The sequence below is a fragment of the Natrix helvetica genome (assembly GCF_964273705.1).
Source record: "Natrix helvetica genome assembly, chromosome: 7".
NCBI lineage: Eukaryota > Metazoa > Chordata > Lepidosauria > Squamata > Natricidae > Natrix > Natrix helvetica.
Window position 1 is genome coordinate 15063844 of NC_138558.1, and position 72089 is coordinate 15135932.

The 72089-nt window shown below is 42.1% G+C and overlaps 1 protein-coding gene across 1 annotated transcript; it reads right to left on the minus strand.

The window, feature by feature from the left end:
• Positions 1 to 4456: 4456 nt before the first annotated feature.
• Positions 4457 to 55151, minus strand: SNCA (synuclein alpha). Its single transcript, XM_081959178.1, has 6 exons — positions 54827 to 55151; positions 51416 to 51561; positions 47684 to 47725; positions 43908 to 44053; positions 9610 to 9687; positions 4457 to 5066 (listed from the first exon to the last, which is right to left on the minus strand). The coding sequence occupies exons 2-6, from the start codon at positions 51534 to 51536 to the stop codon at positions 5034 to 5036; spliced, it is 420 nt and encodes a 139-aa protein (XP_081815304.1). The 5' UTR covers positions 51537 to 51561; positions 54827 to 55151; the 3' UTR covers positions 4457 to 5033.
• Positions 55152 to 72089: the final 16938 nt, after the last annotated feature.

The following is a 72089-nucleotide window of genomic DNA, read 5'->3' on the forward strand; positions in this document are numbered from 1 at the left end:
TATTTTAAAGAAAGGACATCATTCACAAAGGGTTTCTTTTATCCTGAAAGTAGAAGTACCCACAATTTAAAAAAAAAAAGGAAACAGCCAAATTGCTGACCTTGGAAGGATGAAACGCTGAGTCAACCTCGAGCCAATCAGCATCGGCTGGCAGTCGCCAGATTTATTCTGCAATGCTGCAATCTAACTACTGTACCACCATAGCTCTTTTATAAGATGCAACAACCTAGGCATTATGGAAACCACGATATATGACTTAACATATTGTGTAAATCCGTTTTGTGCAATAAACAAGGACTAACAAACCCAGTCAGTGTGGGATCGGACATGTTCTTTACTGCACCAGTGTTTTGTATTAAAAACAATGAGTAGAAATTGTAAGGAAGCAGACTGTGGTTGGTTTATGATAATGTAAGAGAAGGTAGTAATTTTTCCAGCGAAGTATAGGCTGGCTGTTGGAAGCTATCTTATCTCTCCTCCTTTGATCAAGAGATTGGATGAAATTACCTCCAAAATGCTGCCGGTTCCAGGACTTAAATTAAAACAACTTCCAAATCCTTAGGTTTATCAAGGAACAAAGTATATTTGTCAGGAACAGTGTAGGTTTGTTAGAAAGACTTTAATGTCATCTAAATATGTTTGTTCAATTGCAAGGCTTACTGCCATGGTATTCCCTGATTTGCAACAATCTGCCAATGGTGGCAAAGCCAACCAGATTGCCACATGATGGAATTCAACCCTGATCCATTGTTACTATCATGTTTCCCTGAAAATAAGACGGGGTCTTATATTAGTTTTTGCTCCAAAAGATGCATCGGGGCTTATTTTCTGGTTAGGTCTTATTTTGGGTGAAATACGGTACTAATTGTGTCCATCTAGCTGATGATCTTAACTGGGGCTTATTTTTGGAGTAGGGCTTATATTGTGAGCACCCTGAAAAACCATGCTAGGGTTATTTTCTGGTTGGGTCTTATTTTTGGGGAAACAAGCTGCTTACTAACAGGTAGCCTCCATCCAGGCAAAAGCAGAGAGTAAGTAGCAACATTTCTACATCTCATTCATCGCTTAACCAACCTCATGTATTATTCTGCAGGCAGCATTGCCTGATACTCCAAGTCTACATTGCAAGAGTAGACAGAACAAGGTATCTTTTGGTTCTTGTTCATCTGATCATTGTATGGGTTTCATTTTCTGGGGTTAAATGCAGCTGGTCTTTGTAGATATGCAGGTAATCAAACAAGAAGAGACATTTCTTTATTATCTGGGAAAAAGCTTTGCCAACTCTAGAAGAATTTCATTAAAATGCAGCATATTATTCATGTGCTTCACACACACAGAGCCACATGCACTCGCACAGAGGGTTACCGTGGCAACCATAAAAACCTAGAGGCTGCAAACCTTTTGGCCATGGGATGGCAGGTTTTCAAGAAGGCACCCAATAGTCTGGCTGCAAATAGAATAGAATAGAATAGAATAAAATAGAATAGGAATAGAATAACAAAGTTGGAAGGGACCTTGGAGGTCTTCTAGTCCAACCCTCTGCCTAGACAGGAAACCCTATACCATTTCAGACAGATGGTTATCCAACATCTTGAAAACTTCCAATGTTGGAGCATTTACAACTTCTGGAGGCAAGTTGTTCCACTGATTAATTGTTCTAACTGTCAGGAAATTTCTCCTCAGTTCTAAGTTGCTTCTCTCCTTGATTAGTTTCCACCCATTGCTTCTTGTTCTGCCCTCAGGTGCCTTGGAGAATATTTGACTCCCTCTTCTTTGTGGCAGCCCCTGAGATATTGCTATCATGTCTCCCCTAGTCCTTCTTTTCATTAAACTAGACATACCCAGTTCCTGCAACCGTTCTTCATATGTTTTAGTCTCCAGTCCCCTAATCATCTTTGTTGCTCTTCTCTGCACTCTTTCTAGAGTCTCCACATCTTTTCTACATCGTGGAGACCAAAACTGAGTGCAGTATTCCAAGTGTGGCCTTACCAAGGCATTATAAAGTGGTATTAACACTTCACACGATCTTGATTCTATCCCTCTGTTTATGTAGCCTAGAACTGTGTTGGCTTTTTTGGCAGCTGCTGCACACTGCTGGCTCTTATTTAAATGGTTGTCCACTAGGGCTCCAAGATCCCTCTCACAGTTACTACTATTGAGCAAGGTACCACCTATACTGTATCTGTATAATTTTGAACCATGAATAGTTTGGGTGATGTTTACCTAAAAAATGTGGGGATGAGAGGAAGATTCATGTAGCCAAACAATAGCATTGCTCTCTTCTCACGGATAAATGTTTCGTATTTTCCAAAGATCACTTGGCTGAATAGAAGAGACGATAGAATGACAACTCAATAGCACTATATAGTAAATAATTAACGGATGAGATCTTCCAAAAAATGTATTTGTGGCGAAATACGTTTTATTTTCTGCATATGTTTTCCTAAGGGAATGCTTGCTGCGTGGTTACAAAGTTTGCCAACTCGTGTGTCCAGAAAATGTGTTAAAGTAGAACATGGCCAAGGCTGAATATACTTCTATTCTGCTTTATAAAATATTAAAATGATATTTCCTGACAATGAAACTTTTATGATCAGCTGAGTTGTGTGCTTGCATAAATCATCTTAACTGAATACCCATTTAAGAAAAAACCCTTGTGAATCAGTCTAATGGGCCATTAACATCATGATTTGTGATTTCTACTGTAATCAGCCAACTGTTTCCAAACTTACTGGTTACAAACAGCCGTAAAGGCAATAATGCTCCTCAATTCTCCACCAACTGATATTCATTTATATTCTCCCTTTGAAGGAGATTAATGCTATGAAAAGGTCATTATGAATGCCCTGTTGGGCTAGGTATGATTAAAAACTATTGATAAACTCCTCTACCAACATTTATCTTACATTACAAAAGCGATTTAACACCCAGTACATATTGTCATTTTAACCGCTGTCATTTCACATGCTGTTTCTCAGCTAAGGCTTTATATTTTTTAAACTATGAATAAGCCTTCAGTATATTGTTTGGAAGAGAAGTGGAGTTAAGAAGGGCTGATGGTAGACATCAAGGCAAACTGGTGCCCTGATTTATTCCAACACCAGCTGATAACCTGGTGTTGCCCAGGTATTTATTTATAGGGGGAAAATGTCTGGACCAAACGTAATTTCTAATGTTAGATTTTCCTCCTTACCAGAGGGAGCTCCCTTGTGGGATACTGTGTTACCATGGCAACTCCACTGCGCTGTACTGTAGAAGCCATTTATGTCAGTACAGTAGAAGCCATTTTAAGGCACAACAGGCTGTACACCTTAACAGAACACACACACCGAGGGGTGCTAGGGGTATCTTACCCCCACAATATTTTTTTCCAGAGAGTAAGTCATCTGTGTACCAAGTTTGGTTGAAATTGCTTGAGATGTTCCAGTATTATGCTGGAACACACACACACACACACACACACACACACACACACACACAAAGTTTTAGGGGTGTCTTACCCCCACAGTATTTGTTTCCAAAGAGTCTTTTCCTGTGTAAGATTGAGATTGTCTTGGCATTGTTTCAGTGAGGTCTCACTCGCCATCTTCAGGCTGTTGTTTTTGGCTTAAAGTGCAGCTCCGTTCACACTTTAGCCAAAAACAACAGCCTGAAGATGGCGAATGAGACCTCGTTGAAACGATTATATATATATATATATAATCTCCAGACCTCCCCTGTGGTCATGTGACCACATTTTGGGTGCTTAGCAACCGCCCGCATTTATAGCCCTTTCAACATCCTATAATTGTGATTTACGTTTGATTCCCCCCCCCCAAAAAAACCCCTGGTCTCCTAGGTTCTGGGAAAAAACTCCATGAGTGATAAATAGGTTCACTTAGTAGCCTCTTTGCTTGTTTAATGATTGCCACAAAAGAGGACATAAAATCAGATGTGGTCATATGATGATCTGTCATGGCTTTTAAATGAAATTGTGGGCTCGATTACGGCCATACCTAGAGGACTACCTGTAGTTCCTTGTGTTTCTATTCACAGCAGCCAACCCAGGGGTGGGATTCTACGAGTTCGGATTGGTTTGGGCGAACCGGTAGCTCTGACGATCAGCTGGGAGCCAAACGATTCGTCGGACGATCAAGTGGGCCCGCCCACCTGCCCCTGCGCTGTTCTGATGTATATCTTCTCAGCTGAGTCGCACGGCAGAGCGGATTGCCGCACCTCAGCTGCGTTCCTCCCCAGTAGTAATGCAGAAGATATGTTTTCTCAAAACTGTGCATGTGTGTGCAGTGCGCGTCAGGCATGTGCAGCGTGCACATGATCACCTAATTAGTTGTTAAACTGGTAGGATCCCACCACTAAGCCAAACTATAGAGTTATTAATGTGTGTGTGAAGCTACCTTAGGAAGAACACTTTGGGGTGGGAAGGAGGAATTATTCAGAGCCAATTTAGCAGCTCCTCTTTTGAACAATCAATGCGTTTTATTTATTCCAGTTGGCCATCTTTATTTACAGATACAGGTTAGTAAAACCTATCACAAAACAGTAATATTCCACAGTTAATATTTATAGGTGCATAGTTCATGCTCAGTTACTTTATATATATGTATATATGTATAGAAATATATTAACAACTTTCACAATGAGCCCATTCTCAGACAGCCAAGAAGGACCATAGAAAACATTTTAAAAACTTCCATACCATAAACGATACTAAATTACCAATGATCTTTCAACAAAACATTTACAGCTTTCTAGACACTTAGGTGTTCTTTAAATTGTTTTCGGTGTTTAGGACTTGAAGCCACAATATCCAGACAACAACAATGGCTCTTGGAGCCAGGCTCCATTTCAGGTGGAGATCGGTCACGGAGGTGGAAACTGAAACACGATGATAGATGCTCCATTCACTGCAGATGGAAAACTTCAAGACACTATAAAAACTATAAAAAGTAGTTTACACATTGGAACTCAGCACTTGTACAGGACAAGATGTTTTCGTGGACAGGTAGCAAGAGATAGATAGAAAGAAAGGAGATTCAAGCTTCTGGTTCATAATCCTGGTATTCTTCCTGTCGGAACAGAAAGGAGAAGGAGAAATTCAAATCTCAATTCAGAGTAAAATGTAGTTGTCACTAAATGGTAGATTGTCAGATCTGAGATAGATGGAAGACCGCAAGAACAAGAGATCTGTCAAAACTTCTCTGTAGATCTCAGACCAGTGAAATAAAAGGTAATGTGTGATTCTGTTGGAAGAAATGTCCTTCTGGGTTCAGTTCCAAGTGGGGAGAAAGACTCTGGAAACATGGAGGCTGCTTGGAAAGATGGTTTTAATGGTGGACAGGATCACGTGATTTGAGGTCCTGGGCAAAAAAGGCACATGGAGTGGGGAGAGACAGAGATTTATACCCTCTGTTGGGATTTGAAATTGAGCTTGTATTCTGATTGGTTGTCAGACCCCGAGAGGTAACTTTGTAGGTTGGGTTTTGAGTCCCAAGATTGGTTGACTCTTGCTGGGTGATGATGTAATGAAAGGGCTTTGGGATTCCTATTGTGTCTCTGCCTGAAGGAGGTAGATCTTTGTTATGTAGAATAGACTGGCCCAGGCTTTAATGGCCTATTGACAAAGGTGTGTGTGTGTGTGTGTGGGGGGGTGAGTTTCTGCCTCCCTTTTAGGGGAAAAATTCTGCCCTTTTAATATTTCCTAAAATATTTCCCTTTTCTAGGAGAGGGGTGGGTGCTAACTTCCTATACTTGTTTCTGTTCATCTTCATCCTGAGATAACTTTTTCCATCCCTTGAACTTTGTAGAGCCTATAGGAGAACATGGGATTGTCTTGCTAAAAGAAATCTCTGGTGAAAAACAAACAAACAAAAAACCCCTCCAAAACAATGTTTTGTCTTTGCTTCCCTACTGGATAGTTTCAGGATTTAATAATACAATAGTAGAGTTGGAAGGGACCTTTGAGGTCTTCTAGTCCAACCCCCTGCCTAGGCAGGAAACCCTATACCGTTCCAGACAAATGGCTATCCAACATCTTCTTAAAGACTTCCAGTGTTGGGGCATTCACAACTTCTGGAGGCAGGTTGTTCCACTGATTAATTGTTCTAACTGTCAGGAAATTTCTCCTCAGTTCTAAGTTGCTTCTCTCCTTGATTAGTTTCCACCCATTGCTTCTTGTTCTACCCTCAGGTGCCTTGGAGAATAGTTTGACTCCCTCTTCTTTGTGGCAACCCCTAAGATATTGGGACACTGCTATCATGTCTCCCCTAGTCCTTCTTTCTCTTAAGCTAAACATACCCAGTTCCTGCAACCGTTCTTCATATGTTTTAGTCTCCAGTCCCCTAATCATCTTTGTTGGGTACTTATAAGTTATTGTTTTCAAAAGGCGGCTGAGGTAGATTCAAGAAGTATAATTCCTTGTGAATATGAGATAGGTCAAGCTTCCTACAAGATTTGTAAGCTGTGGAGAATAAGATGTGTAAGTGGGCACACCTCATGGTCATTTAGGCAACTGAAATAGGACTCTCCCCCCCTGTGTGTGTGTGTGTGTGTGTGTGTGTGTGTGGTGCATAATGCATACTAAGGATCTCGGAATGAAAAAAATTGTCCTAGTTCTGTCTTCTACTAGGAATGCGATCAACTAGATCCAGGTTCTTATTCTTTCCCCTAAAATTCCTTTTGGCTTTCTCATTTCTTTAAGACGGGCTAGTAGAGGAAGGTAGCAGTGGGTTCCTACCAGTTCGGACCGGTTTGGCTGAATAGGTAGTAACTCAGCCTGCCAAGCGCCTGAACCGGATCTATCGGCGGCAGCACCCTCTTGATTTTCGGTTCTGTGCATGTGCAGAACAATCTTCATTGTAAAAATGTAATTTTTCCCCCTTTTCTAACGTGCGCATGCGCAGACCTTTTAAAGTGCAAATGCGCACCTAGTGTGAAGCGAGCGCATGAAAACATTTTTGCACACTGAACCGGCAATAATGCCGGCAGCAACCCACCCCTGGAAGGTAGATTTTTAAAAAACCAGAGCCTTGTGGATTGAATATGATATCTCCCAGTTGTGGGATTCAACCGGTGTAACAACTGGTTTGCTGAGTGCAAACGCATGCTCCGTAAGTGGGCAGTACATTTGAAAACAGCTCTAAAACTTACCTTCTATTGCAACCCCATTGAGTAAAACAGCCGAGGTGCAGCAATCGCCCCCGCTGCGCCTATCAGCTGGGCTTCAAACAAAGGAAATATAGGGCAGACTAGCGCAGGGGTGCGTGGGTGAGGCCAACTGATCGCTGGAACTACTGGTTCACCGAAACTGGTCCGTACCGGCTGAATCCCACCCCTGATATCTCCACCCCATAGTTGGTGATCCATTCCCTGAAGAGGAAATCCTTGATTCTATTCTTGGCTATGGCAATGTATTTTACACGGGCCTGCCCTTGAAGACAACCCAGAAACTTCAGCTGCTCCAGAAAGAAGTAGCATGGACAGTCATTATATGCTCAGGTAATACCACTAATTTGCAAGATTGCCTGCTGACGTCTGGGTATGATTCAAGATGTTGGTCACTGCCTATAAAGAGCTACATGGCATGGAGCCTGGTTACTTTGCAGATTGCCTACATCTCCTAATATTTGTCTGGTTGGTTTGATCAAACATGGCTAGTGTTCTCAGGTTCAGAGATAGGTTCCTACCAGTTCAGCCCAGTTTAGCCAAGTAGGTAGTAACTCGGCCGCCCACGCATCCGAACCAGTATTATTGGCGGCACCATGCGCATGCGCAGAAGCATTTTTTTTACTACTACATATGCGTGTGCACTTGAAGCCGTCCCTGAATGAACCAGCAGTAAAAGAATCCGGAACCCACCCCTACTCAGGTACCTTTAATTCAGTGGTGGGACACGACCGATACGCCCTGGTACGGGTGTACCCGTGCCTGCTGGAAGCAACCAGGTACCGTTCTGGTACAGTGCTCCAGAGGGCCTGCCCGCCCACTCTCCTTACCGCTATTTGAGCCAATCGGGGCTTTTGCGCATGGTGCTGCGCGCATTCACGTGGTGGACGCTGGGCCTTGTTGCAGTGTACCGGTTGCAACGGGATCCGGAACCCACCGCTGCTTTAATTAAACAATGCCGTATCTTGGGACCTCGGAAATGTAGCTTCATTCCTGTAATGTCTGCCTTCAGGAATACCCCTCCCCCAATCCATATGCCTCTCTCAGTTATACAGAGGAGGAAAAAGATAAATGCCTTTATGCATGATCAATATGCACTCCTGAAGGATGCTGGTCCTTTGGAAAAAAACTGCTGTAATGCTCTCATTCACAATCTTAAAATCTTTCATTTTGTATTTGGAGGCAGGCTGTCTTTGCAAAATATTGCTTTAAGAAGAAAGAAGAGGTGAAAATGTTTTGTCAAAACCTATCGTTTGAAACAGCTTTGGGGATGTGGCATAATTAGGCTTGTAGGATTGCATCTATATTTCCACATTTCATGTTTTAGAAATTGTGTTGTGGGGTTGTTGTTTTTTTGAGAATGTGATCAAAGGGTTGCCCTTGGTGGGCATTTTGTAGCATAAAGCTGAGACAAGATTCTCAAACTGTTATTGGATTTCAATTTCGTGTCAGTCCCATCCGGAATAGTCAATGGCTGAAATGAAGTGATTGCAATTCAACAACTTCTAAAGTATTTTGCCTACTGGCTCTATCATAGTTGTGTTTTTCATACAACGGCATAATTTTTGTTGTTGCCAGAGTGATTGTAGTAAAAATGTCTACAAAATGTTTAGCTTATTTTTTTTCTTTTTTTTTTTTTTGCAGAAATCCTACTTGCCTTCCTAAAATAGAACCTTGGAATAATAATGCACAGAATTGTTTTTAAAATTCCATTCATTTCTTGTTTCTATTTCTCTACCCGTGTTTTGATGCAAATAGAACTTTTGACAGCAAGAAATAGATTATTTTTGACCATAATTATCATTATGGCAATTTATGAGCTACCAAAGATTAGAAATTTCAATACTTGTATCAAAGCTTCACTTGCTTTCCTCAAGAGTTCTGGAGATGTTTCTCCTGAAAATCCATTTCAAAATTTATTGAGGATGAATTCATCAACTCAGACCTTAGCAGCTTGTTCCCTATAAGTAAATCCCAGATAGGTTTATTCCCAAGGTACAGGTAGTCCTCAACTTACAACAGTTCATTTAGTGACTGTTGTGAAGTTACAACAGTGCTGAAAAAAGTGATTTTTGACCGTTTTTCATATTTACAACCGTTGCAGCATCCCCATGGTTCTGTGATCAAAATCCAGACGCTGGGGAACTGACTCACATTTATGACCGTTGTAGTGTCCCGGGGTCATGTGATGACCTTTTGTCAAGCAAAGTCAATGGGAAACCCAGATTCACTTAACAACCGTGTTACTAATTTAACAACGGCAGTGATTCCTTTAACAACTGTGGCAAGAAAGGTGGTAAAATAGAAATAAAACTTACTTAGCAACAAAAGTTTTGGACTCAATTGTCGAGGACTACCTGTATTTCTAATAGAAATGAACAGTGCCACATCTTCTAGTTAGGTGAATTCCTGGGAAACTGTGTGGGAAGATGTCAGAAACAGGTTTACCTCAGGTGGCATTTCATAGGCCTCATTTTCTGGATCTGCTGGATCTGTGTTACCTTCCTGTGTAATACCTTCTTCATTCTGTAATTAAAATAAAACATACATATGTAACAATACATATTTCTTCCCACTGCCCCATTTCCAGCACAGCGTTTTGCCATTTAGCATGACAAATGGATTACTGAACATGAGTGTTATGTATTTGCCACATAGAACAGGAAACATAAAACATCCCCAAATATGAGTAACAAACTGACAAAAAAGAATCAACTTTGAGTAGAAGACTCATAAATATATACTGAAATTTTAAGAAGACTAAAGTCTTGATTGCATCATAGCCTTTCTGAGGAGCCATTAAAAATGATAAATTGCCAAGAAATCTTGATGGTTTGATGATATGCAAAGTCTAACAAGGCACTTTCATTATGAAAGTTAAAAACATTGTCTTAATGGGACCCAAACTCTGGCTGTTTTTCACTGAAATCCAATTTATGATGTTCATTTTTTATTTCAGTTACTGATATTGAATTTTCTGTTGTCTTAAATCATAAATCTGGAACCTCCTGATAGCAGTATGGATCTTTGGTAATATATAAGAGTTCTCAGAATCAGTTCCCTTACACCCGGAGTCTGGCTGAACAACAAATTACAATTGAAATCTTATTTTATTCACTTCCCAAATGAAATTGGTTATTGACACTCCTTGTTCTGACAAACACATTTTTGTAGAATGTTTGTATGTTTTACATCCTACAAATATCACATACTTTGTAAGAAATATGCTGGTGACACACTCTGCTTTTTATACATTGATCAATATGGAATAATTTATATATTCTTCACTGTGAATTACAAGACCTTTTTTTCCACATCACAACATTAGGATTCGCTTATTAGAAATTTAAATAGACTTCAAAGGAATGGGAATCCATAGATCATTAAAAAAAAGCAATTAGTGAAGTAAGGACAACTTTTACAGAGACATTGACAAAATGTTGAAAAGCAACAATGATAGATTTAAAAATCTTCTTTAGCTGTAGACTCTAATGAGCTATTAGGTGCAGTATTAACAAATAACGTATATTTTTTTGCAGAGGAGTTTCTGGTGTAGTAGGTTGAATAAGCTTTCCTAAACCATCTTCTAATAATATATGATGCGATATAAGAACAATTAGATGGAAAATTGGTAGAAGAGTATATTTGTAGCTCAGATTTGAACTGTGGGGCCCTTGGGGTTCTCTTGAGTTTGGTGATTTTCTTGAAGATGTTTTATTACTAAGTACTGATGATATTACCTACTTTGGTAATGAAACGTCTACAAGAAAAACACTAAACTGAGAGAGTATCAAGGACTCCACAGATTGAAAAAAAATTAAGGAGCTTTTGAAAGATATGACACACACACACACAAACCTTATGTAGATATCAGGGACAAAGAACCGTAGAATTTATAATTTATTTTAGATGAATATAATTAAAGACATGAACCAAAGGAGAAACATCATTAAAAGACAACATGGGGTTTCACTTACAGAGCATTTAGTCACACAATTAGTCAAATCAATGTGATTCAGAAATATTACGTATGTTCAATGTTGAGCAGTCCTAATTAAATTTCCTTCAGGAAGAAAACAGAAAATGGCTTCAAATCAGAAGTCTGGAAGGACCATTTTTGATTTACATACGTTAGCATAAACATTGCTTAGCTACTATACAATACAATAGCAGAGTTGGAAGGGACCTTGGAGGTCTTCTAGTCCAACCCCCTGCCTAGACAGGAAACCCTATACCGTTTCAGACATATGGCTATCCAACATCTTCTTAAAGACTTCCAGTGTTGGGACATTCGCAACTTCTGGAGGCAACCTGTTCCACTGATCAGTTGTTCTAACTGTCAGGAAATTTCTCCTCAGTTCTAAGTTGCTTCTCTCCTTGATTACTTTCCACCCATTGCTTCTTGTTCTACTCTCAGGTGCAGTGGTGGGTTCCTGCCGGATTGTGCCGGATCGCGCACTCCCTTTCAGCGCTAAACCCGGAAGTACGGTCTTGTCCCGCCCCTGGCGACGTGACGACGCTTGCCTGCGCTCCACCAGCTCGGCTGGGAACAGAGACATTTCCTCAGCGGAGCGGAGCGCCTGAAAGGGACGCAGGCTCAGCCTGCCAGGCTGCCACCACTCCACTGAAGACATTGCTGAGCAGAGAAACGTCTCCGTTCCCAGCCGAGCTGGTGGAGCGCAGGCAAGCGTCGTCGCGTCGCCAGGGGTGGGGCAAGACCGTACTTCCGGGTTTAGCGCCGAAAGGGAGCGCGCGATCCGGTGCGATCCGGCAGGAACCCACCACTGCTCAGGTGCTTTGGAGAATAGTTTGATTCCCTCTTCTTTGTGGCAGACCCTGAGATACTGGAACGCTGCTATCATGTCTCCCCTAGTCCTTCTTTCTATTAAACTAGACATACCCAGTTCCTGCAACCGTTCTTCATATATTTTAGTCTCCAGTCTCCTAATCATCTTTGTTGCTCTTCTCTGCACTCTTTCTAGAGTCTCCACATCTTTTCTACATCATGGCGACCAAAACGGAATGCCGTATTCCAAGGGTGGCCTTACCAAGGCATTATAAAGTGGTATTAACACTTCACGTGATTCTTGATTCTTGATTATAGAAATGTATGCATTTTCATAAAATGCGTCAATTGGGAAAAAAAACTATTACCAGATTCATCCTCACATGGCTCCCTGCCTACAATAAATATGGCATTAAAGAATATATTTCCTTTAGATATAATCACCTATTCCTTTCTCTTTAAGTCTCCTGTGTTGCCTCATAAGGTACAGGCCATTACAGAAAACAGCGGCCATGTTTTGTGCAATAACAGTGATTATTGCCCAATGTATCATGGAAGAGACATGAGTTGGTATAATATCAACATTCAAATTCCTTAAGAAATTTGTTCATGTAGTCCTGCAAATGCAATGCTTATGTATACAGTATGTGCTATACACAGAGAGAAATTTTAAAGCATGTTGTTACCATAGTAACAAATACTACTTTTAAAAGATTAGCTGCTTTTAAGATTTATTAAGGAATTTTCTCTCCCACCAAACTGATCATTTGGCTTGGACCCATTGGATATCAATGTTGCTATTAGTCATGAAGGGGACGCGGTGGCTCAGGGGCTAAGGCGCTGAGCTTGTTGATCAGAAAGGTCAGCAGTTCGGCGGTTCGAATCCCCAGCGCCGCGTAACGGAGTGAGCTCCCTTTACTTGTCCCAGCTTCTCCCAACCTAGCAGTTTGAAAGCACATAAAAAATGCAAGTAGAAAAATAAAGGACCACTTGGTGGGAAGTTAACAGTGTTCCGTGCTCCTTAGGCATTTAGTCATGCTGGCCACATGACCACAGAGATGTCTTGGGACAGTGCTGGCCATTCGATTTTGAAATGGAGATGAGCACCGCCCCCTAGAGTCGGGAACGACTAGCACAGATGTACGAGGGGAAGCTTTACCTTTACCTTATTAATCATGAACATAACATGATTGTCCACCTGTATCATTACAGAACAGACTCTGTTTTTGATTTGTTAGTAATGGAGTAGATCAAGCAAAGCATGCCTATGAAATGTCTTTTGAAATTCCACCATAAAGAATGTGTACTATCTATTGCTGTCAGTTGGAATGGGACAACTCGCCACAGCCAACTCACCGCGACCAACTCACCATGGCCAACTTTCCATGGCGAATTGACCACAGCCAACTCACTTGCCGCAAAACAATTTAAAAATTCAATTTAATTGTTTAAAGTGTACTATGTGTGTGTGTATGTGTATGTGTGCAAATTTTTGTTATTCACATTTCACTCTCTCTACTTTTACATCCTTTCTTTAATGATTCTATTCCACCATTTCTTTGATATTAGTGTAACTCTTGTCCCGCAACGAGTTGGCTGTGGTGAATTGGCTGTGGCAAGTTGACTGCGGTGAATTGTCATAGACCTCGTCAGTAGCAGGAAATATATGGGTTTCTGATTTTCACAGACTTGGAATAAAAGTGAAAAGAACATATTTTAATAGCAAAATTATAGAGTTTAATGAATTGCTAGGGCATTCTCAGTTATACTAAACCTATTTAATATAATATAAGAACTGTGGTGGTGCAGTGGTTAGAATGCAGGATTGCTAACTCTGCTGACTGCCAGCAGTTCGATCCTGACTGGTTCAAGGTTGACTCAGCTTTCCATCCTTCCAGGTTTGGTAAAATGAGGTCTCAGATTGTTGGGGGCAATAGGCTGACTGTGTAAAATGCTTAGAGAGGGCTGTAAAGCACGATGAAGTAGTATATAAATCTTAAGTATTACTGCTATTACTAATATACTCAAACCCAATATGTACAAACTGTAATCAAGCAACCAGATGTTTCAAATTTCAAATCCCATCAGCCTCAGACGGCATAATAATAATAATAATAATAAATTTGAATTTATTAGCCGCTCCCTTTCCAGGCAGGACTCGGGGCGGCGTACAATGGGGCATATAGAACATAAAACATGTGTACAAACACATAAACATACATATATACAAAGACACACATGCACGGAGGAGGTAACAAATTACAACATTTAGATAGTTAAAAATCACCATTAAAATACCCCAATTGTAAAAAACCCAATGTACAATTAAAATTTAAAATTTAAAAAGACAGGAGGAGTGAGATCTCGAGATCTCGGAAACTACTGGAATGATACTAGTACATCAGACTGCCTATTCTTGGTTTACTGTGTACACATATGAGCAGAAGGAGATGATTATACAATATACTGGAATGACATCCTGAACCACAAGTTTTAGCCTAGGATGTTGAGAACAAAATCAACAAATTCATGTTTCGGGTGTATCTTGTGATCTTACAATGTTGATTTGCTTAAATCAGGATTCAAAGTACTTGAAGAAACATAGCAAGCAAAGGCGGACCTAATATGCGTTCAGTTTGGAGGAAGGGGCACTCAAATATCTGAGCATTCACATGCCTACAGTAAAAGCCTCCTAAAAGTCTCAAATTGTGCAACTCTTGTTCCAAACTCCCCCATGCAAGGTTGTGAAAAGCATGTTTCTGTTTCTGGTTTCCCTGTCCTATCCATCTTGCTTTCATATTTCATTTAGTGATGATTTTGCTCTGGTTTCGTGGTTGTGATGTTAAAAAGTGGGTGTTTTCAATTAGACATTCCTTTTTCACACTGCAGACTTCCGAGTTCACCCAGTTTTCCGATCTGTAAAATCCCAATGGGAGGTCTTCCTCCACACTTTTCGAGATTTAAACTGAAACATAGACATTAGGTGGGGGTTGCAGATTGTTACAGGGTTGGTGGCATAGCAAAACACAGTCTAGTCACACAGAAATTCTCTTTGATTACACCAGGGGTGTTCAAACTTGGGAACTTTAAGACTTGTGGACTTCAACTTCCAGAATTCCCCAGCCAGCCATGCTGGCTGGGGAATTCTGGGAGTTGAAGTCCACAAGTCTTAAAGTTCCCAAGTTTGGACACCCCTGGATTACACTGTGTCCCTGGTCAATGCATTTGGCATCCTACCAATTAAAGTCCCAAAGGTGCTTTTTTCAAGAGGCAACTGGACTTTCTGGTTTTTCTTATGAAGACGTTTTGCTTCTCATCCAAGAAGCTTCTTCAGCTCTGACTGGATGGAGGGGAATGGAAGGATTTATACTCCTTGCAGACAGCTGGCCATTTGCATTCTTTTAGCAAGTATTTGAGGCCACCTGGAGGTTTACCTCTGTCATCAGGGTCACCTAAGTGGTGCAAATGGGTGTGGAACCTTCTTCTTGAAAGGACTTGTGTTGTAGACTGGAGATAGATGATGTCGTATCCCTCCCCCTCTGTTGAGACAGGGCCATTCAATGTTGACATAGATGGCCTCTTTGACTCCTCTTTCAAACCAGCAGTCCTCTCTGCCCAAAATGTGGACTTTGCTGTCTTCAAAAGAGTGGCCTTTGTCTTTTAAATCCAGGTGGACTGCTGAATCTAGTCCTGATGGGTTTGTTCTCCTATGTTGTGTCATACATTTATGAAGTGGTTGTTTTGTTTCCCCAATCTACAGATCTGCACATGGCCCACTGCATTGTACTGCGTATATCATGTTGCTCAGTTTGTGTCTGGGTGTTTTATCCTTGGGGTGTGCAAGCTTCTGCCTTAGTGTATTTTGGGGTTTTAAGTGTGCATATATGTTTCACATATGTTCCACTCTCCAATCCATCCAGTCAGAGCTGAAGAAGCTTCTTGGTTGAGAACCAAAATATCTTCAAAGAAAAATCAGAAAGTCCAGTTGCTTCTTGAAAAAGTACCTTTGGGACAACCATGACCTGGATAACTGAGACTCTCCATAGACATCTACCAACGAAAGGTTCCATTAGATATTCTCAATAACCATCCATTTCCATTAAATTTGAAATAACTGAAATAACTGCACAAAACGGATTAAAAACTAGCACTTAGCAACACATTTTCTCCCCAATATGCAGTGTTTTTCCCTAACATGTAAAAGAGTGCAGAACACAAAATATTCCATGATTGAATCCCCAATTAAGCTTGATGGCTTCAGAAGTCTTCATCCTCAAGTGGCTGCACATGTTAATTAGTCCTAAGTCATAAACATATACATTTTTTTTCTTTCCACCAAACAAGCAGGAATTGCATCATGCCTAGCTACTCTTTTATGTGTATTTCCATTCGCACCACGTTCTTGATAACAGTGTGAAAGCAGCAACAAAAAACATCAATAAAAACTATTACAACCAACAGTGGAAAAAACAACGAAATGAGAACTCCTACTTGCTTCAGTGGCTATCATCAAGTCATAAATGCTACACACATTAGCTTGGTCCTAGCTAGAGGCAGAAATGTCAAAAGAGCTGCTGTCTGATTGGTTTTGGGAGATGGGGAAGCTTGGATATCCAACTTTTAGGAAAGTTATGACTTGCAGAGGAGCATGCTGTCTTAAACTGATCCAACAATGAAGAGTGTGGAAATACTGTGCACCTTTCAAGACTGGCGTGATGTGATTCTTGATAGATCTTAAGTACATGCTGTCCTCAACTTACATAAGAAGAGTCATTTAGTGACTCTTTGAAGTTACGGCATTCAAAAAAAGAGACGTATGACCCCTTTTCACACACAACCATTGCAGCATCTCGGTGGCCATGTGATCCAAATTCACAAAATTCAGATTGGCAACTGACTCCTATTTATGATGGTTGCAGTGTCCCCGGATCATATGATCAGCTTTTCTGACCTTTTGACCAGCAAAAACAATGGGGAAAGCCAAATTCACTTAACAACTGCGCTACTAACTTAACAACAGAAGTGGTTCACTTAACAATGGTGGCAAGAAAGGTCGTAAAATGGGGCAAATCTCACGTAACAAAGGTCTCACTTAGCAATGGAAATGTTAGGCTCAGTTATGGTTGTACGTCAAGGACTACATGCAGCTAGTCTATTCTAGTGGTTTCCAAATCACGTCGTAGTGTTGTTTCACATAGAATAACACCGCGTTTTCTTGCGATCCCCGCAGCCTTGAACAGGTCTGAAATGGAGCATTCGGAGGCTGAAAACATGAGGCACAGAGGCCAAAAACACGAGGCACGGAGGCGGCGATGGTCTGCGGCAATCCCTGCAGCCTGGAACAGGTCTAAAACGTGATGTGTGGATGCCGAAAATGGCCAAAGGGTGGGGGCCAGTGGGTGGGCGGGGCTACATTTGGTGTATTAAGAGGCACTCAAATTTTCACCCTCTTTTAGGTGGGTGGAAAAGTGCATCTCATACTCTGAAAAATACGGTACCTCCTCACAATAGTGCCATCTTTTTTAAGAAATCTATGGCAGCAAAAAGCTAATGCCAAATTGGTTTACATAAGAGGTTACACAGAAAGAGAAGATGCCATTTCTTCAGTCATGAGAACTTCGTAGAAAGCTCTTTTCCTTGCAGAGTTTATAATAATGTCCTACCTCCGTTCGAGGCTTCCTGGTATGCACTGAAATATTTAACACCTTGAGGCAGCTACAAGTTCAGACCTTACTTAATGAGGCCATTTCATTACATCTTCCAATAGGGATACATGAGATGCTCAGTTGTGCTTTGAGTATCACACATTAGATTCTAACTGTCTCAGATTCTAATTTAACTTCCAGTTTTAAGAGAGAGAGTCAAGTCTGTAAGGCTCATGTCCCAGAATCTGCAAAAACCACAATGTCTAAAAATGTCCAACACCATTATGATGTGCTTTCTCTACTGATATAAATAGGTGAAAATGCCATTGAGGGGGGAAAAAACCCATTGAGACTGCATTGCCTGTCACTAGAATAAAATCAAAGACTTTGGAATGGACAGTGCTTATTTTAAACTGAAGTAGTATGAAACTTTTCTCATTATATTTGGCAAAAAAGCTTGACCTTTGTGCAAAAGGCCATAGTTTTGAAATTCCTTGCTTCCTCCTCTTTTTCAGTTCAATCTTTGCTTCCAATGAACCTCAGTTCCTTGTTTTTATATGAATAAAAATCTGACCTTAGTCTGAAACTAGAACTTCTTACTGTGGTGGGATTACATCCCTTAGCATTCCAGCTACCAAGGACCACATTAACTTGGAAATCTGCAGGTTTTTTTTCCAAAATAACCACCGAGTATGAGATTGGAGAAAACAACTCAGACTAAACTACAAAGTTCCTGCTGAAGGAAAAAAAAAAAAACAGCCAGCCAATTTAGGCAGTTATAAAATTCCCAGCTGGTGCTAAATATCTGCATTCAGTCAAAAGACACATACACATTAAGCCCGGGTATGGTTATCCGTGATATCAAAAAAGTAATAATTGACTGCTTTTCTACTGTAGGAAGTTAGCACCCACCTCTCTCCTAGAAAATGAAATATTTTAGGAAATATTTAAAAAGGGCAGAATATTTCCCCCTAAAAGGGAGGCAGAAACCCATCCCCCCACCTTTGTCAATGGAACATTAAGGCCTGAGCCAGGGAAACATGTTTTTAGGCAGGAAACAGACTCACTCTTAATAGCTCCCCCCACCTTTGTCAATGGGCCATTAAGGTCTGAGCCAGTGTATTCTACATCACAAAGATCTACAGGCAGAACCATAATAGGAATCCCAAAGCCCTTTCATTACATCATCACCACCGAACAAGGCTCAACCAAACTTGGACTCAGAGCACAGCCTACAGAGTTGCCCCTGCATGGCCCCATGGGAGTCTGACAGCCAATCAGAGTGCATTTCTTGCCCAGGAGCAGGACGCCCCAGGGCGGGGCCCAACAGAGGGCATAAAACCCATGACTCTCAGCAAGCCAGCCCCTTTTTTTTCTTCTTCAACATCTTTGAGGAATGTGATGCCCTTTTCTGCATGTGATCACCTTTTCTGTTCAGGACTCAGGCCATGTGATCCTGTCCACCATTAAACCATCTTTCCAAACAGCCTCCATGTCTCCAGTGTCTTTTTCCCCACTTGGAATTGAACCCAGAAGGACATTTCTTCCTACAATTCATCATGTCGAATAGTAAATTACAATTTACAAAATTCATACAACACACAAAATCAACTGCTCAGAGACCAGATTATACTTTAGGGCAAAATATAATTAGCCTCTGGAATAACCCTGATAGAAAATGAATTCAAAACATAAATATAATCTGATCTCTTCTCAGCAGTGTGCTGGAGGCAGGAAGGAGAGAGGAAAACCTACCATACTTGGTGTGAACTAACTTTCACACATGACTGAATTATTACCATAACCTAGAACAGGGGTGTCCAAACTTGGGAACTTTAAGACTTGTGGACTTCAACTCCCAGAAGCAGGACAAAACATTAATAGAAATGTATTTCCAAATGGCTAAAATTGCCTGATGTTCCCTGTCTGCCTGAATGTTATTTGCTATTATTTGTAATTGTGCTTCTCTTTGATTAATGGGAGGCAGTCTTTTGCAGAGAGAGAGACTGCAACCTGAGCTAAATTGGGCCACCGAACAGAGTGTTGTATGCTTGATTATACATTTATTAATGTCACATGCAACACCCGTGTTTCATGCTGCCAGGCATGATTAACAGTCCAACACATGAGGCATTCATTACCAATTTTTAAGGATTAAAAATTGCAAGGGTATTTGCATCTAAATAGTATTTTCTTTTTTCAAAATTACATAATGGGTCTCCCAATTTTGTATCTGGTGTTGTTTCTGAGTAATGCAAATGGCTGAAAGTATTATATAGAGCAAGGGTGGGGAACTATGGCCCTTTTATGGACTTCAACTCCCAGAATTCCTGAACCAGGGATGCTGTCCCAGGAATTCTAGGAGTGGAAGTCCAGAAGTCATGAAATGGCCATAGTCCCCCCGCCACAACATATGATACCCATTTCTGATAGAATAACAGAATGGTAAATTGGAACAATGGCAGAGTTGTTTAAGATAGAGTAAAGAAGTTTGGCTGGTTAGGAACTCTGGATCCTAAAATTTTTTTTTAATGCCAGAATTTCTCTAATGGAGACAGCAAAGTTGTCCAACCCACTCTGTAAAGTTAAATTTCCCGACCCCCCTTTTAAACACACTTTCAAATAAGCCATTTTGTGTGATTTCTGCAATCTTCCTCAGGTTCTATGAAATTTCACCAAGTGGCTAGAATCTGATGAAATTCTGGCAATATTTTGAAATCAAAAATTGCTTCTTACATTGGAAGTAATATATCAGTGGTGGGTTGCAGGCGGTACGCTCCGGTACGGGCGTACCGGAGCCTGCCGGGAGCACCGGGTACCGTTTTGGTATAGTGCTCCGGAGGGTCCACCCGCCTGTTGTCCTTACCTGTCTTTAAACATGTGCACAGTGCATACAGCGCCTGCGCATGTGCACATTCATGTGGAGGACGCCGGGCCCTGTGCCGGTTGCAACGGGATCCGGAACCCACCACTGAAATATATGTTCAGTGATAGCCTTCTCCTCCAGAAAACAAGTCTCCTCCTCTGAAATTTAGTAACAATTGCTGGATTTCTAAAGAATTCCTTGCAAAACAATGAGCAGAGGAAAAGCAAGGTTAATTGTAGCATGACATTTAAGGTAGAGGACTTTGACTAAGAGACCAGTAGACAACTCCATCTGATCTTGCAGCTGAGCTTGTGATGACTTCCCCAGACCTTCCCCAGATACCTCTCTAGATGTCAGCTTGGGGGAGGATGAACCAGTTCCTGGCACGTCAAGAGCTGAGTTGATTGACAACTCTGAGCAGCCAGCTGTGAGGGAGTTAGCTGAAACATAGCTGCAGCAGAACATTCCTGAGGCTCCAGGTGGGGAAAGCATGCAGCTGGAGCAAGTCAGTGATGAGGAAGAGGAACTGCCTTCTGCAGTGATCCAAGAACATGTAGGGCAGAGAAAAGGCAGGAGCAGAGAAGGTCAGCCTGATTATTCATGAGGAGGCAGCTTTGTCCCTTTTGATGAGCTGCACCAGAAGCTGGCTATGTAGCATTGCAGACAGATAGAGGCAATGCTAATTGACAGGTTTAAATCCAGGAAGCCTCTCTGGCACTCACTCAACAGCTGTCTAACAACTTTGACATCAACACACCAGGGCTGGGTTTCAGCTGGCGTTACTGACGGTTTGCTTGTGCGTGTGGCTTGCACACGCATGCACACACACTGGATGTGTGCTGCACGTGCATGCACAATTAAATGAAAATTGTTCTGTGCATGCGCAGAACTCCAAAAAAGATGGCGGTGGAGACGACTGGGTAACCGGTTCGGGGGCGTGGCCAGCCTGGGTTGCTGCTGGTTCTACGACCCTGGCAGGCATACCACTACCAGTTCGGCTCAGGTAAACATAACTAAAAGCAATGGAACGGAATCAGTAAAAATATATATTGAAGAAGAGAAATAACGCAAATATGTCAAGCTTCCCAGGAGATTCAGGCAGTTCAAATGAGTATAAGAATTATTGCAAGTTTAAGCTCTCTACAAGAATCTGACCAACTGATTGTTAAGGAAAATGTGTAGAAATAGGAGAGGCATTCAAAGTGGACTGGTCTTAAATCTCTTGTGGGTACACAGGGATTCATGACTTATAACATGTTTGACCCCTCCCTTGGGCTCAGCCTAGTCATCTCCTACATCATGTTCTGACCTAGGCTTCCCCAGCAGCACGAAGCTGAGTCTTCATCCTGATAAACTCCTTTTATTTAATTTACAGTGAATTCCTCTCCAGCAAAGTCTTTCCTCTCCCATAGTCTTTCAAGATAGTTCACAATTACCAACCTTTATCAGGCTTGGAGAGTGGCCAGGCTGATATCTTTCAGATGCCGCAATATTTGGCAAGAATGCAGGAATGAACCAATTGTCTCCTGCAAACTCCACTCCCCTTTCATTCCTCTTTTATTCCCTATGGGAGGGGCCATTCACTGTCCACCTGTGGCTTTACTCTCAAGTCGACCCTTGTTCCTTAGCTGTTCCCTTTGTCTGGCAACTCTGCACATGCACACACTGGGAACAGGCTCTAGCTGTTCATCTGCCTCACTGATGTCTGACTCTGAAGACAGTTGGTAACTGTCAGACGGCCCTGGCCCCATCTCTGTCTCCGATGCAGAGCACTCGTCAGAGCCTTCCCCAGAGTCCAGGACTGGTTCATGTTCCTCCCCAACCTCCTCACTGTCCAAATCTGCAGCCAGCTCTTCTGTCCGCTGGCGGGCCATCCCCCATCATGCAACAGATCACATACTCTAGAATCAGTTGAAAGAACCAGAACTGTATGGCTTTAGAGAAGCAGGAAATAGTCACTGTCTAGGAAAAGGTTATTTCAAAAGGATGCCTTTTATACATTTAAAACAGGGGTGTCAAACTCACATTGTCACGTCACATAGCAGGACTTTTCTCCCTTTCACTAAACTGGACATGGGAGTGGCCAGCATGTGATGCATCCGGCCTGTGGGCCCAGAATTTGACAGCCCTGATTTAAAGGGTGCCTTAAATGGGACTCTGACTCCAATGGCAACTCCACAGCCCAATACCATTGCAAAAGTAGGATAAACAAGATTGTAGCCTTAACTCCAATAGAGCGCTGTGTGCTAATGGACTCATACAGGCTCTCTCTAAATGTCAATTTTACCTCCTGTGCTAAATCACGTTTTAACTTCGTGCTTCTTTACACAAACGACATGGCAATTCTTTCTTTGAACTAAGGTAGCCTTTGTCGTTCCACCCAGGTATCAGGAAAATAACGTCAGGCCAAGGGACTGAAAATTAAATAACTCCAAAATGAAATTGCTAAGGGACATAGGCAGTATGAGAGAGAAATTAATGGTTTTAAATCAAGCAGGTACAGATGTCCAAATACTAAGCTAGTCTCATCCATTCCTCTATTCTCTGGACGCATCAAAATTATGAGGTCACAGATTGGGTTCAAAAGGCTGTAAATGCAATTATTACATTTTGCCAGCTGCAATGGGAATATTTTGGTTTCTGCTGCAATCAAGCTATTTAAAGAAAAAAGTTCTGAGCCTTTTGTTGTTCAGTGCTTAGCTTTGCATTGTTTTACTTTGAACCTAGTTAATATTAGTTAGAGCTCTGTTGCAAATCCCGAATACCCTCCTTTAAAATAGAACTAGGGTGCCTCTCTGTTGTAGCCCAAAGGAGAATCTGCCACCTAAACTATTGGCTGACCCAATCCTCTCTTGATCTTTATCTCTGCCTGGGGGAAAAAAAACTGAGAGCAAAGATCTTTCACTGATTTTCTAGCCCTGTGATGGCGAATCTATGGCACGCATACCACAGATGGCACGCAGAGTCCTCTCTGCAGGCACGCCAGCTGTCGCCCCAGCCCAGCTACACCGCGCATGTACGCATTCCTCCGGCCAGCCAGCTGATTTTCGGGTCTCTGGGGGCATGTGCAGAGAACGGGGCACATGTGCAGGGGGGCGCTTGCATCACATTTGGGGGGTTTGTGCTCGTGCATGGCTCCCCAACCTATTTTGCGCCTGAAAGGCCTCCTGCACCAACCTGCAAGCTAATATGTGGTGCAGGGAGGCCACGCAAGGCCCCCACACATCCCATTTTGACCCTGAATGACTCTTGCACCAACCTAGAAGCCAAAAAAAAGGGGGGTGAGGTGCATGTGCGGGGGGCGCTTGCATTGCATTTTGGGGTTTTGCGCATGTGCGCTTTGGGCACTTGGCACCAAAAAGGTTAGCCATCACTGTCCTACTCTGTTCTCCATGTTGTTTGGTCCCAACAGAGCTATGGATGAATTTTTTTTAAAAAAGAATCCTTGTTCTGGATATGCCAAATGAAGCACTAAATCCCCCTCTTTTGCTTCAAGGACCTCTCAAGTACCTGTACATTGCCTTCATTAAGATAATCCTTGACTTACAATCATTTGTTTGGGGACCAGTCACAATTACGACGACACTGGGGAAAAAAAGGCATTTTTCACTTACGACTGTTGCAACATTCCCATAGTCACGTAATCAAAATTCGGATTCTTGTCCACCGGTTTCATTTTTACGACAGTTGCGGTGACCCTTTTGGATGCGATCATCTTTTTGCATCCTTCTGACAAGCTTAGTCAATGGGGAGGCCAGACTCACTTAACGACCACGTTACTACTTTAACAACTGCAGTCATTCACTGAGCAAGTGTGGCAAGAAAGACACGGGGCAAGACTCACTTTTGACAGCTGTCTCATTTAGCAACGGAAATTTGGGGCTCAATTGTAGTAATAAGTCAAGGACTACTTGTACTTAGAGAAGAGTGCTCAGCTTTGCAAGATAGCAACCTTAATATCATTTAACAAAATTTCTGTAGGAGATGACCAGGTTGAGCCTGAAGGAATACGTAAACACGTCATAATTTACAAGTCCCTGTATGCCTGAAAGAGATCTAAATCCAGCCCACTCTGAATGTCTTTCTTATCTCCCGCTCATTTCCCTTGACAGTTAGTTGGCCAGATTTTTGTAGATCAGGGATCCCCAACCCCGAGACTGTGGCATGCCAGAAACTGGGCCAGGGAAACAAGTGAAGCCCCATCCGCTGGATGCAGGCAGCACATTTAACCATGTCCCCTCCAATCCATGGCAAAACCTCTCTCCATGGAACTAATCCCAAAGTCTGTACAACTTTGAATTGCCTGAATCTCCTGATTTCCTTGGAATTTGACAATTTCCCATTTGATATTTATTCTGGCGCTGCTGTAGAGTCTAAGCATCTTTTTTACTTCTTTATTCCTTTTATTATACTTTTCACGTTAAGCTATTATTCCTAGTTTTCCCTTGCTGTGTAGATTAGTCAGATGTAGAAATCACATGCTTCTTGTAACTTTAATCAGAAAACTCCAGATATATAGCAGTTATCCTCAAGCTTTATTGTGATCAGGAACTCTTGGTCCTGATTATCCTTCCATGCAGGTACTCTCCATAACAGCTTCACAATTCTATCCTTAATTTGCTTTATTTGTTCTATACTATTTCATTTGTTCATTTGGTTTCCAAATGTTAATCAATAAATTAAGCATGTTAACCTTGACCCAAAGCTTCTAGGAAGGAATATTGGGGTAAAAATATCAGCTTTTTGGGTAAGTACTGTCCACCTTTCTTCTCAAATAAATAAAGTTTCTTTTGATATTTATTTCCCTAAAAAAATCATGTAGTTCAGTAACTCCTACAACTTGAACCCTCTTTTCTCCTCCAAATAAAAAATAGCAATACTGAAAGCGAAAGGTTTAAAACTGTTCTTCTGATGTGGGAAACATCCTAAAATAGCCGAATTGGCAAATTCCAGTGAAATAAGCCCCTCCACCTAAAACTTCCCCCTTCCCTAAAATGCCTTGTTAGGGTTCATGTGGCCAAGCTGACTGAGAATGATGAGAACTTTAGTCCACCAAGACGTACAAGAGACAACCAGGTAGGAAGGTTGAGCAGACTTCTTCCGCAGTCCAAATCTATCATGGCTTCTGCAGCTGTTAGAAATAGCACTTAGATGTATATACTGCTTCATAGTGCTTTACTGCACTCTCTGAGCAGTTTACAGAGTCACCATATTGCCCCCTCAACAATTTGGGTCCTCGTTTACCGACCTCGGAAGGATGGAAGGCTGTCAACCTTGAGCCGGTAAGAATCAAACTGCTGACAGCAATCAGTCAGCAGAAGTAGTCTGCCGTACTGCATTCTAACCAGTGTGCCACCACATTTCTGTTGCTATTTTAAACCACGACATTAATTAAATCATGGCATAAAAATATAAATAACACAGGTAAGAGGAAAAGGTTGACTGGTTCAGTTGTCATGTAAGCCAGTGATTCTCAATCCTTAGCAATATATGAACAGTCGTAGTTATAAGACTTGACTGTTCATTTTTAAAATATTACCCCTCCAGTTCTATCCCCAAAATTAGCACATCAGGTTAGAATAGGGTTTGCACATCTTAGCAGCTTTAAGATCTGTGGACTTCAACACCCAGAATTCCCCAGCCAGCATTTTATGTATGACATATCAACCACCATGGCTAGATTATCCATTGTGCTAAATCAAAGCTAAACTATCAGGAGTTCATGAAATATATTAACCAGAACCTGTGTTATTCTCTTCTCACTTCCTTCTGTGATGTGTGAACTTTTCATAAGCTTGCAATCGAAGAGATAAATAAATGGCTTTATCTAAGAGTCTGTATTGGCGACAGGAAGAGCATCCGGCCATTAAATGCTCTGCTAGCTCCATTCAGTTGCACAGACTCCAACTCACAAGGGATGATGGGGTTGTTAAATGATGATGATGATCTAAGTCTGTATAGTTGAAATAAACTATTTTCCACACATCTTCACCCCTCCCCTTCATCTCAGGCTGTTGTTACAAAGGAAGATATATTTGGCAGTACCTAATAATATTTCAGTCTTGATAAAATACTTAGTGTTATACTGCAGCAATATTGACTAAGGATGATGGATATGGACTCTTTCCGCGACTTAGACAGAGAACCGTTGGACTATAAATAATTGTCCAATTGTGATAAAGTGACAAGCCAATGCAAATAATAAGGCATACAATTTATCCTGACTAATAAATGAGTGACCCTGAAGGGCAATTGCATTTTCTCATGGAGCAAAGATGCCAAATACACAATTCATTGAAAGAACATGAAGGTTACTAGACAAATATGATTTTCACAATTTAGCACTGCTTAACAGGCATCACTGCTATACATTATGGGAAGGATCTGTGTAGGTAAGATTACCAAAACATTGTATTGTCAATGCTACAAGAGTATTTTATAGGAACGGGTGCAGGGCTGTGGTTTTACACTTCTTGCTCTGTTAGAATCAAGAAGAAAGAGAACAAAGTTCTAAAAAAAAAACATCATTACTAATCCAATTTATAGCTTGCAATGAAAGCAAGTGCCTGAATACAGCTAATGTGATGCTATAACACTGCTGCTTTTAATTGTTGGGTTTCTCTTTTCTACAGCTGGGGAAATAATTTTACAGCACGAGAAATCAAGAATAACAGAGCTAGAAAGAACCTTGGAGGTCTTCTAATCCAACCTCCTGCTCAATCAGGGGACCCAATACTATTTCAAAAAATAATAATAATAATGGCTGCCCAATCTCTTCTTAAAAGCCTCCAGTGAGGGAGCACCCACAAGTTCTGGAAGCAAGCCATTCCCCTGATTAATTCTTCTCACTGTCAGGAAATTTCTCCTTGGCTTTAGGTTGTCTCTCCTCTTGATTACCGTATTTTTCAGACTATAAGACGCACCGGTGTATAAGACACACCAAGATTTTGAAGCGGTAAGTAAGAAAAAAAAGTTTTTGTCCTCCCCGGCCCCCAGGAGTACTCTGCAGGCTTCAGCGGGGCTGGGGGAAGGCAAAAATGCCCTCGTTTTTGCAAAAAAAACAAAAAAAAAACAAAAAACAGGTGAAAAATGGGCTGGGTTGTTTTTGCAAAAACTGAGGCATTTTTGCCTTTCCCCAGCTCTGCTGAAGCCTGCAGAGTGCTTCTGGGGGGCTGAGGGAAGACATAAATGCCTCATGGGTCCATTCTTCATCCATTTTTGCAAAAATGGGATGCGAGGGCGGAGCTTCGGGAGGCCAAAAATGGCTGTATTTGGTTATAAGACGCACCAACATTTAACAATGTATACATATGTACAGGTTTGATAAGAGGAAATTTGATATAAATTGCAAATGGTGACTACGAAAGGAAGTTTAGAAATTCTGTTATGTATGAAAGCTTATAATAAAAAATTAAGTCAAATTTAGTTAAAAATAATGCATATATATGTACTGGTTTGATAAAAGGAAATTGGATATAACTTGTAAACAGTGATTAAGAAAGGAGGTCTAGAAACTTTATTATTAAATATAATCAAATTTTTATTTAGAATATGTCATAAAGATGTAACATTACTGGATGATAATGAAAACCATTAATGGAATGCCATTATGTGGTTTTTCTTTAAATTTTGGAATATTTTATATAAAAGGACATTAAAACAATTATAGTCAAATGAAGGTTGAGGTATGATGATAGTAATATATATAAATATATTTGATTTAAAATATTTAACTTGATATGAATTATAGGTGATGACTGTGGAAGGGATGCATGAAAGTTTTTTTTGTAACCAATTGACACACTTTCTACAATTTGTAATGGAAGATGGTTTTGTGGTGTTTTTTTGTGTTTGGTTTGCCTGTGTTTATTCAAAAACAAAAATTCTTAAAAAAAAGAAGAAGTCGCAATTCTGGCAGTCCTGATTGCTGTCATTAAATGAATAACACTGGGCCATTAAGCAAGGATTTCATGTGGTTGCCATTGACGATCCTCCTTGCCAGCTTCTGCACTGATTTTGTCAGAAGCTGGCATAGAAGATTGCAAACGACTACTTTGTGACTGTGGGGACATTGTGATGGCCAATCTCTTTGTGGACTAGATGCAGGTACCACTTATTCAACACCATTGCAAGTTAGACTAGTCTAATTGAGAATATACCATATTTTTGGAGTATAAGACGCACCGGAGTATAAGACGCACCGGAGTATAAGACGCACCGGAGTATAAGACGCACCAAGGTTTTGAAGAGGCAAATTAAAGAAAGTTTTTGCACTCTGCAAACCTCCCAAAACCAGCCCGTTTTTCACAAAAAATGAATGAACAGCCTTTAGGAGGCTTGTAGAGTACTCGGTGGGGCCAAAACGAACCTATTTTTATAAAATAAATGTTCATTCATTTTTTTTGTAAAAAAAAATGAATGAACAGCCTTTAGGAGGCTTTTCAAGTGCTCCTGGGGGCTGGAGGAGATGGAAAAATTGAGCAAAAAACTGCCCTCCCCAGCCCTCAGGAGCACTCTGAAAGCTTCCAACAAGCTATGCATGGCCATTTTGGTGAAGGGGGAGGGGTTTCGGGAGGCAAAAAATGCTGTATTCAGTGTATAAGATGCACCCAGATTTTCAGCCTTTTTTGAGGGAAAAAGGTGCGTCTTATACGCCGAAAAATACAGTACTTCACAGCTAGATTTTAAATAACCTTTAAAGAGATCATCCACTCCTTCCCCAAACCTTTGCTTATAAAACTGCAGTTATGCCCTAGATATTAGCACCTTCAGATAATGCAAAATTAAAGTATCAGAACAGCCTTTTGAACACTTTAATCCCTTCAGACATATTCAGAACAAAAGTTCCAGAATTAATTATAGAGGCTGTGAATTCTGAGAGCTGTAGTTCCAACACATCTGGGCCAGGGGTTAAATTCAGCAGGTTCTGACCAGTTCTGGAGAACTGGTAGCAGAAATTTTGAGTAGTTCAGAGAACTGGAAAATACCCCCTCTGGCTGGCCGCAGAGTGGGGTGGGAATGGAGATTTTGCAGTATCCTTCCCCCAGGAGTGGGGTAGGAATGGAGATTTTGCAGTATCCTTCCCTGCCATGCCCACCAAGCCACGCCCACAGAACCTGTAGTAAAAATTTTTGAATTTCACCATTGATCTGGGCATCATGTTGTAGAAAGCTAAATAAAAAGAGTAGACATAAATATTGCTACCCAAACAAATTGATCTGAGATAAATTTCCAGGCAGGGAGGAAAAGATACTTCTTTACATAGCTCACTTGAGGAATTTGATCTATCAAGATTTCGTGACCATCTCTGCCATGAAATTTATAGCGTGGCCCTAGCCATATTAATTGCCATTAAATCGGAATTACCCTAATTAAGTGTATATTGGATCTGACTGTTAGATTTACACCCTGTCTGTTGTTCAGTAGTTCAAAGCTTCTTCTTCCAACGTTTTCCCCACAACCACATTCTCTGATTTATGTGTGACTGAGAACATGTGACTGGCCAAAAATTACCCTGTGAGCTTCAATGAGTGAAAGAGAGGCTTGAAATGAGTCTAACATTTTGCACCAACACATCATTCTGCTCTCAGCATGCAGCTTCAGGTTATAATTCTCTGCAGTTTCCAGATAGTAAGTTTTGATGAACACACATTTTCTCTTCTTTTTATGACTTGCTTTTAAGTTTCTTCAGATAGTCTCCTTTCTCCACGGAACACGGAACCCTATCTCAGTTTTACTAACAGATTGAGTAAGCAGACCGAAACTAAAGTATTAAGGATTAATTTCGCTTGGTTTGAACAAGTACATTTCAAAGCAAAAGAAATACCATATTTTTCAGACTATAAAATGCACCGGAGTATAAGACGCACCAAGATTTTGAAGAGGAAAACAGGAAAAAAATATTTTTGCCCTCCCTGGCTGCGAGGAGCACTCTGCAGGCCTCCCAAACCCTCTGGCATCCCATGTTTGTGAAAAAAGGCCCATTTTTGGCCTCCCAAACCTACCACGCATCCCATTTCCCCCCAGCCCCCAGGAGCACTCTGCAGGCCTCGCAACCCCCCTGCACGCCCCATTTTTGTGAAAAGGGGGCCTGTTTTTGGTGAAAACGGGATGCACGGGGTGGGATTTTGGGAGGCAAAAATGGCTGTATTTCTACCCTCTTTTAGGGGGGGGAGTGTGTGAAAGGTACTGTAGTTTTCAATCAAATTATCATAGTAAAAACCCCTGAAAAACTAATCAGATCAGAAAAGTATACAGGTGTAGACTTTCATGCAGGGGTAGCTGTTAGCCATCAGAGTTTAGTTACCATGGTCTAGACCAGGGTGTCAAACTCGATTTCATTGAGGGCTGCATCAGGGTTGTGTTTGATCTTGGGGGCCTGGGTGGGCATAGCCAGCTCTCCGTCACTGGTTTTGGGGGTGCCTGTGGTGGTCCAAGCATTCTGCCAGCGAAAATGGGCTCCCGAGCTCCGTTTCAGCTGTGACGGCCTCCTGCAACCCTCTGCCAGTGAAAACAGACCTCGGGAGAGACGCATGCAGCCCTCCCAAGCTCCATTTTCACTGGCAGAAGCACTGCAGGCCGGTCCTTTGCTGTTTTCAGGGTGGCCTTGCAGGCCAGAACTAAGCACCCCATGGGCTGAATCCAGCCCCCAGGCTTTGAGTTTGACACCCCTGGTCTAGGCAAATTTCCTGAAGTTTCATTGAGGTTGGCATTTTCAGAGGCAAAAATACATTCCAGAAAATTACATTATGCATACTTTTTCTTTCATGCAAGAAAAACACACATCTCTTTGTTGGCTGTTTTATTGTTTTTTTTAAAAATAGTAGCGGATAGTTGTGTTCTAAATTCCCTGATCTTGAATTCCGAAACTTTGAATATTCTTAGATGTGAACAAGTGTTTAAAAATGGCTTATAATTTGCATGTTTTTGTATAGATGAATGCCGCATGGGAACGGAGGACAACATGTGCACTGGCAAGATACAATTGTTTCGAAGTGGCTGTATGTTCTAGAAGTGAGAGCTAGTGCAAACAGGGCTGCAGTTCCAAACTGGGTTTTATTGGAATAAGGAGCCATGTAAAGATTGCCAAGGAAACGTTGGAAGTTGGTGAAAATTAATTATAGTCTTAAATTGTCTCTGCCTCATGTTATGCCTCTGCAGCGGTGGGTTCCTAACCGGTTTACTACCAGTTTGCGTGTGCTCATGCGCATGTGCGCTTGTGCGGAAGAGTCCGGGCGGGTGGGCGGAGCATCCTACCACCGCAACTACTGGTTTGCCTGAACTGGACCGAACCGGGAGCAAGCCACCTCTGTGCCTCTGCCTAAATTTGAGTGACTTGTATTAGAGCAAGGGTGTCAATTTCATTGAGGGACGCATCAGGGTTGTGTTTGACCTTGGGGGGGGGGGGAGGCATGGCCAGGGTGGGTGTGGCCAGGGTGGGCGTGGCCAGCTTCCCATCACTCGTGTCAGGGGCACCTGTGGTGGCCCGAGTCCTCTGCCAGCAAAAACGGGCTGCCAATCTCTGTTTTTGGCTGGGATGGCCTCCTGCAACCCTCTGTCAGTGAAAATGCTCTGTTTGCACGGATGGAGGGTTGCAGGAGGCTGTCCCAGCTAAAAATGGAGATTGGCGGCGGGTTTTCGCTGGCAGAGGCACCATGGACTGGTCCTTCGCTGTTTCCAGGGTGGCCTGCAGGCCAGATCTAAGTACCCCATGGGCCAGATCCAGCCCGCGGGCCTTGAGTTTGACACCTCTGTATTAGAGTGTCAGTATCTGACTAAAGCAAATGAAGGAGACATGTTTGCATAAAAAATCAACATGATTGACGCTATGACATAGGCAACTTTGGGAAGACTTGCTGTGGTGAACGAAATGGTAATACATCTTAAAATGAATTTTGTGATCAACAGACAGATTTGCTTGCCTGGACAGATTGTTGTCCGAGTGACCACCCTGGAAGGTAAAGTAGTTCTCAACTTATGACCACAGTTGAATTTTATTGTTGTTAAGTGAAATATTTGTGGAGTGAGTTTTTCCCCCTTTTACAACTTCGTTTGCCACTGTTGTTAAGTGAATCATTATTATTAAGTCAGAAGGTCGCAAAAACATGATCCCCCCCCCAGACACTGCAACGGTCATAAATATGAACTGCAATGGTCATATGTGCAAAAAAGTCAGAACTCACTTTTTTCAGTTGTAAATTTGAACGGTCACTAAATGAACTTTTGTAAGTCAAAGACCACTTGTATAGTTTTGTAGTGGGGCAGGGGAAGAAATCAACATCTTCTCTTTCTACCAGAAGAAGTGGCTTCTATTCACGCATAGGAATTTTTGAATCTAACAGAATAATTTAACCATGCTCTTCATGGATGAGGGGAACAAAACTGAAAACTTGACCAAGTGTCCTTTCTGAAATCCTCCTTTGTGAAGACAAAGTTACAAACGAATTGAATTCTCCAAGATGAAGAGCTTCTTACATTTTTTAAAATCAATCTTTCCATTGAAACGACAATAAGATTTCGAGATCGGGACAATGCTGCATTTAGAACTTGTTGGTGTTCTCCAACAAACCAGGGCACGTTGTATGAACAAAAGGGACATTCACAATGAACTCAGATGGCCTTTAGTGGCTTTTTCTAACCAAGTGACTATATGAGAGAGTTCTCATATGGTTATTTATGGCATTCAACTGTGTAGGATGAAGCATGTAATTTCTTTTTTGCAGTGCTGTTCTATACCGAGTAATTTACCAAGCAATCTTTCAATAGCTCCACTGGAAAGCATTACTCTTTTCATCATTACCACCATTTTAGGAGACATGACAGCTTTGGAAGTTAGGAGGCTATCTCATATGACTCTGCTTTACATGAAGGATCACCCAGTGCCTGCTTCCATAAAATGGAGATGTTACAGATTTAATCTCTGGCTTGTGGAACACAAAGCCTTAATTCACAAGTAACAGACATCCCTAGCATAGTACCTTCTGGAGTTTCAACTCCATGTCTCCACAAGCAAGATAAAGGTTCCCCCTCACATGTGTGCTAGTCATTTCCGGCTCTAGGGGGCAGTGCTCATCTCTGTTTCTAAGCCGAAGAGCCAGTGCTGTCCAAAAACGTCTCCATGGTCATGTGGCCGGCATGACTAAACGCCAAAGGCGCACAAAGCACTGTTACCTTCCCACCAAATTGGTCCCTATTTTTCTACTTCCATTTTTTACGTGCTTTTGAACTGCTAGGTTGGCAGAAGCTGGGACAAGTAATGGAAGCTCACCCCGTTATGCGGCACTAGGGATTCGAACCGTTGAACTGCCGATCTTCTGATCAACAAGCTCAGCATCATAGCCACTGAATCACCGTGTCCCTGTTCAAACAAGCTAGCCAATGGGTACTATTGTTGGAGATTCAGGAACTTTTATTTATACAGCTGTGAATTATGGTCATTCACAGTCCGCAATGCTTCACAAACAGTCTGTGAAGATTCCGACAGATGTCTGCTCAAGTTGCCACAGTCTTTCAGAAGAATGTTGATAAACACCCCCATTATCTCCCTTGGAATGCTGCCAGAGACCCAGTTGCCAAATGCAGAGCAAGGCCAAACTTAGCACAGAGTCAAACACAACTTTTCAAAGCTTGAACCGACCAGATGAACTAATTGCTTCCTGCAAAAGCTCACGTCCCGTTTGCTCCTCTTTTATGTCTTATGGGCGGGGCCAATCATCTCCAAGCCTTACTCCCGAGTTGACTGTTTTCTTAGTTATTCTTGCCTTCTGGCAGTTCTGTGCCTGCGCACACTGGGAACAGGCTCCTGCTGTTCTTCTGCCTCGCTGATGTCAGGCTCCGGAGGCAGTAAATAACTACCAGATGGCCTTGGCCCCCTCTCTGCCTTTGATGCAGAGCCCTCATTTGAGCATTCCCCAGACTCCAGGACTGACCCATGTTCCTCCCCAACCTCCTCACTGCCCGACTCTTATGATAAATCTGCAGGCCGCCGACGGACCACAACACAAGCATAATGAATATCACTGAAAGTTAAAGGTAGAAAAAGAGTATGAATAGTACTGAAACACACAGAATCTCTGGATAGTTAATAGATTTCAAAAGCACAATAGGAAGACACACGCATCCAAATGGCATTTGAAGCTGAGAGGAAAGGTCTTTCAAAATGGTACCAGGAAATGTACTGCACTGTGAAAATTAATGGATTGGCTTCCTGGCTTTGATTTCTACCAGTAATGCCATTCCCTTGAGCCTACTTCATCAGTTTCGGCAAACAAAGAACAACAGTTCTGAAATGGAACCATTCCAAGTACTCAACAACGCACCGAGAATTCAACAGAAACACTGATGAAAGCAACCTTGATAGGAAATCTACAAAATCATACCCAAGAATCATGAAATGATGACATGCATTACAGCTCTCATCAACTATGGAGAGGAAATAAGGAGGACAATAAAAGTTTACCAAACAGGAACACAGGGGTGGGCAATTATGGCAAATTTATGACCTGTGGACTTCAACTCCCAGAATTCATGAGCCAGCTCTAATTATATCATTGAGTGGGTGTTCTTGCCATTCCCCACTCTTGCCTAAAAATGTGCAGCTATTGAAAACAAATAGGTCATACAGGACTTCGTTGATCAGTTCCCAGATAGTAGTAGACGAGGACGATACCGAGTGGATTTTATTTATTTACTTATTTATGAGGTTCAGAGACCACTCAAATTCAAATGACTCAGGGCAGCTGACATCAAAAATAAGAAAAAGGAAATAATATCTTGGAAACCCCATGGATATGAACAAACACACTCCCGCCAAATAATATTACTTATAGCAGGGGTCCCCAAACCTTGGGCTATGGTCTGGTACCGGGCCACAGCCCATTCAGAGCTGGGCTGCGCAAGTGCACTCATGTATGTAGCTGGTGTGTGAAGCTCCGTTTGTGGAAGTGGCAGGCCCGCAGACCCTCTGCTTGTACAAATGGAGCTGTGTACACGAACACACTTGTCTGTTGTTTGTACAGACCCATCCCCTCTCCCCCCATTCACCGCTGCCTTTCCGCAAAGCTGGAAAGGTTGTGGATTGTTGACTTACAGGCGCACCTAGCAGAGGTGGTATTAATTTACTTTCCCTACTGGTTTGCAAATGTGATTGTGCACCTCTGTGCATGCGCACAGCCGTCCGTGCATGCACTTTTGGTGAAAAAAGGACCTAAATTGGATTCCGTAGAGCCGGGGCGGGTGGGCGGGGCCAATAGCGATTTCCGATACTGGTTCAGGTGAACTGGTCTGAACCAGTAGAATACCACCTTTGCCCCACAGGTACCCCATCCCAAGGCTAGGGGAACAAGATTTAAATCCTTCCATAATATCATCAGGATGGGAACAACATGGATCTCTAGGGAAGTATTATGGTAGAAGGCAGGTGCGATGCATTTGCTAATCCTAATAGATGTCCCTGTTTAATTGAAGGGATACAAAGCCCAAGTTTTGTTCTAAATTGCTACTCTAGCTGAACCAAACCAAATTGTTTTAAAATTATTTCCAGCACTTAAGCACATTCATCATTAATTTTCTATTCCTAAAGTTCACTCTAAAGAACCCTATCCTTTGAGAATATTAATGCTTCATTTCCCACAAACACACATATTCCTCTTTTTTTCTCTAATTGATATTCGTTATTTTTATTTGATTTATACTTTGGAAACTCTAAATCATGCGCATGAATTTGTAAGCAAAAATGGGACTAAAATAACATGCATTTCTGAAAAGTTCCATTGAAGTCAACGGGACTGTTTTTGTACAACATCTTAAGGCTGGATTCCAAATACTTCATTTTAAAACATAAATTAAGACACAAATAGACTGCAGGTTATAATCTTATGTGTGATTATTCTGAAATAAATGTTCAGAATTATAAACGTGATTCAGTCTACAAAGGCTATTTCCATAACAACAACCAGCATACTATCAAAAGAGAAAACATCAGATTTTGATTGGGGGAAATTAAATGGACAATAATTTTGTTGTATCCACTAAAGATTATAAAATAGCGCAGAGCTTTTTAAGAACTGGAGACAGGATGAAGAAATATGGCTACTTATTGAAGCCATGATTTTATCAAGCTGCACATAAGTTTACCATCAGTTTGCAAATGTGAACGTGCCTGTGCATACACTTGCATTGCGCACACGCCTTCCATGTATGCCTGTGGCCTTCCATGCATGTGCTTTGCTTGTGCACGTGGCATGCATGCATGTGTGCGGCGTCGAAAAGAAGGCTACATAGGACATATGGGAGGCGGGGAGGGAAGGGGCGGGAAGTTCGCTGCTACCGGTTTGGGCAAATTGGTCTGAACCAGCTGATTACCACCTCTGGATATATAGCACCCCTGGAAAATTTCATCAATCATTTTTGCTTCAGCCCAGAGCAAATCACAGGTCCAAAAAAATAAACGGCACAACAATCTTCTCGGAGAACACTAGCAACCTGAAAAACCCATTGCGTAGGAGGTGGGAGGAAAAGCGCTAAATATGCATTAAATCTTGTGAATGCTCTTCACACAACTTGCCCTAAAAATATATGCTAATTCTCTGTCTGAATCGCTGAATGTCGCCTTACTGAAGGGTATATGACTCTCTACATTTACTTACCTGGGAAAGTCCAACTGAAATCAGTAGGGTTTACTTTTGAGTCGATAGACCAGGGGTATCAAACTTGCCGTGACACATTGTCATCACATGACATAGCTCGACCTTTCCCCCCCCTTCGCTAAACTGGGGGTGGGCGTGGCCAGTGTGTGATGCATCTGGCCCCCGGGCTGCAAGTTTGGCACCCCTGAGATAGACTATAAAATATGACCAGGTTGTCTCTAGATGTTTTGAGTGCCAAACCCTTCCCTCTGATCATATTACTTGAGACTGCTGGGAGTTAAAGATCAAGTATTGGGAGATGTAGGCACTAAGGCACTTGCCTAGTGATACCTTGCAAATGTGGAGACATCTGTTCTTTACAGGGGTGGGATTCAGCTGGTTCGGATCGGTTCGGGTGAACCAGTAGCTCTGACGATCAGCTGAGAGTGAACCGGTTCACTCCGACGATGAGGTGGGCCTGCCCACCCACCCCTGTGCTATACTGACCTATATTTCCTTCATTTGAAGCCCAGCTGATAGGTGCAGCAGAGCAGATTGCCGCCTCCTCAGCTGTTTTACTCACTGGGGCTGCAGTAGAAGGTAAGTTTTCAAACCCTCTGTGTTGCATGCAAACTGGTTGTTACACCGGTTGAATCCCACCACTGGTTCTTTATATTGCCCTTCTGAAAACATAGCGTTGCATAAGACAACTCATTTTCTTGACGCTGTAACAGACGCAGGCATTTATACTGAATTGCTACTCTTACCCCACTAATTGGTTCTTCTTTACTGAATGGCGATCCATTCCCACTTAAAAGCCCTCTCCTTAAAGAAAACAGTTCTCTTTCTGGGAAGGAAAAAGGGGGCAAGGGACAGGGATTGGCAGGAATGTAAGAAAGAGAACCCATAAGAGAATGCAAAAACCACCATTTTTTAAAATGTGCCGAGTTGTTTGTGTTTCCCAGTTATTTAACAAGACTCACTTGACCTTTCAGATCTTACAATGCTTCATTCTCGACATCTGGCAAATTCTCCCATTTTATCTTTAATTAGACTGACAAATTTGCATGCCTACGGGCAAAGTCTGAGTTCTCGCTGTAAAATGTCTGACTTACTCACTTCTTTCTTTTTGAAGTATCTATCATAACTCCAGCCACCCAGGCTTGGTTGAAAGATTGGCAGGTATATAAATGTTCTACATAAATAAAGCATAAGTAATAGGTTACCTACGGTCTTATCTGAATATTCCATATCTCCTAATATTCAATCAGAGAGGGACAACCGGGGTGGTATACCTTTCCTACCAGTTCACAAATGTGAGTGCGCACCAACTCCACGCATGCGCAAATCCTTCCGCGCATGCACTCTTGGCAAAAAAAGGGCCTAAGTGGGATGCCATAAAGCCAGGTGCGAATGGGCGGAGCCACCTGTGATTTCCGCTACCGGTTCGGGCGATCCGGTCCGAACGGATAGAATATCGCCTCTGGGGACATTGGTAAAATTTGCTGCTGTCTATCCTTAAATAATTCTACCAGCTTTAAACACTATACACTTAACACAGGTGAATTAGTGAGAGCATTGGCTCCCACTAATTCGCTTTAGGCAGACAGAAGTATTGAAAAAGTTGAGTTGGCAACCGTGACCCTTATCCATATAAAAAGGGGGTAAGGATTTGATTGCATAGTCATGACTACTACTATCTTGACTTTTTGATGTCTTTCCCCCAAAGCTGCATCTCTTAGACAACATCTGTTTGGGTTGGTCCTAGAATCTGAGGGGAAGGCGATGTAATATTCTCAATTTCTTTTTGTCACATTGGATTACACTTTCATTTCTCTCAAATGAATAAGTGTCTCAAATTCACATATTCCTATAAATCACAGTATTACCCCTTATTCTCTGTAGTTCTGCCATGGGGGTGGTGACTTTTATTGCCTATTGGTTAACAAAGATAGACACTGCATACGTATCTGTTTTTCAATAACCTTGTTTACAGGACTGTGTGCTTTTGTCAGAGGAAAAAAAAAACAGAAGGATCAGAATCTTCAATAGACTACTCCCACAGGTGGCACATGGAACCAAATCTGCTGCCATACGACCCGTCAGCACCAGTGCACAAGTGCGTGTGGGCCAGTTAATTTTTGGCCTTCTGGAGGGCCAGGGGAGGCCGTTTTCGCCCTCCCCAAGCTTCAGGAGAGCCTCCAGAACCTGGGGAAGGTAAAAAATGGGCCAACCAGAAGTTTGGAAATGAAGTTTAGGTTGGCCCATTGGGCCCGTTTTTCACCCTCCCCAGGCTTCAGAGGCTCTCCTGAAGCCTGGGGAGGGGAAAACCTCCCACCCTGTACAGGGGGGTCATGTACACATGCGCGGGAGGTCGTTGTGCACACATGTGCAGGTGGGCAGGGCACATTGCATTGTGGGGCATGTGGCATGCACTATCATACACACACATACACAAAAAATATTTTGGCATGCCTTTACTTTGCCATCATTGGACTACCCCAATGTTTGACTACCTCAACCGTAGCAACTTTAAGATTGTCACTGCGTTAAATGTTTGCTAGCTGAACTGAAAGAGTTACTGCGCAGGTCATAAGGTCTTATGAGCAATGATGTACTGCGCCTGCTCATTACACATTCCAGAGACTTCTTTCCTTTTGATCTTTGTCCGTCTGCCAGGAAGCTGGTAGACAAACTGCTCTTGCCAAAATGTAACAATTAGATAGATTTGTTTTATTTTCTATTTCTTATTTTTGTATTAAAAGTTTTGTTTTCTCATTAGAATATGTTTCCGGGATTTTATTTTATTTTTTGCACCTTAAAGAATATGCCTGTTTGGAAAAGCCGCAATCTAAAGTCTCATCTAGTTCAGGGTGAAATATTTTCCCCTGACAAAGATGTTGCCTGAGGTATTCTGGGAATTGAAGTCCAGGCATCTTGAAATCACTAAGGTTGAGAGAAATAGGCCTACCTCATCATCAGCCATAGCTAAGATCATGAACTCTTTCAGACAAAGCTGAAGCTCCGAATATGTTATACCACAACTCAAAACATCTTCCCTATCTCTGAAATATGTGGAGTCTTCAGAAGTTAGAAGACAGCTTCTCCTTTATCCCAAAGTCTGGACCAGGTTTAAAAAAAAAACACTTCAGCTTTTACAATTCACAAGCTAACTCAGAGTTCCCCAAACATTCTGGGTTGGAGAGGGGGGAGGGAGGGGGGAAAAGAGGGGATGGTTTTGTGGGAGGAGTAGGCTCATGTGTGCACGCTGAATGCTCACGTAAGTGGGGCAGTGAGCATCGGCAACAATCGTGCCAATGCTCGTGCTAGTGGGGTTGTACCAGTGGCGGGTTCCTACCGGTTTGGACTGGTTCGGCTGAACCAGTAGTGGTTTGGCGGCCTGGGTCGCTGGAACCGGCAGCAACCCAGGCCTGCCACACCCCCAAACCTCTGGGCCTCAGAATGCCTCTGGGCAGCACCATCTTGTTTTTTGCTTCTGCGCATGTGCAGAACAATTGTTATTGTAAACTGACAGTAGTGAATACTGGAACCCAACCCTGGATTGTACGCACTGGCCAGCTACTCACACGGCCTGATTGCTTGCACAAGTGGGGCCACGAGCACCTCTGGTGATGCTCACACAAATGGACTGCGAGTGCCCATGCAATTGGGGGCACGGGCACCTGTGACACTCATGGTGACTCTTGTGTGAGTGGGGCTGTGTGCGCGCACACCAGCCAGCTACTCATATGGCCCAGTGGCCAATAGGACACAGCCCATTAGTAGGCTGCAGCCGACAGGTTGTGGACCCCTGATCCAGCACATCTGTCTGCAACCTCACGTTTATAACCTGTCATGGATAATCCCTACATTATTTGTCATCCTAGCACATACATTGCAACAGGCTAACAACACCTTCCCAATGTTATTGGACTGATGCCCAGCAAGTTTAAAGATGTGAATGCCTTCCAAGTTTCAGCTATTGAGAATTGAAAACTATTTTTCATTTTTGAATCACCTTTCCAGCAGATGTCTTTTCAATTTATTAGAGGCATGAATCCCTCTATTTTCCTGGAGACATATTCAGTTCTTGTACATATTCAAGTTCCTTTCACTGAGTTTTCTAAGGCTGATGCTTTCTATATATTAAAGGAGAGCCATTAAAAAAAAAGACTTCAAAGATCTGGACAATGAAACAAGTGCTTACTAGCATCTATTGAATGCCTGTATTAAACTATTATGATAGGCACATTCAAAAGCTGTCAGATGCATTTATTTTAATTCATTGAAACATTTCATAAATGCATGCTGACGTGGGCTGAACAAGTACTTAACAGTAGATTAATGGTTGTAAGCTGGTTGTATTTTAAATAAGAATTAAACAATGGCTCTTCAAAAAAAAAAAGGAAGAACCCCCCCCCCCTCCACCATCATTTTCGATTGAGTTCAAATGTGATAAATTATGAAACCTATTTTAGGAAGCAGGTACTTCAAACTGAATAGAATTAGGGACTTTTAGGCCAAAACAGATGTGAAAGGAAAACCTACTCCAGATTTTGAGTCTGTAAATATAAAATAAAAATTTAAGAGCATGGAGATGGAACAAAAGAGTCAATTCAATTAAAGATCTGTGGTGTGAAGTGGTAAAATCCCAATATCGATTTCCATCAATAGTGAGAACTAAGCTACACAAACAAGCAATTTACAAGCCTGAGAGTGTTGTAATTTCACTATCTTTGCTAAACGGCCAATATGGTTCCAAAAAGCTTTGGAGGAAGAATGAATTAAAAATCCCCTTTCTGATGGATACAGAAAGATATCTCCAAGCAATAAAACATTGTGATTACTGCCTAACAGCTTTTCATCAGAATCCCCAGTGATTTGCTACATGTTAGTTATAAATGCTTCTAAGTGGCTTATACACCAAAGCACCTTTTCTATGTAGTCTTTAATCAATATTTGCTTTTTAAAAAAAACACGAAAGGGAAGTGCAAAAAATAAATCCTCTTAAGACAAATGATTTACTGTAAAAGTCTTCTTAAAAATATTTACCTTAGGTCAAGGCAGCAAGCACTATTTTTTAATGGTCAGCCCTGCTTTTCACTTTCTTTGTAAACCATATAGTGAGAAAAGATGCTTGGAATGCAAAACATGCCAGTTTTAGTCCCTGGAACACCCTGTTAACATGGATTGGATAAATGTGACGGGAAAGACTGCTCCCTGGCCTACAACTGAGATAATTGCTGTCAATCAAAACAAACAAGGTAAGATTAACCCATCAAATATCCAGACTTCATAAACGGCATCTGTGTTTCCATACTTCAGTAAACCGAAGATATTAGGCAGTGGTTCTCAACCTGTGGTGTGTGAACCCCTGGGGACGGGCAAGAACAGGAGAGGGCTGCTGGGGGTTCGCACGGGTTGGGTGATCCTCTCGCTAGGATTCTGATGAGTTCGGCGAATGCCATGCCTGGCTGGCCATACCCACCCCACCCCGCCCATCCCAGGAGTCTCCACGCAGCCCGTTCATCATACCAGGTAAGTGCAGGGCCCACGCGGAGGCTCGGGGAGGGGGGAAAATGGGCCTACCAGAGGTTCAGGAAGTCCGAAAAAATGGCCTGTTTCTGGTCTCCAGAGTGCCTCTGGCGCCCCAGGAAGCAGTTTTCGCCCTCCCGGAGGCTCAAGGAAAGTCTCTGGAGCCTGGGGAGGGTGAAAAACTCCTCTTCCCGCCATGGTGCAGGCGGCCAACTAGGCCACGCCCACCATGGCCAAGCCCACCCAGCAACGGGGCAGCGGACCTGTTGATGCAATTTTTGAAGCCCACCCCTGCTCATGAAATTGTCATGGGGTCTGTGAAGGCTTTAAGAAATGTTATGATTTCAATCTTGAGTTAAGTCTGAGGAGTCCATGGCCACAGCAGGTATTTAAAGGGGCTCCATGGTGAAGAAAAAGTAGAGAATCTCTAGACTAGACCAAACAGATATAGGCTCCAATCCATGTTTAGCCTTGAAACTGACAGACGTGGTCTTGGAGCAATCCCCTTATTATATTTAAATGTAGAACTACACAATCTTTTGGCAGTCAAGTGTTGCCTTTGACATTTCGAACAGAACTGAGGGCTGTAGAGGTGGGGCAGAGAGGGCAGGAACAGACCAAACACATAGGCAGGGGTGACGTTTTCTGGTTCTCTCCCATTCTCATGATTTTGAGGGAAGATTTTTTTATATAAAAAAACCCTTTGTATCTGAGGGTTTGACGCTACAGGTTTGCTTACTTCCTGCCTCAAAATGGCAGAAAATCATATCATGGTATTTTAGACAGAAGAGGCACAAAGGGAGCTTGGAGATTATAAATGGGCTTGCCCAGATTTGGAAAAAAAAACCACTCGAGCCCTCCTTGAACCAGAAAGATTTGATGCATCTACTGTGACATCCTGAGATTTTGCATTGTGCTGATCCCTCCAGTAAGCGATGAGTAACGGAGTCAAGTAGGATGTAATGGTAGGAAGTTAAGCAAATAACCAATACAAATGGTGATTTCCCACCATTCAGTGGGTTTACCTACATCAGGGGTGTCCAAACTTGGCAACTTTAAGACTTGTGGACTTCAACTCCCAGAATTCCCCAGCTCTGCTGGCTGGGGAATTCTGGGAGTTGAAGTCCACAAGTCTTAAAGTTGCCAAGTTTGGACACCCCTGACCTACATTATAAGAGTTAGTACAGAAAAAAAACAGAGCAAGTGCATCTAGGTAAGCCTTTCCAAAACCAAAATCACTCCATTTGAAATCCTTTTTTTTTTTTGCAAATATCTAGAGCTCCACCAACCTGTTTGGCCAACTGATCCTTCTTGCCAAAGCCGGTGGCTGCAGCAATATTTCCAGCTCCTTCCACCGTCTTCTGGGCTACGGCTGTCACTCCGGTGACAACAGCTCCCCCTACATTTGACACTTGCTCTTTGGTTTTCTCGGCCACTGTAGGGGGAGAGATGTCAAAGGTAAGAGAAGGAGAATATTTCTCGAGTGTCTTTTTCCAAGGTCAACACTGATGTCTCTGACTTATTCACAGATGGCATAGGATGCAGTTTTATTAGGCACGCAAAAGAGAGAGAGAGAAAAATCACAAAAGCACATCTCTGTTAAGTCCATACTTTGCCTCTGGTGTACAAATTACGCATGGATTTTAAAGTTTTAATTTGAAAAAAATATTTTTAACAAATGTATTTATTTAAACGCCAGTCAAAATTCCAAAATGGCGTTCCAGCTGGCAGGATAATACTTGCTTAAATATGCAAAGAATGGTCAGCCCATCTGAGCATGATAAAACTAATGCTGTGCCCTTTCAATGTTGCTGTAACTTTTTAACAGATTGTAAAAGTGTGCAGGATCCATTTAAACCCTTATCTGGTTAGTTCCCCAAACCATTAGTTGATAATTCAAAAGAGGATGAGCACCTACAAAAGCCAATGTCTTTTAAAACAAAATTGAAGAAAAAAAACCCTGAAATGCTTTGAGATATTTCGAGAATGGAAGTAAGGGAAGATAATTCTTGGGGATTTCCCTTTCTCTTCCCCACCCTAAATACCCCCAGGAGGACTAAAATACATCACCCTTTCATGTCACATTATCATTTGATGAATTCCAATCTCTTTAGAAGTCAATCTGACTTAAGTTGTGGCCTCCAATATTTTTATTGTACATTTTTATCCCTGGTCTCCCTGGTGGATGTTAATCAAATGAGTTGGCCATAAAATTGCCATCTCATGATGCTTACAGACTGTTGTTTTACAAAAGTTATACACCAGGGTAGTCAAACTCCCGGCCCACAGGCTGAAAGCGTTACATGCTGGCCACACCCATGCCTGGTTTAGCGAAAGGGGGGAAAAGTCCCAATACATCACATGGTGCCGCTGTGATGACATGAGTTTGACACCTCCGTTATACACAGCTGCATATGCTAACAAACCTGAACATAAAAGAAACCTATGTGAATGGAGTCCACTTCGTATAATCAATTCAAATATATCAGGTTGACTTGACTCAAAAGTTACTTGGGCACTAAAAGCATCTTTTGCACTGTCCAAATCAAATGTATCATGCAGTCCGATTTAATAAACAAGCATGATTGAACAAATGAAATCATAGATACTTCATTGAATTAGCTCCCTGTTGCAAATAATTAAAGGTTATTTCACAGGCGCAATAGGTTCATGCTAACTGAATACATCAGATGAAAAGAGCTTGGTTCTAATATCAACATTATTCACATGTTCCAATTACCCTGCGCATAGCAGATGTGTAAACTATGAGCATAGCTCTGGTGGTGTAAATGCAGAAGAGAAACAAAGTACATTTGATAAAAGCTCATTTGAAAATAGGGAAGAAAATAAGGAAGTTGGCCTGTCAAATGGTAGCTAATTGTTATGGATTAGGTTAGCTATAATCCAAAACATCAATACCTTTCATATAGACACCAGAGAATACAATGATTTGGAGAATTAGGTAGAACAGCAAAAGTGCCCCAGGCCTTGGAGCTTTCTTCTTACATCCATACAGGTAGTCCTGTACTTACGACCACAAATGAGCCCAAAATTTATATTGTCATGAAACATTGGCTAAGTGAATGTGTCCCATTTTACGAGGGACTCACAAAGGAAGGAAATTTGAATTTGCTCTTGTACCAGCTGTCATTTGATACCCAAGCAAGGTCAAAATGGGTTCTGAGGTTTGGACATGGATTTCAGCTACAGCTACGAGAGCCATACAGATCATTTGATAAGAAAAGAGTTCCTGGAAATAAAATAACAGGCATATGCTGGATATCAGTCATTTGCTGCTGTTGGAGGTACACCTCCAATGATTGTACTAAAATACTAAGAACCTATTTACTATTCCAGGGCCATCCTTGACCGTTGAAGATCATATTTCTAGAGTCTAGAGAAGAGATTTTCTGTTGTTTTGCAAGCAACTCTGGTCGGCATCTTGAGAGGCAAAATGCTTTGCTATGCTGATCACAGATAACTGAGCAGAGGCTATTTTGCCATAAGAAAATCTGTTTTCTTGACCATGTTCACTAAACCTTGAAGCTCAACAGTTACTAGCTGTGAAAACCTACACCAGCATATTGCTGTATATAACTAATTTTTGAACAATTGCCAGTGTATCAAAGGAATTCTAGGTATGAAAGCTCCAGTGGTGGGTTACGACTGGTACGCCCCGGTATGGCGTACCAGTGCCTGCCAGAAGCACCGGGTACTGCTCTGGTATGGTGCTCTGGAGGGCCCACCTGCCCGCCCACGTTCCATACCAGCATTTGAGCTCTTCGCGGCTTCCGCGCACGGAGCGTATGGCACCTGCGTGACGCTCTGCCGAGCAACTGGAGCGTTGCAGAGGCGTCACAGGTGGTAAGTACACATGCGCGCGCTGCACACGTTCATGTGGTGGACACCCGGCCCTGTTGCACTGTACCAGTTGTACCAGGATCCGGAACCCACCACTGGAAAGCTGCTTTCAACGTAAGGAAGACTACAGATGCCAGATGCCATCCATTAGCAATAGCAATAGCACTTAGACATATACCACTTCACAGTGCTTTACCACCCTCTCTAAGCGGTTTACAGAGTCAGCCTATTGCCCCCAACAATCTGGGTCCTCATTTTACCCACCTTGGAAGGATGGAAGGCTGAGTCAACTTTGAGCCTGATTGTATTTGAACTCCTGGAGTGAGCACTGGGATTGTTAGCCTGTAATTCTAAAGCAATCTCATTGTGCTCAGTGCTTTTTTTAAAACCAGGAACAGGAAGTAAGCATTACTTTTTTTTTACCAGAACAAGAAGTAAACATCATGACCATGGAATGCTGTAAACAGCCATTAAGGTGGGCTAGTTACTGAGCATCCAAAATGCAGTCATGAGACTATGGGATGGGTGGGAGGGAGGGAATGACATCAGAACTTCAAAACTAGATCGTCAGTGCCTTTTTTCAGGATCTGTTGTAATTTCAAATTGGTAGTAAGTCAAGGACTACCTGTAGCGTGTATCTCCAGAGTTCCTTAGTAAAATGAATGTGTTTCCTTGAAACTTTTAAATGTGTATTCCCCTATTTGCTGGTTGCTGAACCCAATAAAAATACTTGGAAGATGAGTATAAAAGGCTGAGTCAACCTTGAGCCTGGCGGGATTTGAACGGCCAAATTGCAGTCAGCCGGCAGTCAGCAAAATTAGCCTGCAGTACTGCACTCCAACCACTGTGCCATCGAGGCTCATCCATTACATGTTTCACTTGCAGTGAAAATAATCAGTCAGGCTCACTGGTTATTGGCCAAAAACAGATATGGAATCTGGGCCAATACTTTGCTGGCTTTGCACTCCCCACAGATGGCATGTCATGTGTTTGAGTTGTCAGAAACTGGAATTGTACTACAGATTAATATCTCCAAATGCTCTCTCTGCAGGAATGTTCCTTTCCTGATAAGACCAATAATGCTGTTTCCCAAATGCCTGATCAAATCGCAGACATTTCCTTCCTAAATCAGAGCCTACTGTTTAAAAAAACAGACAAGAGATTGATTGATAACTTAGAACTAGAAATGCAATTGTGGACTTACCTGTTGTGACACCGTGAACCACGCCCTCTTTGGTCTTTGATCCTAATTATCCAAAATAAAAATAAAAATAAAAATCAGTTTCAATGGAAACTGAGTGGAATGAGTTTTAGGAAGCATAAGGATACAGTTCAAGAGTTCACACAAGGTGTTGATCCTAAGTTCAACACAAATTGTGTTTTTATAAAATAGTAAAGGTAAAGTTAAAGTTTCCCCTCGCACATATGTGCTAGTCGTTCCTGACTCTAGGGGGCAGTTCCTGACTCTGTTTCAAAGCCGAAGAGCCAGTGCTGTCCAAAGGTGTCACTGTGGTTAGGTGGCTGGCATGACTAAATGCCGAATGCGCACGGAACGCTGTTATCTTCCCACCAAAGGTCCCACCTATTTTTCCACTTGCATTTTTACGTGCTTTTGAACTGCTAGGTTGGCAGAAGCTGGGACAAGTAATGGGACCTCCCTCCATTACGCGGCACTAGGGATTCGAACCACCGAACTGCCGACCTTTCTGATAGACAAGCTCAGCGTCTTGGCCACTGAGCCATTGTGTCCCTCAATAAAATAGTAGCCCACACAATAAACTGCAAATATATAGCTTAACATTAGGACTTCATTCACACAAAGAGAATTGTAGTGCTCCAATTTATGGATGCAAAAAATTCGGATGCCTGCATAAGCCCTCCATATCGAAAAGGTGCTTTAAACAGCAGTCTTTTGTGCATTTGAATGATATAAGTGTGCTTAGCTGGTTTATGGTGACAGATGCAACTTTCTTGGCTTTTAATTGTTGCATGCTGTGAAATTAAAGAAGGTCTATAGAAAATTTTGCTTTCACATTAGCTGGGAAGCATGAATCATACAGATGGGCATAGCTAAATCTACTGGCTCAGTTTCTTTTAATGACTGGGATTCCATCAAAACAACCTCTAAATAAATCCAATATAAATCTATTTTTTCCAATTTGACTCCCAAAATTAGCACATTATTAAAGTGAAGTATGGTAATCTAAGCCAGGAATGGGAAATTTATACTTTTCAGGAGCATCCTTTCCAAAACATACACATGTATCCCTTAAGATTGTACCAGTAGTAAAACAGCTGCATTTTGTTGTTTTATCATTACAGAAGTAATCATTTGGTTATTGTTTTTCAATTTTTCAGAATTTTAGGGATGGGAATAAAACTGGGAAATTACTGGGAGGGAAATTCATTCATAAACTCCTCTTAAACCATAGAGGAAATGTTTACATGGACCCTAAAAAAAAAGTGGACTCAGCCTTTGGTATGAAAGGAATGATTTCCCCTTTCTCATCCTTTAAAAAAGAATAACAAAGATGGACCAACATATTTTGACCATCTCCTTCCTGATGACATCCTCACATTACTAGATGGCCTCCTCTGAAAGGTTGGGTTTTTTAAACAGATTAACAGAGTTGGAAAGGACTTTGTTGGCCATCTAGTCCAACCCACTGCCCAAGCAGGAGATTCTACACCATTTCTGACAAATGGCAGTCCAATCTCTTCTTGAAAGCCTTCAGTGATGAAGCCCCAACAACCTCTGAAGGCAACTTCTGTTCCATGGGTTGATTGCTCTCACTGTCAAAAAAGTTCTCCTCATTTCTAGGTTGAATCTCTCCTTGATCAGTTTCCATCCATTATTCCTTGTCTGGCCTTCGGGTGCTTTGGAAGCCCCTCAAATATTAGAACATTGCTATCATGTCTCCCCTGGTCCTTCTCTTCACTAGATTAGCCATTCCCAATTCCTGCAACCATGCCCAGGTCCTCAGATAGTTGCTTGCCATATATGGACAACTCTTTTTCTCAACAGTAAACCAGCCTAGACTATAACCTGTTCTCAGTTGCAAATGAAAGCAAATATGTGTCTCAGAATAATGTTGCAGGATCCAATCTGGATCGGTCACCATGACCAGAGGTTTAGTCTTCTGAGCTTTCAGACTCATGCTGGAGCCAATCCTCAGGTAACTTCTCTCTAACAGAATGTCTGCTTTGGGCTATTCTATATATAATATTAATGTAGTGCCTGGTTTTGTGGCTTTTTAGTTGTTGATTGGGGTGTTGATGGCTGGCTATTAAGTCAATGCCTGTTGTTTTCCTGTTCTGCCAAGCACTCGGTTCCTAAGCACTTGATAAGCTTGATAAGAAATCAGCACTCATGTTGACTGACAAGCAGCCCCTTTCCCAGCTCCAATCATTTCCCTGTCTATTTTTGTCCCTGCTCAGCCAACAATCTTAGTAGCTGCAAAATTGAATGTATGTCCTTGTTTGTTGCAATGTGAGGCTACCAATGAGTTTGGATTTCCTCGTCCGACTGCTTGTTTCTGTTCTTGAATTCTATTCTCAGTTGGGTGAGGAGGATATGATCTATCAGAGCAAATTCAAGTACGGGTAAATATTAAGACACAAGTTAGGGTTCATCAGTGTTCATCTTGGTTCAAGTTACATCTATGTGTGATGATCTGGATAGCAACCATGAATCTACACCCGACAGATGCAATGCATCCCTTTTGAATTTCTTTAAGATTTCTTCAAGGTGTCTCCCTGAAGAGATGCAAGCAATCCACCAATATAACAGTTACTGCATTTCCAAATGGAATAAATATTACTATATCCAAAGTACATGCACTTAGCAGAAGCTTTAGTTATTTCCAATTCTAAAAGTTTGCCATTCAAACAGCGCAAGAAATGTAATAATGTGTTTGGTTTAAAGGAGGAACATATTACCACAGGTCATCTTGATTGCTCATTCTGTCCAGAATAGCAGCCCGGAAAAGAAATTCGGATTGCTGTCATAGTTAAAATATTGGATCGAGATCAAGGAGACCCAATGTTTTTTTCTAAATAACTTTTCTCCTTGGATTGTTTTGGGAAAGGTAAATTGAAGAAAGGAATGCAAGGAATCTCACTTTTGCTTCCAGGACAAAATAAAAAAATGAATAAAAATCTAAAGAATTCTATATATATACAAATTGAGAGCCCAGAACATCCCATGTTCCTATTGAACCTTGAATCTGTATGAACCTCCAAAGTCTCTCTATAGATGCAACAAATCTTAATTTGACTGGGACACACAGGAAAGTGTGTGTCCCACTTGAAAAATTGAATTATATCTGTAAGGGTCATCTGTTTGAGCCAGCAACTGGACTGGAAGACCTCCAAGAAGGGAAGTCCAAGTCCATTGGACCCATGCCCCACCTAAGCAGCTTTAAAATGCCTCCCCCTCCCATGACCTATAATTCTTACTTTACTCAAAAAGTAAACTCTACTCATGCGGAGGAAGCCAAAAATGCCAATACATTGGTTTAAACAAGATTCAAATTGCCCCCATTAAAAATCAAATGGCCCTCCTGTGGGGCCTGGGCCCCACATTGGGAACCACTAGAACAGGGGTGTCCAAACTTGGGCACTTTAAGACTTGTGGACTTCAACTCCCAGAATTCCCCAGCCAGCCATGCTGGCTGGGGAATTCTGGGAGTTGAAGTCCACAAGTCTTAAAGTTCCCAAGTTTGGACACCCCTGCACTAGAAGAATGCCAAATTCCCTTCCAACTTTATTGCTTCACGATTCTAGATTTCATTCCATTTCATTCATATTTTCTTTCTGTCTTGGCTCCACCCACTTTTTGACCTGGGATTCCTGATTTGCCAATCAAAGGCTATGTGGACCTTGGCTCAAAAAACAACAACATTGCATACTCCAGATTTAGGGTCTCACCACTTACCCACATAGAGGACTCCTTCTTTTGTTTTCCCAGCTGCTTCCGCCACACCTTGTTTGGTTTTCTCTGCTGCTGCTACCATTCCTTCCTTAGCTTTATTAAATCCTTTCATGAATACGTCCATGGCCAAAATACGTCAGTGTCCAGAACTGAAAAGATAGGTAACTTGTATTTAATTTGTTAAGTCGTTTAAGAAAGAATAGCATCATGTTGTTTAGGAGGGAATAGCACATCTATCCATCTATACATGATCATCTTGGTCTAAAACTATGCAGATGGCTAAATATGGAGATAACCAAAGCATCAGGGAGGGGACATGGGACAGAATCATGCTCACTAGAACCACTGCCCTTCATGTACATAATCAACAAAAACAACTTGTGATTATTTCCTGTGGACGAATGAGTGGCTTCCATCAACCAGGTATCTGTTGCATGTTATCCTGGCAGATTGCAATTGAGTGCAACATCTCTTTACAGAGGATTTTCAGGTGCCCCCATTTCCCAAAGAGATCCACCATCCTGCAGCTTTTTAGTTCCTTCAGGGTAACAAGGAAGATATTTTCATTCTTACGGGCTTGTAACTCTCTGCATTTTGGTGTCATTGCATTATGCTTCTTTAAATGGTTCAATTTTGCAAACATTGCTTTAAGGCATTTTTTTTTAAACTGCCGCCCTTGTTTCTCGTTTAAAGGGACTGTTTCACAGTGGTGTTATTGGGGTGTGTGTGTGTGTTATGCAAATATTGTTGAATATTTCATGTCCTACTTCATTGTAGCCTTAGTTTTCAATTGTAAATATTTTGCCCAGTTCTTTAAATGGTAAACTCATACCATCTCTTCACCTCATTTGACCCCTAGTGACTACAGTATCCAATGATGGTTGTACAAAAAAGCCAACTTCCACAAATAAACTAGAAGCACCTATATTAGATTCAGAGGTTCATTCAATTTTTTTTTTATATTCTTGGAATTAAATCACCAAGGGAGTCAAAGGACCGATGCAATATCATTACACACACATATTATATACTCGTACACTACGCCATTGTTTCTGTAATCCTGGTGTGCCAATAAGCACAAATGGATGACTTCATGCAGCATGCTAAACATAAAACATTAGTCCAAAAACTGGGCTGATACAATCTGCTTAGGTTAGAATCATGATTTAGAAACCATAATACCAGAAAACTGGAGTCATGCAACGTGCTAACTCAAAACTCAACACACCACATTATGGTTCAATGTGATAAGTGAATCCAGCACAAATATTTCCTACATTGTAAATGTTTTTTATGAAACCCTTGTCAGATAATATCAGACACTGCACTGGAAATGATTGATCACTGCCACATCTTGGGGTACATTCCAGATGGCACATTAATCACCCAATCCAAGCTAAATTTAGCAAGAGAATAAGTCTACTAATTTAAATTATATTTTTTAATAAGTGAATGAGGCTGCCAGCATGTAGCCTATGTCATGCACTGTGACTCACAAATAAACCTCAGAGCAAACTTCATTCAAAGACAGAGACATATGGAATAACAACTGGAAGTTGCTCATTCCCAAGTGGCTAAAATGTTAATCTTTAAGACTACAACCATTTAGTTTTGTCCCGGATTCTCTCACCAGTACCCCAATATCTTTTTTTAAATGGTTGGGGGTTTTTGTATCTCATTTGCCTTTCAAGCAGATTTTAAAATAAACTGGGGGTCCTGATTCTGCCCAAGACAGCAGGAATAGAATGTAAAGCCATAATCTGGTATCACAGCAAGTTCTGAACCACAAGCTTATGAGTAATTCTTTTAAAATAGGAGTGTGAACTTGAAGTGGAATGAGGTGATGAGGAGGAGCCTCAGTTTGTCTCAAAGGGAGGATTCTAACATTAGCTGAAATCATGTTCAAACCCACAATATGTTTTGTTTTTAAACAACCCTTATCGCAAAAACAACCAAAGACCCTTCTGTATCATGGAAAAGTAAGAGGGACCTCTTTGCTTGCTCAGTCTCTTTGATTCATCTCCAATCATCAGTGCAATTCAGAAGACAAAATGCAATAATCATCTAAACTCACAGAGACAGTCCTTGTTTTGCTTCTCCCTTAAATTACTGGAGAAATTATTAATTTTGGCACCAGCATACCTACATGGGACCCAAGCTAGGCTATCAGCTCTGAAATAAATATTTCCAAATTAATTGGGGGCAAGGGAGGAAGAAAGTAATGGATGGACATGTAATGTATATATATGTGAAATGAGGTTGAGTTTTTTTTTTCTCCCTTTGAACACCAAATCATTGAGAAGGCAAACCTTCAGATTTGCTGGGTTATCTTGATTCACCAAAGGTTCCCCCAGTTTCCTAAAATGGAGAATTGGCTTTTCCTCTTGAAAGTGGGGGACAATATAAATCGTAGGCACTTGCTAATTCCTATTTTTTCTCTTTGTCACCCACACAAGTATCTTACACAAGAGAAGCAGTAAGATCATTATTTAATTATTTGGAAGACTGAGATGTTTTGCATCCCACATTTCTAGCAGAATGGGTGAAACAGAATGCCCAGTATGCTCCGGCCCCCTTCACTCTTTAGAGTCAAGGTCTTTTTCATTGGTAGCTGAGGAGCCTTAAAGGAGCTGCTCCCTTTTCTTTATATTCCTGTGTTCCAGACTACCATGAGAAGGATACAGGGCATATTTCAACCATCTGTTGAAGAGCTGCTGTGACAAATCTCAATTACAAACTGGTCCAGCTCTTCTGACATCCTTGAGTTGGTCTCCAAAACAATTCCCATCACTCCAACCACCTAGGTTGGCAAAGATAGCAGAAATTCTGGTCCAGGTCATCTGGAGATCACCATGGAATAGACCATGAATGTTAACATAGCTTATTTTCACCAGAATTCCAAGGAAACAAGGCAACTAAAAACCAGAAGGAAGTTTGCTTCTCCAGACATGATCGATGCATCAATTCTTCTAAAGATGCAAGGTAAGGCTGATTCAACATCAACAAGGAGATATTTCCCCCGTTGGCCATTCTTGAGATGTTAATGAAGACATCTATTGTGATCAGTCTTAATTTTTCTTTCTCTCACAACCAAATATGTTTATTTGCCTCTGTGCCAAAGCTTATTTAGGAATCTCAGATACTTCCTCCAAAGTCTTGCCCATGTGAAAGGGGTTACTCCGAAAGTGAGCCCTCACCGAATTGGCACAGTTTTTCTTTGCACACTTACATAATAGCCAGATCCAAGTAACACAGTGAATAAATATCACAGCCAGCAAGGGTGATTGTCCAGTTGCAGCTCCATCACCAGCCTTTGCCCCCCCCACTTTATCCCCGGGATAGGCACGCAAACGACCCCTCCCTTAGCACCTCCTGCGACCCCCTCTTCCCTACAGACCCTTGTAGGTTACTCACCCCTTGTGGTTTATTTGCTCCGCGCCTCGCCTTGCTGGAGCGATCAACAGTTAGTCTTTTACAACTGTTGGATTTTCGGAGCGAAAAGGAGAGCTCAGAAGAAAAAAACCCAGAGGGATGGAAGCAAAGCGCCCCAAGAGTTGGCAAGGAGGCGCCCCGCGCTCCGCTTCCCGCGGTCAGCACATCCCTGCCTGAGGATCTAATCGGTGGTACCCAAGCTCCGGCTCCTTCTCAGGCGAGGCAAAGGATGTCGCTGGGGGGGGGGGGGGAGGCAGGAAGGCTCCCCTCGCGGACCGGAGAGAGAACTGCTCCAACGTGGGGCGGGCGAAGAGGGGGTGTAGTGTGTGTGTGTGTGTGGGGGGGGGAGAAAGCAAGCGCTCCTCTTCTCCCTCGTTCTTTGTGCTGGTTCGTCAGGTAGCCAGGCGGCGCCCGCGAACTCCCTCGCCCTCCCCATCCTGGTCCCTCCATCTTCCCGTGACCCCGCCTGGTGCCAAGTGCCCCCCCCGCTCCCCCCCCAAAAGACAGCCGAGCTCCCAGGGATTTTGCCATCCCTGCCCCACCCTTCCTAGAGCGGAGGAAAGGGATGCGCTACCTGGTTGGTTCCTATGCAAGAAGGTTTTGTGGTGGGAGGGGGGGGAATCGGAGAGAGAGAAATGTATTTGGTGGGTACTGTTGCTTTTAGGGTTAAAGCCCCTCCCCTGGGTCACTAACCACGCCCCCTTTTTGCCTATTTCCACCTGTTAAAGCAACAGGCTTATTATTGAAGGAGCCACTCTGGACAGACACAAAATGCCTTTTTCTTGACTATGGGGGAAAGAAAACCCTTAAGGCAGGGGTGTCCAAACTTGAGAACTTTAAGGCTTGTGGACTTCAACTCCCAGAATTCCCTGCTGGCTGGGGAATTCTGGGAATTGAAGTCCACAAGTCTTAAAGTTCTCAAGTTTGGACACCCCTGCCTTAAGGTAAACCAAAGGATGGGAAATTGCAAGGAGGGCATATTATGGAGGATCCAGAATGGAATGGAATAGAATGGAATAGAACAGAATAGAATTCTTTATTGGCTGTGATTGGATACACAAGAAATTTGTCTTCAGTGCCTAAGTTCTCCGTGTAAATAAAAGATATAAGTGATAAATCATGATCATAGTCATTATAAGTACATTCATCATGAATCATAAGATACAACCCTTAGTGATAATCATAAATTACTACATAACTAATCAACATAAACCACACTAGGAAACTAAATCAAATAATAGAAATCATAAAGATACAGTTTATTTAGGCACATTATGTGAAGATCTGAAAAAGGTTCTAATCCTGGGAAAAGTGGAAGGAAAGATCAGACTTCCAAGGTCCCTCCCAGCTCTATTCCATTCTAATTCTATCTGTGGCCAAACTATCCACCATAATTGCTTTCCCCATCTTCACTGCAGTGCCTGGTTCAACACAGTTTATACCTTTCTACTTATGACTCAGTTGGCTTTATTTAATCACCCATCTTTCTCGTGACTTCTGCTCTTATTGAAGAACAGAAGGAAACTTTACCTAGCCTTCTATAAAGCCTTCCTAAGGAAAGAAAGAAAAATGGAGGTAATATGTTTCTGCTTACTTTCCCCTGGTAGGCAGGAAACCCTATACCGTTTAAAACAAATGGTTGTCAAATCTCTTCTTCTTTGCCTTCTAATAAGGCAAACCCATAGTTAGTGAAATTAGGGCTGATTGAATTCATCTGGATGTCTAAGTTCAAACAGTGATGGTGAGCTACAAACTAGTCAACTGTGTTTTGGCTACTGGGTTTAGTTTCTCTGAAATGGAAACTAAATTGATTAATCTTTCTGCTTCCCAAAGTTGCCAGCACCATAATTCTGGAAAGTTCATGACCTGGAAGGCACCATCTCTCCCTAAACACATTGCCTCTTGGAGATCTGCCTAGTCCCACATCTGGCATGAGTGTATAACCTTGGCAAATTTAAGAGGTGTGGACTTCACCTCCCATCCTGGCTGGGGCTTTTTGGGAGTTGAGGTCCACAAGTCTTAAACTTGCCAAGGTTGGATATCCCTGTAAAAAACAACATAGTTAGAGCTGTAAACATGGCAGAAGGAGACAATCAAGGTAAACAGACCCTTGAAAACTTTTCACATGAGAAATAGCTAGGACGTTAAGGACTTTTAGCTTGAGATGAAAGTCCAAGGGGATTTGTCCAAAGTATATAAAATGACATATCACATGTAGAATCAGGGAGAAAACTTCCAAAACCCTAAAACAGGGGTGTCTAAGCCTGGGAACTTTAAGACTTGTGGACTTCAACTCCCAGCCAGGAATTGAAGTCCACAAGTTTTAAGTTCCCAAGTTTGGACACCCCTGCCCTAGAACAATGAAACTTGATTTCATTGAGGGGCATATCAGGGTCGGGTTAGGATTAATGGCATGCAAAAAGACCAGCAACCTGTTCTGTCCCATGATTCTAATGAATATGCAGACACAGGCTTGGCTGTCTGCCATGACAAATTACGGAGATAAAGCCATCCCTTGACTAGGAGCCTAGAACGCTATCTTCAAGAAACCAAGATTAGACTTACAGAATGCCTTCTCAACGGCTAGTAAAGTGGACTGTTGTTTCCTGCAAAGATTCCCCTCCTGTCGCTCCACCTATAAGCTCTTTGGGAGGGGCCACAACAGTAGCCACCTGTCCCTATTTCCTTCTATGACGTCTTCTCCACAGCTGCTCCCTTCTCTTCTCAGCTCTATGCACACTCATATCAGGGACAACCTCTCTTTGTTCCTCCTCACTGCTCCCTGACTCAGATGCCACCTGGTGGCCAACAGGCCTCTTTAATCCCTGCTCTGACTCCAAACACCCTCCAGAGTCTTCCTCGTCCTCCAGAGCAGTCCCATAATGTTCATCGCTGTCAGAGTCCACCAACAGCTCAGCCGGCCGCTGCTGGGCCACAATACAACCAGTGCAAAGAAAAGGGAAAAAAGTATTATAGCAAATTTCAAACTCTGTTGATAATACTTTTTCCTGCCTATTTTTTTCCTTTAAATTCAGAGTTACATTTTGCATGTGGTAAATATAGTGTTTATTTCTGCCTACTTTGTTTGAGGGAAAAAATGACATGGTAATTCAACAAAGAAAAAAAATATTAATGCATCCTGCAATCTCATTGCCCAAATTAGATGAACAGCAAACTAAGAGACATTAAGCGAGTGAGAGAGAGAGAGAGGGAGGGAGGGAGGGAGGGAGGGAGGGAGAGGGAGACTGCTTAGAAAGTGTGTTTTGATTCTGCCTAACAGCAAACATTGTGGTTCTTATTCATTCTATTCCCACAGCGTGGGAAGAAGATAAATCTTCCACCAAAACGCCTTTCTCAGAAGAAATACAGTTTATGAAAGACAATTGCTTTTTAAAAATACATAAATGAAGCTTAGGAAGGCTGACTTGCAGAATGATTTGTCGCTTTAGCGAATGCCTTCTGGGAAATAAGAGAAATCTATTCAACAAGCCATGATTATGATGAACCATGGCTTCACGATTCAACTAAGTCACTGTTTCTCTGAAGAGTACAAGTGGAATCAGCCACACATTTATGCAGCGTTTGAAGGAAAGGAGCAATATTTTCCATCCTTTACATTAATTAAAACCAGGTAGTTCATTTAATTAAGTTAAATTAATGAAGCCAAGGTTGAGACAATTAACCCATTGCCTAGGTTCACTTAGCACTCATATCCTTATGTCTGGACAAATCAGCTTGCTCTCTATGGGATTATCCTTGAAGAATTCTCACAGACATCAACTCGCCCAAGTGCATCAATCCAAGTGGTCAAGGATACACTAAGATTCACTCATATAACAATGTTACCATCAAATCTGCATTGGCTACTACAGGAGTTATCTTTCAGCTGTAAGTCAACTCTACATGTCTTGAATTTAGTATGTTTTACTGACAAAGAAATAAAGGGAAACTAGTATAGGTCTATTTCAAGCTATTTAGCTCTTATCAGCTAGTCATACCCTTCTAGGATTCAAACTCAGGCTACTTGCATATTAGGTAGATGTATTAACCTCTAAGCCACAGGTTCTCCTCACTTTGTCAGCTACATCAGGGTAAAGATTAAGTGTTTTTTGTCAGGGCAGCCTGGTGTACCCAATTATGGGATGGAGTCGTATGCTCTGTCCCATAATTGGGTACACCAGGTTGCCCTGACAAAAAACACTCAACTCTCCATGGTTCAGGCCCTGGACCAGAGATGGTATTCAGCCAGCTCTGATAGGTTCTGGAGAACCACTAGCGGAAATTTTGAGTAGTTTGGAGAACTGGCAAATAGGCTTGCCCTGCCTCCCTGCCTTCCAGCCTCCCAACTGATCTACGTTTGTTGCCCTGAACAGGAGAACGGAGCTGGAAAGCAGGTTAGTGGGGTTGGGAGGGAATGGGGATTTTGCAGTATCCTTCCCCTGCCACAGCCACAAAGCCATGCCCACAAAGCCACACCCACAGAACCGGTAGTAAACATTTTTGAATCCCACCATGGTCCTGGACTATCTTGTCTGGGTTGAATTTTGAGAACAGAAAGAGGAGGTTTGCCAAAGGCTGCTTCATCAATGCAATGTTGCCTACTGGGAATTCTCAGTGATGCCCAATCTTTTGTGGAACTGCCTACTCCAGACACGTTGACTTTCCCTCTCCTCCTTGTTTGTTTCTGAAGAGCAAGGCAAATACAGCTCACCAGGAAATCATCTGCAAATAAGTGAGTCAGGTAGGTGGGTTACTGACTACATTGTGCTTTTGGCTTTAATTTTATGTCACAGTAGATATTGTAATGTGCTCCGAGGTTGTAAGAACTGACAGCACAGAAACTGAAGGGGGAAAATAATAAGGAAAATAAAACATCCTGAAGCATAAGATGTGGCTTAAAAAAAAAAAGAATGAAAAACTTTTATTTCAAAGAAGAATATGCTTGTTTTAAGAATAATTTATTGAGGAAACTCAATTGGCTTCTCCCATAATATAACCATTACAGCGGTAGGTTCCTACCACTGGAACTGGCAGTGATCCAGGCCTGCCATGCCTCCAAACTGGTTCTCTCTTGGTTTTTGCTTTTGCACATGCGCAGAGCAATTTCCATGCGCATGTGCACACATTGCACATCAAGCGCATGTGCGGGGCAGAGCCATGAGCAAACCGGCAGTAGCGACTGCCAGAACCCACCCCTGGACCATTGACATATCACCATGGCTGGCTTCATACATTATGGTGAGTCAAAACCCTGGAAATAAAGGAATGAATAGAATTCTATCATAGTCCTTCGTCACATAATTGAATTTCCATGCGGTAAAGACAGTGACGGTCGTTCTTGAGTGATATCAGTGTGGAGGTAATTGCAGATGCTCAAGAGATGCAGATAAATTTTAGCTCTGGAAATAAGGACATAAGCTCTGTGATTTCTCTCATTCCTCTAATATGAAAATCCACAGTAAGAGAAGAACGTAAGGTGGGGAACATGAGCAAAGCTATCTTAGGTCATCCTTCGATAAAGGATACAACATACATATTGCAGCAGACATCGGGGTGCAAATATGTAAGAGCAAAATTTGCATGGTGATCCCAAAGGTGCTTTTTCAAGAGGCAATTGGACTTTACAGAAAACTCTCTGCTGCCATCTTGTTTGCATTCTTGAATCTAAATCTGCTATTCCTACTTATAGTAACTGCTCAATGGGCAGCTTCTTCTGAATACTTTCAATGACTTGTTCTCATTAGTTACCCTTCCCACTCATTCGCTCCTTTTTAACACTGTCTACCAATCAATCAGAATAGACCTGGATGGGACCTTGGAGGTCTTCTAGTCCAACCCCTTGCTCAAGCAGGAGACCCTATACCATTTCAGACAAGTGGCTGTCCAGTCTCTTCTTAAAAGTCTCCAGGGTTGAAACACCTACAACTTCTGGAGGCAAGCTGTTCCGCTGGTTAATTGTTCTCACTGTTAGGAAGTTTCTCCTTAATTCCAGCTTGCTTCTCTCCTTGATTAGCTTCCATCCATTGTTTCTTGTCTTGCCTTCTGGTGTTTTGGAAAATAAGTTGAGCCCCCCTCCTTTTCATGGCAGCCCCTCAACTCCTGGAAGACTGTTATCATGTCGCCCCAAATTCCTTCTTTTCTCTAGACTAGCCATACCCAGTTCTGCAACCGTTTTTCATATGTTTTGGTCTCCAGGCCTTATATATTGTTATTTGGTGACCAAAACTGGATGCAGTATTCCAGGTGTGGTCTTACTAAGGGTTTATAAAGCACTACTAATACCTCATGTGATTTTGATTCTATGCCTCTCTTTATACAAACAAGGATTATATTAGCTTTTTTTGGTTGCTGCCACACACTGCTGGCTAATTTTCCATATTTGCTTAAGTATCATTTTTATTAAATATTTCCATCATTAACCATATTCTCGGCAAATATAAATTGATGACGTATGCACAGATAATTTTGACCAAATGTGGGTAAAGCCATTTTTATATATATAAAAAAAAACTATACCATCCACAATTTAGAGAGAAACGTGTAGTGATTGTTTCACGTAACAGGCTGTTTGCAGAAGTACAGGCAGTCCTCAAATTACAACCATACATTTAGTGACCATCCAAAGTTACAACAGCATTGAAAAAAGTGACTAACAACCAATTCTCACACTTCTGCAGCATTTCCACAATGTTGTAATCAAAATTCAGGTGCTTGGCAACTGGCATATATATTTGTGACTGGCCTATACAACTCGGAGTCATGGGATCATCCTTTGCAACCTTCCAAGCTGGCTTCCAATAGGCCAGGGGTGTCCAAACTTGGCAACTTTAAGACTTGTGGACTTCAACTCCCAGAATTCCCCAGCCAGCAGAGCTAGGGAATTCTGGGAGTTGAAGTCCACAAGTCTTAAAGTTGCCAAGTTTGGACACCCCTGCAATAGGCTAATCGATGGGAGGGAGCTGGATCCATTTAACCACTGCAAGCTTCATGCTTCACTTAACAACTGTGGCAAAAAAGGTTGTAAAATCAAATGCGACCTACATAGCAACCCACTTGCTTAGTGACAGAAAATCTGCTCCCAATTATGATTGTAGATCATGGGCTACCTGGATAGCTAGCCTATAATTATAATTACATTCCTTGCCTGCTCATGACCAATAGTTTCTCTAACATTGAGAGTCACGTTTCTTTTTTTCTGAAGATGATTTCTTTCTGAAAAAGAAAGATACGGAAATTTAAAAAAATCAAGGTAAAATGCACGACAAAAGCAATCCTCACAAGCCCACTTTCTACAGAGGAAACTTCATTATTCTGTTACCATGTATTCCTCAACAAAGAAACAAACGGAAGCTTGATGACATTTAACTGCTTTCATAAATAACTTTCTATCTCAAAATAAGAAAGATTGAAAGGAGTCTGAGAAAACAACACACTGTCTCCGAATAGTTAGATTTGTTCCAGACCAGGCCAATTTGGCTGATCAGTAATCTGGTAATATTTCAGAATGAAATATTCTGGAACAAGAAGTAATTATCATAGAATTGTGCAAAATTACACATAATATAGGAAAAATGGATATGTCTCTCTCTTATAACACCAGGACAAAAAGACAGTACTATTATCAAATTAGTTTCTAGAGGTTGTAGTGCAGGTCACAGAGTCGCCAGTTTTAAAAAAGGATTAGATAAAGTCTTACAATACGATAGTAGAGTTGGAAGGGACCTTGGAGGTCTTCTAGTCCAACCCCCCTGCCTAGGCAGGAAACCCTACACCGTTTCAGACAAATGGCTATCCAACATCTTCTTAAAGACTTCCAGTGTTGGGGCATTTACAACTTCTGGAGGCAAGCTGTTCCACTGATTAATTGTTCTAACTGTCAGGAACTTTCTCCTCAGTTCTAAGTTGCTTCTCTCCTTGATTAGTTTCCACCCATTGCTTCTTGTTCTACCCTCAGGTGCCTTGGAGAATAGTTTGACTCCCTCTTCCTTGTGGCAACCCCTGAGATATTGGAACAATGCTATCATGTCTCCCCTAGTTCTTCTTTCTATTAAACTAGACATACTCAGTTCCTGCAACCGTTCTTCATATGTTTTAGTCTCCAGTCCCCTAATCATCTCTGTTGCTCTTCTCTGCACTCTTTCTAGAGCCGTGATGGGGAACCTATGGCACGCGTGCCACAGCTGGCACGTGGAGCTATATCTGCCAGCACGTGAGCCGTCAGCTCCAGCATACATGCATCTGCTGGACAGCTGAGTTTCGGCCTTCTGGAGGGCAGGAGGGAGGCCATTTTTGCCCTCCCCAAGCTTCAGGAAAGCCTCTGGAGCCTGGGGAGGGTGAAAAATGAGCCCAACGGCCTACCAGAAGTTTGGAAATGATCCATTTCCTCCTCCAGAGGGTCTCCGGGGGAGGCTTTGCATTATGGTGCCGGCACGCATATATGCTATGGTGCTCTGGCGCTCGCATTTTTGGCACCCAACAACAAAAAGGTTAGCCATCACTGTTCTAGAGTCTCCACATCTTTTCTACATCGTGGCGACCAGAACTGAATTCTGTATTCCAAGTGTGGCCTTACCAAGGCATTATAAAGTGGTACTTCACATGATCTTGATTCTATCCCTCTGTTTATGTAGCCTAGAATTGTGTTGGCTTTTTTGGCAGCTGCTGCACACTGCTGGCTCATATTTAAATGGTTGTCCACTAGGACTCCAAGATCCCTTTCACAGTTACTAGTATTGAGCAAGGTACCACGTCCTATACTGTACCTGTGCATTTCATTACAATTCTTAATAATTAATGTCAATGGATATTAATCATCATGGCTATTTAGACCGTAATGTTCACACCTAGTTTATAGACTACATCTAAGCATCTGCTTGGTGGAACACAATTATTTTTGAGTTCTTTTAAAATATAAGAGTACCTCTGGGAAGACAAGAAGATCTCAGCTTTTTGTCTCTGCTTGTCCCTTTAATTTAATAATTAACAGTTCAGCAGAAGATACTAGACTTGGCTAAAGTAGGATTAGGTAGACGTTCAGTATCATTGGAGAACTCAACCATTGTGTCATCATGCTTTGTATCCCAAATCTTCCTGTTAAGCCACAACCTGGTTTCTTCATTACATTACAGTAGCACAGAATTTGTATTTGGTTATTTGTTTTTAGGGTGCAACATGTTTTTGAACTCAGAAGAAGTTGTGTGTGCTTTTAAAAAAATAAATATGAATGCTTGATTTAGAAGTCGCTTGGTAAGTTCTATAGGTGTCATACCTGCCCTTGCTTAGTTCCCCAGAACTCATGTATGATGAGCATACTTGTCATACATTGGCATAACATAACATACAAATTTACTTGGAGCTCAATCTCCCTTGTTAAAATCAATGACCTCTCATTCCAGATATGTTACTTCCCAGCAATCATTATTCTTGTGTTCCTAAAGATTGGTTTATAGATGTACAATTGTTTTTTTTTATTGTGCACTGCCCACAGTCACTATTTGTGAGATGAACAGCCATATAAATGAGTATAGATGAGATTGCCAACATGATTGCCAATGTGCGATGACCGATATGACACAAGAAGAAGATAGATGAGATGAAATAGATGAGATAGATAGATAGATAGATAGATATGCTCTGACCTAGGCTTCCCCAGCAGCACAAAGCTCATCCCGATAAACCCCTTTTATTTAATTTACATTGAATTCCTCTCCAGCAAATTCCCGGCCCAAAGACTTTCAAGATAGTTCACAATTACCAACCTTTATCAGGCTTGGAGAGTGGCCAGGCCAATATATTTCAGATGCTGCAGTACTTGGCAAGAATGCAGGAATGAACTAATTTTCTCCTGCAAACTCCACTCCCCTTTCACTCCCCTTTTATTCCTTATGGGAGGGGCTATTCACCCTCCACCTGTGGCCTTACTTCCAAGTCGACCTTTGTTCCTTAGCTGTTCCCTTTGTCTGGCAACTCTGTACATGAGCACACTGGGAATAGGCTCCAGCTGTTTGTCTGCCTCACTGATGTCTGACTCTGAAGGCAGCTGATAATTATCAGACGGCCCTGGCTCCATCTCTGTCTCCGATGCAGAGCACTCATCAGAGTCTTCCCCAGAGTCCAGGACTGGTCCCTAACCTCCTCACTGTTTGAATCTGCTGCCAGCTCCACTGGCCTCTGGTGGGCCACAACATGATGAATAGATAGATGGATGGATGGATGGATGGATAGATAGATCTATCCATCCATCCATGGGGAGTACTAGGTACTCCCATGTAACACCTCTCCTGCGCGAGCTGCACTGGCTACCTGTAGCTTTTCGGGTGCGTTTCAAGGTGTTGATTCTCACCTTCAAAGCGCTCCATGGCTCAGGACCTAGTTATTTGCGGGATCGCATCCTACCCCATACATCCCTGCGACCAATTTGCTCTCACAGAGAGGGACTCCTCCGGGTGCTGTCCGCCAAACGACGCCCAGGAGTAGGGCCTTCTCTGTGATGGGCCCGACCCTCTGGAATGACCTCCCCCCTGACATTAGAATCATTACTGATCTCCGCTCCTTCCGTAAGAAACTCAAGACCCACCTGTTCCAATTAGCTGGCCTGGCCCAATCACAATTATGATCTAATCCCTCGACTCTCCTGGCCGGTTATTTTAAATTTTGGGGTATTTTAATTTGGTTTTAATCACTGATTAATTTTTGCACTATTGTACAGACTTGTGTTTAATTTGTTTTTATGGGGTTTTGTAATTGTTGTATATAATGTATTTTATTCTGTCTGTACACTGCCCCGAGTCCCCTTGGGGAGAGGGAGCGGTTGACAAATCCAATAAAATGAAAATGAAATGAAGATAGATAGATAGATAGATAGATAGATAGATAGATAGATAGATAGATAGATAGATAGATAGATATATAGCTTTTACTGTTGCACCATTTAATTTTCTCTTCTTTTCAAAATGGCTACTTAACTGAATATCATGAATGCTACTAGAAAATAAAAGTACTTTTTTTAAGTACTGTTCTATTCAGAATTAACAAGCTCTCCGGGGAACAATTGGATAAATTTAATTCATTGGTTATCTCATACCTCTCCCTCAGGGGAGAAGGATAATCCTTAGTGTATTGTAATATAGGAAGAGAAACTACACACACACACATATATCCTGGCTTCTGTCTTGATGTATAAATAGTAGTTTGAAATGCTCCTTGCCATTACCAGAATTTCTACGTGCAAAATCCTTAGTGAAAAACAAAGGGGTATATGTGTACACAGCAGTAATTACCAGAAACATTTTTTGCACAACAGCTGTTAATACGGTTCTCCAATGTGTCATTTCAATAATTGTGGTTCCCCGAGCAGAGCCTTTTTTGAAGCTCCTTGCTGGTTGTTTTTTTCCTGAAATTCACAGAATGGACACCATGACACATCACTTGATGAGCAGGGCAGCTTCTAAAAGGCCATCCCATTTTCCCAAAGTGGCACACAGGGTGGGTATAATCCAAAAACCATCATTTCTGTTAAAGACTCAGGTGATCTCTGTGCTGGGTGTACTGTTGTCAGTTATCAAATATGGCCTTTTCCGGAATAACTTAGTTACAGTTGTTCTTATGCTGCTCATATCATGTTTAGTTTGTAAGGTGCTTGATCTGGAAGTTGCAGCCTATTAAGATTCAATGACCAATAACTGAATGGCCTATTGCAGTGATGGCGAACCTATGGCACGCGTGCCACAGGTGGCACGCGGAGCCATTTGTCATGCGCGCTGGCCAGCTGAGTTCACCATTTTAAAAAGCCATTTTTCGCCCTCCCCAGGCTCCAGAGGCTTTAGAGGAACCTGTGGAGGGCGAAAATAGCCTCCCCCGCTCCCCCGGAGGCTTCAGGGACCATCTGGAGGCTTCCCTGAAGCCTTCTGAACGCTTAAAACGACCCTCCGAGCAAACCGGAAATGACTTCCGGTTTGCTCAGACGGTCGTTTTGAGCGCTCCGAAGGTGTCAGGGCAGCCTCCAGATGATCCCTGAAGCCTCCAGAGGGCCTCCGGGGGGCGGGGGGGGGGGGCGGCGGCAAAGGCTCTTTTCGCCCTCCCCAGGCTCCTATAAAGCCTCTGGAGCCTGGGGAGGGCGAAAAAAGCAAGTAAAAATGGGGGGGGAGCGCCTTTTGTGCGCGCATGTTCACTGGGTGTGTGTGTCACGCATTGCATTATGGGTGTGGCACGCACGCACACGACCCCCCTGCGCTCCCCCCACTTGTGGCACACAAGCTAAAAAAGGTTCGCCATCACTGGCCTATTGTATAGGTTACACCTTTGCTGGACTAATTACAGCAGCTGCTACTTAGCTCCGAAACATGATTAGATTTTATTATGAAGTACAAAACTCTGAATAACTTGAAAACAGGATACCCATCAAGACCATGTTCATTGTTGGCACCAAAAGCCACTGAAACCATCTTCTCTTCTAAAATAACTATCAAACCAATCCGTCTTCTCATACGAAGAAGTTTTTACTTCACTAGTCCTTGATGACTATAGGGGGCACCATTCATCTCCATTTAGCAGTGTTCCACTATCTCAGGGGTTGCCACAAAGAAGAGGGAGTCAAACTATTCTCCAAGGCACCTGAGGGTAGAACAAGAAGCAATGGGTGGAAACTAATCAAGGAGAGAAGCAACTTAGAACTGAGGAGAAACTTCCTGACAGTTAGAACAATTAATCAATGGAACAGCTTGCCTCCAGAAGTTGTGAATGCCCCAACACTGGAAGTCTTTAAGAAGATGTTGGATAGCCGTTTGTCTGAAATGGTATAGGGTTTCCTGCCTAGGCAGGGGGTTTGACTAGAAGACCTCCAAGGTCCCTTCCAACTCTGCTATTGTATTGTATTGTATTATATTGTAATATATTGTATTTTATTGTATTTCAAGGTCATGAATCCAGAGCTGTCCAAAAACATTTCCGTGGCCATGTGACCAGCCATCTAATCCACCGAAGTGATACCTATTTATTTACTCGCATTTGCATGCTTTTGAACTGCTAAGGGGGCAGGAACAAGGCAAACAGGGGCGCTTATCCTGTTGCATGGTCTCGGACTTATGATCTTCTCATTAGGAAGTAATATTTTAGTTCAGACTTAAATATTTTATCCTTGATTTGAGACTTATTAACACCTTGAAAAGGATAACCAACCTTGATCCTTGACATTACCTGAACATTTTGACCTGCTCTGTGCTAATCTATAATAGCAGGAAAACTACTTTTTCTGCCACTTACCGACTTAATAACAATTTGCAGAAGTGCAGTCCCTCTTCTTCCCCATTACATATTCAACTTTAAAATAGACACAGTATGCCTCTGCTATGATTAAAGCATCTGCTTAGAGCTCCATGGGTCATATATGTCAGCCCTTACTCTTCAAGTAATATTTCATCGCTGCTATGTTTCCTGTGGACCTTGAAGGCCTAAATAAATAAATGTACAGCACTGTAATTGAACAGAAATGAAATTATCCCCCAGCTACCTACAATCATTCCTTGGAGACACAGCAGCACATCCAATCTAACAACAGGAGTAATTGTCACAATAGAATTTTCTCATATTCTCATGTTCCTGAAAACAAACTTTAAAATTATTCAGAATGCACCATTTTAAGAGGCTGTGGATGGAAGGGACAGAAAGTCAAATCTTCTCACTTGAATCAGTGGTGGGTTCCTACCAGTTCGGACCAGTTTGGCTGTACGGGTAGTGGTTGGGCAGCTTGGGTAACTGGCAGCGACCCAGGCCTGCCATGGCCCTAAACCGGTTCCCCAGCATGCACCATTGGTGCCAACATCTTGTTTTTCACTTCTCTGCAGGCGTAGAACAATTTTAATTGCACTGCGCATGCATGTGCAATGCGCATGGAGCGCACATCAAGTGCATAAATGAGCAAACGGCAGTAGTGCCTGCTGAAACCCACCCCTGCCTTGAATCATAAACTTGTCCAGGGAAATAGTTTGGAAAGACAAGGGAAGTGTTTTTCGCCTTGACTTTATTCATGCGCAAGGAATTGAGGAGAGCGTCAGAACTCCAGTTGGGTATCCGAGCCGGCTTTCTAAAATCTAATTTAGATCTCCCATCCCAAATCTGAAAATTTAAATACTGCTCCTGTGAGAATGACTGACACTCAAATTAAAAATAAAAGAATAGCCCACAGGAAATGTGACTCGTGAATCAGCCAGGTGACATATCTGTTTTGCAATTCCGTACAGCTAGAATAAAACACGTTTGGGTTTTTAGGAAAGAGAGTCTAACATTCTAAGAAACTTTTTTTTTTCAAAAAAATGGAAGTTTCCTCGTGATCAAAAGGCAGAATAAGCACAATGAGTAAAATCCACAGTTACATTAATGCCGATTTTACTTAGAGGTGTGTATTGTGGACGTATCCCAATACATTCCCCGCTTTCGCTGCCGTTTTGAGTTCACTGCCTTTTTCTAGGTGAGAACAGAGATGGTGGCTGTCTTGTTAGTGGGCTGTGACTGTATTTTCATGGACACCGAAAGCAGGACTAACATTTTTATTCTCAATTCTGACTTTTTAAGCTTTGTGCCATTCTTCACTGTCGAGCGGCTGTAAGATGAAGCCATTGTTCTGTTGGTACAGCATCACCCTTGGCATCTTAGAGGATAGGGTTGCTAATCATTATAATCCGAAGAGAAATCTATAGCTTGTCCCCCTAAGCCATGTCTGCAATTTGACAAATGCTACCAGAAGAGCAGAAACATTAATGGGCAGCTTACAGAAGCTCTCTATATTGCTTGAGATGGGTCTTGGCCTAGTTTCAACAGCTTCTTCTATGACTTTGGCAAGCTGGAATGGGAGCTCTCTTTTCAGCTGCAGGCCATCGCTAAATGAATGTAGCTGAGCTTCTTAGTTCCCCTTTGTTAACAGAATAACAGAGCTGGAAGGGACCTTGGAGGTCTTCTAGTCCAACCCCCTGCTCAAGCAGGAAGACCTATAATAGTTCAGACCAATGTCTGAACTGTTCAATCTCTTCTTAAAAATTTCCAGTGTTGGAGAATTCACAACTTCTGGAGGCAAGCTGTTCCACTGATTAATTAATCTAACTGTCAGTAAATTTATTCTTAGTTCTAGGTTAGTTCTCTAACCTTCTATGAACCAAGGTTGGGGAGCTATGGCCCTTTTATGACTTGTGGACTTCAACTGGCCCAGGAATTCTGGGATTTGAAGTTCACAAGTCATAAAGGGGCTTTAGTTCCCTGTTCTGACTCCCCGCTTCTCATATACCAAATCACTCCAAAACAAGGTCTCTGCAAGATGTTTTATTACAGACAGTTTAAACCTTGGCAGCAATCCGGCCTGCCGAGGTCCAGATAGCACATTGGCAGCAATCCAGGTACAGCGAACACTTTGGCAGCAATCCAGCCTGCCGAGGTCCAGATACCACCTTGACAGCAATCCTGCCTGCCGAGGTACGACACAGATCTGAGAGTGTCTCCAACTCTAATGATCAGTTGATTCCTGCAAAACAACTGTTGGAAAGTCCCTCCTTAAATAGCCTTGAGAGGAGCCTGATTACGAGCACCTGCATCCAATCATCTCTTGTAAATGTGTAGCTGTTCTCTCCGTCTATCAGCTCTCTGTTGCCTGGCATCCAGAAACCACTCCCTTGTCTCCTCCCCACTGCTCCAAGGCATGACATAAGGAGCACACTCCCTTTGGCTTTCAGCACTTCTCCATGCCTCAGGCGCCTCCTGGTGGCCAACCAGCCTCTCTGATCCCTGCTCGGAGTCAGAACCTGTCCAGGGTCCTCCACATCCTCCAGAGCCGACTCATAGGTAAGGTGACCAACTGTCCTCCTTTAGGGAGGACAGTCCTTCTTTTGTAAGTTCTGTCCTCCCTCGAAAAGTGTCCTCCTACATGTCCTCCTTTTCAATATTTGAAGACTAATCTGTTGCGTGTTATGTGACGTATTTGTATTTGACATGACACTTCGTCAAGACTCGGTATATTGCAGTATAAGACGCGATTATGAGATGCATGCGCTCCGCATCGGAGACCTTGAGAGAGAGCGCCGCGTGCAAGTGGCTTTGTTTACTTCTTACTGAAACACAACACGGCACATACACACGCAGTAGACTCACGGCACGTCGGCAATTGAATGACTCATGGTAATTATTTCTTTCTCAGTGAATATTCAATTATACAGAGGTAAGTACAATTCACGTTTTATTAAACAGTTTTTAATGGTGTTTTTTTTTACTTCATCGCAAGTATATTGAACAGATATTGAATCTTGTGTTGAATTTTTATCTAAAGAAATGCTAGACATTAAAATAGACGACAATTGTCTCTTTGAAGAAATTAGAAGACTGAATGTATATTTAAATTCTGAAAAATTAATACAATGGGAAAATCAACATGTTGAAATTGATAAAAGATGGGTGGATATTTTCAGCCATTTCAAAAATGAACATATTCCATGTGAACATTTATTTATACTTGTTCAATTTACGTTGTGCTGCCCTGGAACTAATGCAGCAGTTGAAAGAGTTTTTTTTTCAATTGCTAATGATTTTTCTACAAGTGAGAAATCGAGATTGAATGTTGATACTCTAGCTGCAGCACTTGCCGTAAAATTCAATATGAAGGATATTTCTTGTTCAGATATTTCCAATATATTATTTTGAAGATGATACATTGGCAAAAAAATTAATTCAATGGAAAAGTACTCATTTAAATAATAATTAACAGGCATGTAAGCATAATTACAATATAAAATGTTGCAAATGTTTTTATTATGCATATATCATATTTTAGTGTATTATTGTTGCAATGAATAAAATATTTCTTTTATTTACGATATATTTTTTCCAATTTATTTGTCCTCCTTTTCATTGTAAAAAAGTTGGTCACCTTATCAAAGGGACACTCGCTGACGGAGTCTGGTGGCAGCTCCAACGGCTCCTGCTGGGCCACAACAGTACCCCAACTCTGAACTAGACTAGTCTTCGTAGACTAGAGCAAGGGTGTCAAATTCAAGGCCTGTTGGCTGGATCCATCCTGCAATTTGGTCAGATATGGCCCACAGGGACATCCTGGAAAATGTAAGGAACTGGCCTGTGTCGCTACGGCCCAGTCTACCTAATGCAAAGGGGAAACATTGGGCCAGCATGACTTCGGCCCGGTCTCCCCAATGCAAAGAGGAAATATGCCAGCAGTCTGGGGAGTAGCATCAAGCTGGCCATGCCCACCCAT

Bases quoted from the DNA above. Each gene is read 5' to 3' on its own strand.
- SNCA (XM_081959178.1), bottom strand. From the start codon at position 51,536: ATGGACGTATTCATGAAAGGATTTAATAAAGCTAAGGAAGGAATGGTA. The intron at 9,688-43,907 runs GTTGGTGGAGCT...TTTTAATTACAG, and splicing joins AGGATCAGTTGGCCAAACAG to AATGAAGAAGGTATTACACA. The intron at 5,067-9,609 runs GTAAACCTGTTT...CTGTTCCGACAG, and splicing joins CCTATGAAATGCCACCTGAG to GAAGAATACCAGGATTATGA.